This window comes from Hemicordylus capensis, chromosome 2 (genome assembly GCF_027244095.1).
Source record: "Hemicordylus capensis ecotype Gifberg chromosome 2, rHemCap1.1.pri, whole genome shotgun sequence".
NCBI lineage: Eukaryota > Metazoa > Chordata > Lepidosauria > Squamata > Cordylidae > Hemicordylus > Hemicordylus capensis.
Window position 1 is genome coordinate 68,888,641 of NC_069658.1, and position 72,089 is coordinate 68,960,729.

Below are 72,089 nucleotides of genomic sequence, written 5' to 3' on the forward strand. Positions count from 1 at the left end.
GTGACACACAGGGACACCTCCATGGCATAGTTTGTGATGATGGTATCCACACTGATTCAAAACTTGTGAACTGCTCAACAGATTTGAACCAAATTTGCTGTAGCTGTAGGGACACATACGGACACCTCAATGGCCTTGTTTGTGATGATGTCATCTACCCCAATCTAAGATGGTAGATGCATGAAAGTTTGAGGCACAAGCAGACTAATTTGTGGACTAACTGATTTGAAGCAAATTAGGTACAGTTGTCATGAGTGACACACAGGGACAACTCAATGGTGTAGTTCGTGATGATGTCATCCAGCCTGATTCAAGATGGCGGAACCATAAACCTTTGAGGTGCAAATGAACTAACCTGTGATCTGCTTAACTGATTTGAATCAAATTTGCTACAGCTATAGGGACACATAGGGACACCTCAATGGTGAAGATTGTGATGATGTCATCCACCCCAATTCAAGATGGCAGACATGTAAACTTTTGAGGTGCTAGTGCACTAACTTGTGGACAGTCTAACCAATTTGAATCAAATTTGGTACAGTTGTAGGGATAAACAGGGATGCCCAAATGGCATGATGTGTGATGATGTCATCCACTCCAATTCAAGATGGTGGCTGTGTGAATATCTGAGGTGCAGGCTGGCTGGTTTGTGGACAGTCTAACGGATTTGAACCAAATTTGCTGCAACTGTAGGGACACACGGGGCACCTCAGTGGCATAGTTTGTGATGATGTCATCCACCCCAATCCAAGATGGTGGATATGTGATCTTTTGAGGCACAAGTGCACTAACTTGAGGATTGTCTAAGTGATTTGAACCAAATTAGGTACAGTTGTAGTGAGTGACACACAGAGGCACCTCAATGGTGTTGCTTGTAATGATGTCATCCACCCCAGTTCAAGATGGCAGACACATGAACAGTTGAGGTACAAGAAATCTAACTTTTGGTCCTCGTAGAGCCAAATTTCATCCAGTTGTAGAGACAGTGAAAGGAAAGTAGGCTGATTAGTTCTTACTAGAACAACTTGTTATTTATTTATATCTATGTAAACTGCTTTGGGAACTTTTTTTAAAAAGGGGTATATTACATATCTGCTGTTGTTTTTGTTGTCTATGCACCTTTTAAAAATGCCTATGAAATTGCTTTTTTCCTGTTTGTCTCACAGGTCTTTTCTTCGGGAGAAGTAGTAGAATGCCTGATAATGTCATGCCAGTTGGATGGAAAACTCAGAAGTCAGAGGCAACAAAAGAGTAGCAACAGGAAATGAAAACAAAGGACAATAACAAAAATGAATGAAATTACAGCAAAACAAATATGGTTTTTAAATATTATTTTACTTAGATACTTACTTATTCATTTATTCCTTTATTATTTGAGTTAGAAACTGCCTGATATGAAACATCTCCAGTTGATTTAATAAAATGTATGAAGTGCAATGGTAGAATAATGAAACATTATGTTTATTGCACATAAATGTTCATCAGATACGTAAATCATATCAAAATAGAATGGTTCTTTAGTTTTTGTTTGTGTTACATTTCATATCCCGCTCTTCCTCCAAGGAGCCCAGAGCGGTGTACTACATACTTAAGTTTCTCCTCACAACAACCCTGTGAAGTAAGATAGGCTGAGAAAGAAGTGACTGGCCCAGAGTCACCCAGCAAGTATTTGGCTGAATGGGGATTTGAACTCTGGTCTCCCCGGTCATAGTCCAGCACTCTAACCACTACACTATGCTGGCTCTCCTGTTGCAATGGAGAATGGTTTGTTTTGTAACTTTTTTTTTTTTAAGTTGAGAAATTTGAAATGAGTACATGGTATCATATTACTTTCTGAGCAGATAGGGTGGTGGAAGGAAGGAAGGAAGGAAGGAAGGAAGGAAGGAAGAAGTGGACTGGCATTTTGTGTCCATGTAAATGACTTTCTACCTATAAAATTTGGGAGACACATAAAACCTAGTTTTGTTTTAATGTAAACCGCCCTGAGCCTTTCCGGAAGGGCGGTATAAAAATTGAATGAATGAATAAATAAATAAAACCTTACTTTCTTACCCTTTCCATGCATTGTTGCCCCATTATTGCTCTTGATTTTCTCCCTGACTTGCAGATTTGACACATTTCTTTTCCAAAAAGGAGTACTGCTTGTAATGACCTGCTGGCTGGCTGACCAGCAGCTGGGAACCACTCTCTTCAGAGTGGATGGGGGAGCTGCCAGACGCAGTCTGATAGGAACAGAGTGTAGTCCAAAAACATTGCCAAACAGCACTGGGAATTCCAAAGACACCAGGATCAGGGGTGAACACAATTGTAGTCAATCCAAACAAAGAGGCTCAGTTCCAAAGTCAAGATTGTTCACAGTCAGGGCTGGTCACCACGGATGTTGTTTCCAACACAGATCCAGCTCTCAGGCTGCTCTAAATAGGCTGTGTGTTCTAAGAGTCTTGCCCATCACTGCCTTGTCAGGGAGATGCAGCTGGGTCAGAGCTGGGACACCTGTTCCTTCTGGCCAGACTTTCTGACCTGCGGTGTCCCTCCCTTGAGCCTGTACTCTGACCAAACGTCGCTGCCAGGGATCTGGGACAGGCACTTCAACTTCGGGGACCTCAGAGGCTTTATCAGGAGCAGGAAGGGAAGGAGGCAAAGGGGCCTGCAAGCCTGTCAGCTCTGGCTCTGTTAAGTCAACCGGAGTCTCAACCTGCTCTCCCTGCTCTGAGACTTCATCTGAGGAATCCTCCTCCACGACCCCCATGGGGGTCATCACACTACCTGAGGCAACCTCAAAAGATCAGGGATCATGAAGGGGGTATGGTAATATCATAGTGTCACACAGTCAATTGGAATTCACTCTGTAATGAGTGACCCGGTCATGACCTGGCCACACAGAGGCCTATTGGGCATGCACGGCAGCCTCCAAAATGGCTACCGTGACGGGGTGAGGCCTGGAATGGGTTGAAGACTGTCCAAAAAGGGTGATTTCACACATAATGGAGGCCAGCAGGGGGAGGGGGGACCTCCAGAGATCCCCCCGCAGCCTCGGAGAAGCCTCTCAGACAGGGTAAGTATAAAATAAAAAATGTTAAAAACATTGTTTACAATCCCTCCTGGACTGAATTGGGGGGTGGGTTGAGGGGGTGCTGGATTGAAGTGGACCAGTTCGGACCTGAACCAAACTGGGCCAGCGGTTTTGTGCACACTCCTGATAATTAGTGGCTGGGAATACATTGCGACTGGGGATGATGGGAATTGTAGTTCAGCAACTTCTGGAGGACTACCAGTTGGGAGCCCCTGGTCTAGAGACATTAATGGGGGTGCTTAAACCTCAGAACTTTGCTGCACATGTGTGCACACTTAAAACATTTGAAAAGGCATCCTCAACATCTCCCCAAAGATACAGAAGGAGCAAAATAGGGAAAGTGTTTTACCAGGGACAGGTAGCAGAGAATAGGAGCTAGCTATCCCTGATACTTAGGAAGAGTTGGAACATATGAATAACTAATAAATTCATATGTCATGTAAATCTGCTTACATTGGAACATTTATTCTAATGCAGCCTCCTAGATGTCAGTGCTCCAGTATATAAACAGAGACCTAAACACCTTGCTGGATGCATGGCTCAGCTTTCTCAGAATGACTGAGTTGAAAGGATTCCTGCTTTGTTTTTGTATGTTTTTGTGGTTATTGATGGTGGTGGAAAAGAGTTGCTTTAGGGGAAAGCAGCAGATGCAGAGAATTTCTCATTGCCGCCATGAAAATAGATATCCCCTCTTCAATGTGTGAAGCCTGTCACCCCCAATGTGACTTGTCAGCATTCCCACTGCAAGCATTTTGTTTCCTGTCACAAGCAATGATGTGGTCCCCTTGAGGCACTTCTAAATTTGTTATTATCCATATTCTATCTGCTGAGGGGTTTCTCTCTTTTTACATGTACAAAAGTGTCCACTTTAAACATCTTGAACTTTACAAGGGCACTACATTCTCAAAGAGAATCTATGGGAATTATAGAAAAGGGGGGCAAAACCCTATCAGAATTACAATGAGCCATTAACAACTTTCCTGAATACATTTGCAGTGTCAATTTGTCATATTTAATGCCTTCTTCCCTGTGTTAGTTATCCCTCTTTCTTCCGCCTTTCCGCAACAACACGTTTTTGAGGGCTATCACATTCAGAATTAAAGCGATGTAAATGATTTCTAATCTGCTAAAATACTTTTATAAATATGATGGTGCTCGAAAAGGCATATAAAAATTGCCAGCTACTGTTAGTACAGGGAAGCCATTTCTGTATGAAATTAATTCAAAGAACACTTCTCCTGGGAACGTAAGAAGAATCTTCCCACTGGTGTCCTCACATTCCTTATTAGAATAAAGTTCACCCCCAAAGCTTTGGCACCAGGAGCCAGTTGGCTCCTCTGCTTCTTAACAATGTTTAAGAATGTCAACATGCTCTCATTATTATAACCTTGAATACCTAATAAGGTGCAGGAAGTAACAGCTAACAGAACGTCTTGAAGGGAAACATGTATCCTTCAAGTAATGTGCCCTTACATTACTTATTTGTTTTCCATAAACAGAGCCACACAAAATGACCGTGTAAGAAGAACAAAAGTTAAGAACAAGGCAATGCAATTACAAAAATACGAAGTCTGATCTAGGGTGGCTGCAGGCATCAGCATGGTTAAAATGCTTAACCTGAACAAAGCAAAAGAAAAGTTCACCCCTGCCAGAAGGCAGCATTTGTGTCAGTTATGAAAGCTGAAATTTCTCTCAGAGACTGTTCTGTCACGTCTTGGACTTGAGAAATGGGTAATAGCAGGGGTTCCCAACCTGTGGAACCTCAGGTGTTGCTGAACTATCACTCCCATCATTCCCAGGCACAATTGTAGCTGGGGATAATAGGAGTTGTAGTTCAGCAACATCTGGAGTACCACATGTTTGGAACCCTTGGGTTATAGAAATGGGTGGCATTTCTAATGTATCACAAAACAAAACAAAACAAAAACATTTTTTAAAAATGCTATACTTGACTGTCACCTTTGCCTGAAAAGTGGAATAGTGGGTATGTTGTTTCTAACTGATAGAAACGTGGTATGGGAAAGAAAGAGGGGAACAACTCAAACATGTGTGTGTGTATGTGTGTGTGTGTGTGTTTGTACACACCTATGTGTATGGGCATACCCATTCTTTGAAATATAGCCCTTTTCTCCTGGTAGGAACTGAGTGTCTTTAATAGTTGCTTAGCATGCAGACAATCAACAGATTCAGCCTCTCTCTGTAATAGGTGTTGAATTTTCAGCTTCCACGCATCTGTTAGAGGCACAGCACCTCTGTAAAGAAAAGCCAGGCATACTAAAATAAGGTTAGACTAGGGATAAGAAGTTTTGCTTCTTTCTTTTATTTATTTATTTATTTAATACATTTATATACAGCCCAAAACGCAAGTTATCTGGGCGGTTTCAAGTTCTTGGATGAAAGACACCTCCAGGACCATGGAAATCAATTCCTCAGCTTTAGGAATGCACAATTTGGATACCACCCCATTACTAGAAGGTGTACAATTATTGCAATATGTGATGGGAGTGACTTCATTGGTCTTTCCCAGTCAGTTGTTGTCTTCTCGGTTTGTCAGTCTGATCAACTATCCCTAGGCCACTGGATTTGTATCAAGACTCCTGTTTTATTTTGTTTGCCATTTGCCATTTGCTCTTTGACCAACCAACATTGGGATGATCAATTCTTCAACATTATTTTTTTTACTAATTTAAGGATTTGAAGCTGAAATTATTTTGTATTGTGCTTGTGGCAGTGAAGGGTTGACCCTGATTGACTGAATTGATATGATGGCTCAGAGTCTTCAGCTGCTCAGGGAACAACACAGTTCGTAGTCCAGATCCTGTGAAAGGGGGTTATCAGTCTGGCTGGATTTAAAATCTTACACAGGCTCAGGCTGAAACCGTGTAACATGGATTGATGTTAATGATGCTGGAAAAAATTATATTATCCATCTTTTTCTTGGTTGTTAGCAATATGAAAAAAGTATTAACACCTCTTCTCATGATAATTGGATGACACTGGCAAAGTCTGAGAACTATCAATACTTATTGGATTGTTCCTGTAAATAAGTTAATCACAATAACTGAATTTCCTTGTTAACATGAAAAATGGAAATTTTTGTTGATCGCTTTGAAAGGTAGATCAACTTGTAGAAAGATTTTGCGCCCTGAACAGCTTAAAGTATGCAGGCACAACAGGTAATAATTGGTGGCAACAGATGAGAAGATTATCCTAGACAAGAGACTTAATAAAAATGATAATGGGAAAAGATACTGCTAATAGGAGTCTCATTCTGAAGTAAGAAACATCCACCCTAGCCTTAGATCATCAGACAGTTGTGTGTGCAACTAGACATGTCAATTCAGAGAGCTGTACTATACCAGCAGATTAAACTCTGGAGTGCAAATTTCTGTTTGCAGTATGATTGAGTTATGCTTGTTTGTCAATGTCAGCAATGCAAAGAATAGTAAAGTTGTGCTGTTGAGTTGGTGTCGACTCCTGGCGACCACAGGGCCCTGTGGTTGTCTTCGATAGAATACAGCAGGGATTTACTATTGTCATCTCCCAGGCAGTATGAGATGATGCCTTTCAGCATCTTCCTATATTGCTGCTGCCTGATATAAGTGTTTCCCATAGTCTGGGAAACATACCAGCAGGGAGTTAAACTGGCAACCCAGGGGTGGAGCCACCATTGGACAAACAGGTTCAAAGAACCCAGGCTGCCACCAATCAGAGCTGTGAGGGCATGCCCCAGACATGCCCCCCACATCTGATGTCAGATGCAGGGGTATTATTTCAGTCTCAAATGGCGCCGCGTGGCCCCATTTGGAGCTGAAATTGGCCTGCACTGTGTTGGCAGTGCGGCTGGAATGACTCTCCCTGCCTTAAGGGCAAGGAGAGCTGCTCCTGGTCTTGATACCAATGCTGCAGGACCAATTGATCTCCCTCCCAAATGGGGTTGTGCGGCAGTGCAGGGAGAGTCGATCCAGCCCACGCTGCCCAATGCAGCACGGGCCTATCTCCTGTGTGGCCCTGTTTGGGAGAGAGACCACGTCCCCCACGTCTGATGTCAGACGCAGGTGCGTGGCTAGCCGGGCCCCTGCGTCTGATGTCAGATGCAGGGGTGGGGCCAGGGGGCTGCGGCAGCCACACACGGGCCACCACCAGCCTCTTTACGCTCCTGTGGCAACCTCTTGCTCACTAGGCAAGACATTTCCCCACTGCACCATTAGGTGCTGCAAAATCTGGTAAATGATATCATCCAGTGATTTCCACTATTTCCCAAACAGGGACCACTTTGGCAAAACCAAAACCAAACAAAAAAACAACCTTCAATACGAGCCATTTCCCACTATGTTGACCTTTATGCATTACTGTGCTTTTCTCAGAGACTTAAGAGAGATGGAGCCCTCTCTTAAGAGTTCTATGGGGAAGGCTTACACTTTCAAGCACACCATGCATGCCTTCCAAGATGGGGCAGGGGCCCAAGAGGGCTCCATTTCCTGTAAAGAATCCTCCACCCCAGTGCTAGCCAAAGTGCAACGCAGCATGGTGAGAATGGTAGTCGCCGGATGGTGCTAGGGGGACTGTGCAGAGTTTACGCTTTGGCTTAAAGCATCACACAGGCCCAATAAACAGGTGGTACTGTGAAAAATTTCTACTTTGCATGGACAGCTGTTTTTCATCCCAACATCAAAACCGGATCATATTTGCCTCAGGTCTACTGTTTAGGAAAGTAGGGTGCAAAGGAAGCTGCCTTCTACAGAGTCAGACCATTGGTCCATCTAGCACAGTATTGTCTACTTCACAGGGTCACAGTTGACTAGAGGTTCAGAAAAGGATCTTTCCCAACCTCGCCTGGAGGTGGCAAGACTTGACTGGAGTATTTTACCTGCAAAACACATGCTCTACCACTGAGCTATGACTCTCACAAAAACCCAAAACAAAACTTTACAGGCTACCATAGAAGGCCATAGATGGCCACACAGCAGGTTCTCCTCTCACTGTTTAATGGTTCACCTAAACTGGACCTATGGAAGGTGAGAGAGTGAATCTCCCTGGGGAAGGAAGGTGCTGCTACAGAGCCCAATCCACATGCAGTGACAATCAAGCTTCTACTTGCAGAGCAGAGCCTGCTCAGAAGGTCTTATATGGTTGATAGACTCTAGCAGTAATATAACCTGTTCCCAAAAATCTGCAAACAGGGACAGAAGATATTGAGGCTGTTCATACTACTGAAAACTGGGTAGGACAAGTGTTTGGAAGCTGTTCATGCTCCCAATTTTGCTCCCACGGAAGAATAGTTATGTGGGAACAAACATCTAGGTAGGAGGAGGGAGAAATGATTGGGAGACAGAAACTGGATAGTGCCGTCCTACCCAGCATTTGACCAAGGTAGGAGGAAAAGCTGTCCTATTCAGTTCCTTTCTCCCTCACAATCACGTCTTCCTTCTCCTCCCTAGTTGTTTGCTCCCACACTACAAAAAGCTGGGCGTGCACACAGCTCCCGAACCTGGGTTGGACACTGGGTAGAACACTGTGTGAACAGCCTCATTGGTTTCCAGGAGGCCTGACACCAAGCTCTCTTTTTGTGTTTTGACTGCTTACAAAAAAGGGACAGAATACTGAATGCACAGTCTTCATGACTCTATACAACATATTAACATGTTTTAGAACACATACAATGTGTAAGATAACTCCCTCCATTATAAACTAGATTTCATACAAGGCAACATTGATCAAAGAAACTTCAGAGCTCTTGTGTGTGATATATTTTCCTTGGTGTATGATTATCTCAGGCCGAGAAAAACATCCAAGGCAGTAACACTGAAAAAGAGAAGGAACGTCACAGAGGAGTCTTATCCTTTGATCCTGCAGTGTCCTGAGCCTTTGAGCTTTTATCAGCTTCCATCTTATCTCTACTGCTTAGTTTTAAAGCAGATACCTGTTCTCCAAAACACAATATATATACACCATATGATATGATATGTGCTCTAGCCAACCATGCATTCTACAAATTCTGTTGGGCAAATATGACAAGTATTTCAATGACATGAAAACACATTAAGGAATGAATTCCCACATTAAGGAATTTACCACACTACAAGAATGTACCAACAACTTGTTTGCCATTGAGACATGTAGGCTGGGTGATTAGATTAATTTCACTTACAATATTTATATTCCAGTTTTTCCTATGTTCAACAACTGCTGTATCACAAAAATAACCAAAATCACAACACAACTAAACCAAAAATAAAAACTCATTCCAGTAACTGAAAACAACCCACTTCCATGCCTCTGAGTGTAGCTTGCAGCCCTTCCAAAGGTCGTCAGGACCAGCCTCAGTGACTTTCTGCCAGGAAGCCATTTCATATTGCTAAGACTACCACCCCAAAATCCTACTCCTTGCTGAGCTCAGCTTTATCATCCATGAAATGATGGAACTGGTGCAGGGCACTTGATTCAGATTTTAATTGATGGAGGTGGATGGATGAGCTGAACATATGAGGACAGATGTTCCCACAGGTAGGTCATAAAGAGCCTTAACGTTTAACACCAGCATTTGAAGCTAAGTGGTTGCCAGTGAACTGCTACAAAATTGGTTGCATAATATGCTCCTACTTTTCAACATCCTCCGGGAGGCAGAAACTGAAGCTTATAAGTTGTTTATACGGTCAACTCTGTGTATAATCCCCTTCAGTCGTCATGAGGTTACAAAGATATGGAAAAGGTGTCCAGAGCCTCTTCACTAAGAAAGGCTCAGCCTATGTTCCTTCTCTAAGAAGAGAAGAATACAAAAAGATAACTAGTAAAAGTTCCAGGAATAGTGCTAGGTCCAGGAGCACATCTGTGTTCCTATCTGAGGGGCCTAGAACAGCCCATTGGATTACAAGTGAAATCATTTCTCTCTGAGAAACCAGTCTTTCTGCCAGCGTCACCTCCATCTTGTCTAAAGTCAACCCCAATCTTCAACCTCATTCACTTGACCACCACCTCAGAACACCAGTTTGGTACCAAGACAACAGCTCCTGGTTGTTCAGTTAAAGAAAGTGAAGTTGCCAGTACATTAATTCTCTGGCATAAATGCAGCATCCAAGTTAGACTGGAACTGAATGAATTTGTCATCAAAGAATGAAGAAATATTGCCATTGTGATCACTCAATGAAACAAAACAAATTTTGGTGAGTGAGTCCATCTTTTCACACAATAGCTTATTAACTTACTTGTACTCTGCCCAGAGCCTCTGGATGGGGCGGTTTATAAATGTAATAAATAATAAAAAATAATAATAATAAAATAACTACTTGACACAGCTCCCCTGGGTGCATTTCATCTGATCTAATGATGGCTAAGAGAAATGGGGGATTTCTTTCTGCTGCCATTATCAACTCATAGACCTGCAAATGGGCACTATGTTGTACTCATTCAGATCTGGCATGAACATTTGGCCACTTGTGCTCCAGCTGTCTCCCTTCTTGCTGCATGATCTTCTGCTTCTCTCTGAATCAGGGAGCCGGGTCTTCTGACTCTGCCTGTTGGCCAAATAAAACATCTTCCCCACTTCACAATAAGGATCACAGCAGTGCCACCTCTATAATCTCTTGCCACCTCACATAATATTCCAGAATCCATCAGAATCCACGTCTCTGAGCAAAAGCCAGGACTGGCATCAGGAGCTGGGCAGGGCTGATCCCTGAGGCCACCTCTGTACTCATAAGTCTTCATCTGGTGTTGGCAGAACAATTCTCTGTCTGGTCCACCCAGGTAGGAGGGAGCCCATGGAGGGCTGTTTACTGAGGAACCCATGAAACCTGGAGCTGGCCCATGGTATTGTAATATGCCCTAACCTCCTGCCACTTCCACCAGTACCTTTATTATATAATGACATGACCATGACAAAGGTGCTGTCCTTCAAATGGTTAGCGTCAGAAAACTAAATCAACATTCTGTTCCACTGTGGTCCAGACTGAAGAAAATAATCTAGAGTAAAAAAATTTTTTTAAGCAGAATTATTTGAACCTGTATTACTTGGAGAGGAGTAGCTCTGCTAGTCTGTTGCATTAATAACACATAAGGGTTTGGTAGTTGCCATGACAAACTTGTCCAATCAGTTTCTTTGGGACTTAAACACAACTAATTTTACCTGGAACAGGGGCCATTGTTACTGTCCAGAACTTTTGGGATGGGATATTAAATAAATAAAGTGATCCCAATTGCCATGCTGATAGCTTGGTATTCTGAGATATGCTGATTCCTGTTGGCTCCCAAGCAACCATTTGGGAATTGTTAGCTTGTGAGCTTTACTGTATATCAATGTAATTCTTATTTTTTCCAAATGGCTTTGTGTCAAGGACAGCTTCTTGAGTTCTATTGGGAGACTCAGGTAATCTGATTACATATATAGGTTGTGGACAATGCATTCCTGGATTTGTGTAGTTGTGATTGTGTCATTGAGTTTCACTTGATCATTCCAACCTCCTGGTTAAACCTATAGCTATGTGAATACATTTGGTGTGAATTCATTGTGAAAGGTTTGCTGCGTACCATATAGTGGACTGCTTCTGTTTCTGACCAGTAGGGGTCAGTAGAAGACCAGTACTATGTAATTCATTGCGCTACTGCATATATATTTGCCATATATTCATTTTTTTTCCTCTTTCAGGAGAAAACACATACTTCTATGAAAATGATGAATGTAGTTCTGTAGTATACCCTTTGGAATTTCTAGCATATTTTATGCAGTTGTAAAATATAAACATGTAACACACAATGGGTTTACATAATCCTCCTACAATGAAAATACAAGTTTTGAGCTTGCACATTTTATGTACCCAAATCGCTTTCTGGATTGCAAAGGGTTACCTCAATTTTTAGCAGGTTTCAGATGTGGAGATAGTGACAGAGAGTCAATTTTTGCCAGGACTTGCTTTGTCCTTTCAGCTGTTAACTAAATTAGCTTTTCCTGATATTATTTTCAGATTTGTGGAGAGGCAGATGTCAAGTGGCAAATAGACTGGGGGAGGTCCTTTCATGAGGCGAGGCAAGGTGGTCACTGCAGGTGGGAGATTACTGGAGCACCAGCAGGGTGCAAAGTGCCTCAGCCCCCACCATCAGAGCAGTTCTTCAGGACAAATCTGACCCTTGCTAGCTTTGCAAGGAGTGCGTCTCTTCATACTCCTTGTAAAGCATGAGAAGAGAACAGAAGATTGCTGGCAACCTGCCCACCTCCCCAACCCCATGCCACTTTCAAACTTGCAAGGATCAGTTCTGAAAGGGAGCTAGGCGCCACCAGGGAGAGGGGGCAAGGAGGCATTTGGCTCCTTGCCTCAGGCACTGCAAACTCTTGGACCACCCCTAAAGGTAAAGGTTAAGTTGCGCCGTCGAGTCAGTGTTGACTCCTGGTGCCCACAGAGCCCTGTGGTTGTCTGTGGTAGAATACAGGAGGGATTTACCATTGCCATCTCCCACACAGTATGAAATGATGCCTTTCAGCATCTTCCTATATTGCTGCTGCCATAGTCTGGGAAACATACCAACAGGATATTAGAACTGGCAATCTCTTGCTCGCTAGGCAAGTTATTTCATCACTGTGCCATTGGGTGGCCCTGGAATGGACTTATTCCAACTTTTGTTTATCCCAGAGTCCCATTAAGGACAGAGAATTCTTGGTGGTAATCATGTATGACACCAACCATTTGGGTTCCACCAGCATATGACTTTTTCAGAAAGATGAGTGTAGCTTTAGATTCATTATGAATCTTATTCACTTTCTAACATTTCATTTTTGAGCTCTGCAGGTGTTTTCTATTTTGAAATGGAAATGAAAACACCAGAAACTTATTTGCACACTGTTTTTCACCCAGGGGTTTCCTACATTGTTGAACATCATCAGTGCTGGCCATACATATACTTTGCATCTTACTTAAGTAAAACAAAACAAAACAATTCTCTTTTCCTGCCCATTTTTTTTTAAATGACAGATTAAGATGGAATTTGGGGGTAGGAAAATGACATGCCTTCTAAATCGGCCACTTGGAAGCAACTGCTTCACCTCCTTCATGCATAAGCACGCCTCCTATTTCATCTTTAGGCTTTGTTCCCTTAGTCAAAATTGAAGGAGGGTGATTGCCGATAGTCATTTCACCAGACATTCAATCATACATACTGCTGCATACCTATGCTATTCTGTGTTCCACCAGGAACTAAATTATGGTTGGTTGAGACATGGGAAGGGCCTATATGCAGCATTAGAGGGGGCAAGCTTGCATTGCCCTTGCTGAATCACAAACTGGAAATTAAAATAGGCCTGAAACCTGAAGTATGATAGTTAGAGAGGAGAGGAGAGGAGAGCTGGTCTTGTGGTAGCAAGCATGACATGTCCCCTTAGCTAAGCAGGGTCCACCCTGGTTGCATATGAATGGGAGACTTGATGAGTGAGCACTGTAAGATATTCCCCTCAGGGGGTGGAGCCGCTCTGGGAAGAGCAGAAGGTTTCAAGTTCCCTCCCCGCCTTCTCCAAAATAGGACTGAGAGCGATTCCTGCCTGCAACTTTGGAGAAGCCACTGCCAGTCTGTGAAGACAATACTGGGCTAGATAGACCAATGGTCTGACTCAGTATATGGCAGCTTCCTATGTTCCTCTGTTCCTAGTTGATACTAAATTCAACACCAACACCAAATGGCTTATTTTAGAGAACAAAATATTTAGGAGGGGGCCATTGATGTGAAATATAATGTTATTTCTCTTTCAGAACTCTAACTTGTAGGGCAAAACTTGCCCCCGACTCCCAAATGCACTCGGCCTCTTTTGTCACCCACATTTTTCCCCTGGAGGTTTCGCAGATTGTGGGAGTGGTGGGGGTGGGAGTGCTTTACTCTGGTAAAGTGCTGTGAGTTAGGACAAGTTAGTACGAGAACATATAAAGCACATATAAATGTGCATAAGATAAATAATCATAAATCAGAGTAAATCAGGCCTGTTCACATTGCTGCTTTCTATTACAGTTGATTTCAGTTTGTAATGTTTCTTCCAACCTTGGCTTGTTCACAAGCTGTGAGGAGGAAAGGTCAGGGGTTGTAGGGAGGGCATTCTTGCCCAGAGAGCCTGCGATTGGGAAAGAAGAGGAGGATGACCCCTGCTCCCCTCCAAAATCATGTGGAGGGCTGGCACTGGCCCCTCTGTGCTGCCTCTGCCTTGTCACCTTGTCTTCTGTCGCTGCCAATCAAAGATCAGCCATTTTGGATGTAAATAAAGGCTCAGTGGCTGTGAAAACTAGCAGCTGCTGCCGCCACCCCTGTTACCTTCGCCTTTCCCGCCTTCTCTTCTTCCATCTCCTCCTTCTGGCTCCTCTGTCTGCCTTATGCTGGATCCTGATGGCAAGTGGGAAGATTAGTTGTTTTGTATATCTCCTGGTCCTGCTGCCCATTTCTTTGATAAGCCTGGCTGCATTCACATGTAACATGAAACCGGAGCTGAAAGGGCCCCTGGATGAAATTTGTATACATCTGAATGCATGAAGACTGTTTGGACCTGCAGTTTCCCTCCCCAGACTCTGATTTGTACCTTTGGTTTTTAGTAGGTTTCATCGCCTTCAGAGAGGAGAGCTGGTCCAGTTCCCTCCCTGGCTTCTGCAAGATCTGGCTGAGAGAGATTCCTGCCTGCAACCTTGCAGGAGCCGCTGCCAGTCTGTGTAGACAATACTGAGCATGATGGACCAATGGTCTGACTAAGTATATGGCAGCTTCCTATGTTCCTAAATACAGTTTTGCGGTGCCAGTGTTACATCTGAACATGGCTCCGCAGTCCCACTCTTCAGCAACCAGAGTTGAGGGAGGAAGCTCCTCCCTCTATCTGGCTGTCATTGGCAGTGTGGGCTGTCCTTTATTAAAGAAGGAAGCCGCACAGCCAGTTCCTTCTCTCCTCTGCTGTCTCACTGACTGCAGGCTTCCTGCTCTCCATTTTGTCCGACAGGAGCGTGGGGGGACAGACGGAAAGGTTCTGCATTATGTGTGAATGTGGCCCATAACTTTGCTACAGAAAGTTCCTCAGAAACAGACCTTTGCTTGGAAGTTCTTGATCAACAATCCCAGGAGAAAATGTCCTTTGCAATGGAGGCAAAGGCAGAATATATAAAGCATTCAATTGACCGATCACATTACAGTTCAACAGCACATACACACATACCGGCTACTACAAAGCAATTTAACCAAGGTGTGTCAAAGGCAACAAAGTTTTCATCTAAAGAGTTTTCCAAATGGAGATTCTTTTGCCAGTCTCCATTTCACATACTGCAAAGCTGTTTTTCAGCCTTAATATCTCAAATGCACCAAGAGCTTGCAAAGTGACAGTGTTAATTCTGTTTTCTATACAATAGCCAGGCTATGCAAAATGAAGCTGGAAGGCTGCCCTGTTGTAGAAATGCTCAATGATACTCAAGCTATTGACTTTTCCCACCTGGCTTGCAGACATTTGGAGGGGGGGGGGAAACATATGTACTCTCATTGTGAAATGCAGTCTTAATGAATACATCAGCATTATGTTTTTCCAAATGTAACAATAGACATCATGGCAGGCTACTTAAGAATATGTCACAATGTTTTGTTAGAACAGATTTGCCTTTGGCAATGTTGTAAGGAAGAATGTGGATTTTAAGTTCCCAGTTTTCTACACCAATCTAAAATGTGAGGCATGTACAAGGATGTTTATTTTACATACCATGATGATAACTTTCTATAAGGAAACATTTTTGTCTCCTACAATCAGATTTCCTTGGCTGTTCCTTATCTAACTTTGATTTTACATTTTTGGCTTTCCCTCCTACTTGTGGACTTGTACAGAAGCACAAGCGCACACACACACACACACACACACACACACACACACACACACACACACACACACACCCTGAATCAGGACAATGAGGCTGCTGTGTGTGTATTTATGCTGAAAAAATGATATTAAATCCATGACTAAATAAATGTGCAGATAAAGCAAGCTTGTAGTTAGGTGCCTTTGGTGTGGTGCCCATGAAGAATTAAAACAAAGTCTGATTATAGAATATCTTTAAACATGAACTGTAAGAACTTGCTTTACATATCACTGTCCCATATGCTGCGTGCTCTCTCTTCCTCTCTCATACACACTCACACACTCTTCATATATGCTGAGGCTGTTCTCATGTGCAACCCAGCCTGGGTTAGGCTGCACGTGAGAACTGCCGGGATTGATCGAGTACATCCTTAACACCAGCTAACTGCTTGTGTGATTGCCCAGAGTGCTTGCAGCCTGACCAGACACAGAGATGGGCGCCTAGAGCATCACAGCTCTTCCTGGGAGAGCTGTGCATGTCAACGCCTGAGATAAGCCAGCGATCATCAGGGGGGAAGGTAAGTTCAGCTTAACCTCCCCCTCCCTGTGCACCCTCCCTGCCTTCGGTTGTGTGAAAAGCCTTGTTTATTTAATTCACCTTCCATGTTCTGGTTTCAAAAGAATATGGCATTTTTTGTCAAGGGCTGATGTGATAACTAGAAAGGAAAGGGAAGATATGCTGATTGCATGTGAGGAATAAAGAATGTTACAGAACTGCAGAGACAGGGAAAGAGAAAAAAGAGGTGTCATTAAAGGATCATTTATGACATTACTTTTCACTATTGTGCCTTTGAATTGGGGTTAAGGAAGAAGGGGGAAATGACCAAAGGCCACCACAAAAGTCATTAGAAAGATTACCCAGAGTTGAAGGAATTTGACAGACAGATATACCAAAACAATATTTTGTTTTGCAGAGTCTATTGTGGAGGTGTCCAGCAGCTCCTCTTGTGTGGTTAAATTGGATCAGTTTCAGTTTGTGACTCCCAAGGATGTGGACATGACCCTTGCCCAACATGGCTTATACGATCAAGCAGCAAGGTTTTTGGAGAGGGCCTTGTTAAGATCATTACTGCTTCTCTGAGGAAGGGCAGGATACCTCCTTGTCTCAAGGTGGCAATTATTAGACCACTCTGGAAGAGGCTTGCATTGGAGCCCTCAGAATTGGGCAATTATAGGCCTGTCTCCAACCTCCCATGGTAGGGCAAGGTGATTGAGAGGGTGGTGGAGTCTCAGCTTCAGTTGATTCACCAGTGATGTCCATTTCTGGAGCTTAAAACATTGGTGCATATGCTGGTAACATCCAGACTTGACAACTGCAATGCGCTCTATGTTGTGCTGTCTTTGTATGTAGTTCAGAAACTGCAGTTAGTACAGAATGCAGCAGCCAGGTTGGTCTCCAGGGTTGCCTGGAGATTTCATATTACATAAAAGAACTTTAAAAGAACTTCACTGGCTGCCAATAAGTTTCTAGGCGAAATACAAAGTGCTGGTTATTACCTATAAAGCCCTAAATGGCTTAGATATGAGGTATTTAAGAGAGCGCCTTTTTCTTCATCAAACCCACTGCCTGTAAAGATCATCTGGGAAGGTCCAGTTGCAGTTGCCACTGGCTTGGTTGGTGGTGACCCAAAACTGGGCCTTTTCTAGAGTTGCCCTGGGACTCTGGAACGCGCTTCCTAATGAAATTAGAGTTTCCCCTTCTCTGAATGTTTTTAAGAAGGACCTAAAACATATCTGCTTAGTCAGGCTTTTAGTTTATAGTTTTAAAGCTTCAGTTTTAGAGCTTTTATTGTATTTTAAATTGTTTTAATTATACTAATGTTTTAATGGCTTTATATTGTGAACCACCCAGGGACTTTTTTGTACAGGGTGCTATATAAATGTACTGAATGAATGAATGAATGAATGAATCAAATATTTGGACTTTCATCAGTTTCATTCACCAAATTTGTATCTCACTGCTCAGAAAGAGTCTAAAGACTCCTTCTTTGCACCCCCTTAACAATGAGATTAGAAAAGACTGACATGAGAGCTGGCCTGGAAGGCCTCATCCCACCACAGGAGCGTCTTCCCAGCCATGATGGCCATGATATTTCATCACAGGACACATTCCTCCCTGTGTTCAGCACCTGCCCTTTGCAGACAAGTACATGATCAGGGAGCACATGAGCATGTAGGGGTGGGGACATGATCATCTGGCATGCTCATATTTGCCTTCCTCATGTAGGTCCTCCACAGGTGACTAACATTTGAAGAGGGCTCAGGAATGCGGTATAATTTAAAATGCTCATGAATGAACAGGCATTGTGTGTATGGATCCCAGGATGGAGTGTATTTCAGGTTTGGACATAGAAATTGCACAGTCAGATTTTTGCTTAGCTATGCCGTTACCTAACTGGGCATTTTAAGAACAGTACAAACACATGCAGTATATGTGAAATTATTTATTTATTTATTTATTTATTTATTTATTATCATTAATAACCATTATCTATGGATTTTTTTTTTAAAAAAAACATTGACAATGCATGGGGGCAAAGCATGAGGGGTAGCATTTCTCTGTGTGTGCACAATACTTTAATGATCGTCCCGGGAATGGAAAATGTATATAATGAGAATAGCTTGATCTAGGTTACTTTTATTTTCATTTTGCAGATGGAGAACTAAGACTGAGATTTTAAAAAAATTAACTCAGTCTTCGATTTTGAACCCTATTCCCCTAGGCCAAGTTTGGTTATAACAGTGGACAACTATTAACTCCTCCCATAAAACTTCAACAATACATAGTTCTTCCCAGCTTTGCTAAAGACACACCATTGGTCTTTTATGGCTTTTATGGCTATTTCAGTCTCAAATATATTTTTACCATTTAATCAAAGCATCCTTTTAGAACAGTGGTTGAGCACAGTATTCATTATCCATAGGGAGAAAGCTAAAAAAGTATTGTATTCATAAATTAAATTGACATTTTGAAAGGTTAACAAAAAACGGCTTTGCTGTCTGTGATCAATAAAAAAGTATTTCAAGTAATTAAAACCTCTGATGTGAACAATACTTGGTTGGTGCCTATTAGGAAAAATATAAATAAGTAGCCAGAGACATGCAATAAATATAGATAAAACAGGTTTGCTCCAGAGAGGACTTATTATTTACAGATTTAGCCTGGATGCCTGGGAACTCTGCAGATCTGGTTATAAATTAGCTCTGAAAAATACTGTTAAGTATGATAATGATTTCCCATACATAGGCAAAATCAAAGATATATATATGTATGTCATGGGGAAGCATCCAGTTTTGTGATCTTCCATTTATAGGAAGTGGTACGGTACAAGAACAGTTTTATCCACCATCTAATCATCTAATGTTTTGGGTACTCTAACCAACATATTTGTGGCAGAGAAATTTTCTCTACACTGGATTGGTTGACTTGGGTTTTTTTACTTTTTCTGTAGTGTGTGAGATAGCACATTTGCTTGAGCCCAGTCGCCAATTTGTAAAATAGAAAGGCCTTAAAAATGATTGGAAACGACGCCCTCTGGCCAGTTTTCCCTGCCTGTATGTATCAGATGTTGTGGGTTATCTATGGTTACCACCAGTACGAGAAGTTCAATATGGGCTGCCATATTGAAAAGACAACAGGTCATCTGTACTTTTAAGGGATACACGGAAGAGGGAATTTCCGCAGGGGGGGAAAAGGCCACACCAGCTGAAATTCCCTCTTCCTTGGATCTCTTAAAGGTACAGGAAACCTGTCCTCTCTTCCAATTGGCAGCCCTAGATTCAATAAAATGTTTAGACTTGCCACACTACTGTATTATTATTTCATATATTTCAGGGTGAAGTCAGATCCCCCCAATACATAGGAACATAGGAAGTTGCCATATACTGAGTCAGACCACTGGTCCATCTAGCTCAGTATTGTCTACCCAGACTGGGAACAGCTTCTCCAAGCTTGCAGGCAGGGATATCTCTCAGCCCTATCTTGGAGTTGCCAGGGAGGGAACTTGGAACCTTCTGCTCTTCCCAGAGCAGCTCCATCCCCTGAGGGGAATATCTTACAGTGCTCACACTTCTAGTCTCCCATTCACATATGCAACCAGGGTGGACTCTCCTTAACTAAGGGACTCTGCTTAGCTCATTCTTGCTACCACAAGACCAGCTCTCCTCTCTACAGCTGGGTGCTTAAAGGTGCTTGGCAAGTGAACAGGTAGGGCAAGGCATGGGAATGGGATCTAGTGGTTCTTGATTGGAGTAATGGATTGTATCTACTGAGTTGGGGGCAGCATCTGGCATTGTGTGATGGATCATGAGCGATGAACAAGGAGTTTGAGCCAGTATCCAAAACTGAAGCCAAGAAAACTATCCACACATGATTTATAGTGCTTTCATTCAGAGATGGGCAAAATACTTTAAAAAAGTATTTTAGATACAAAATACCTGGTAAACAACCAATAAAAATACAAAATACAAAATAGTATTTTAAATACATCTTAAAATACAAAATACAATGCCTGAAAAAAGGAAAAATGTTTGAGTTGTCTGTTACTTATCTGCGCTTGTTTCCATTTCCTTTAAGCAATACAAGTTTTTCCTTTAAGCAATACAAGTTTTTCAAATATTAAATCACTTAAGTTGTGCCTTCTGGGGCTGTGAATCATCCCAGCAAAGGAAAATAACTGTTTTATGGGGCCACTTGATGTTAGACTTGTATTATATCTTTAAAAAATAGTCATTGACAATGGGACACCCATCCAACATACTAACATGCTTGGATTTGTCCTGCAAAAACTGGAGTATTTCCAGCTTTTAAAACACTCTGTCAGATCAATAATTCCCAAATAACAATACCCTGTTTCTTTTTGCTATGTTTCTCCATTCTCACCACTCTCCATGGGCATCTGCAGGCTTTTTTTCTGGTGGTGGGGGGCAAAACACAACAAGAAGTATCCAATATTAATCCTGCTTAGAGTAGACCGACTAAAATAATTGAAAGTTAGTCATGACAAAGTCTACAAGCCTATAGCTGTGGCATAGTCCAATGAGCATAGGAACATAGGAAGCTGCCTTATACTGAGTCAGACCATTGGTCCATCTAGCTCAGTATTGTCTACCCAGACTGGCAACAGCTTCTCCAAAGTTGCAGGCAGGAATCTCTCTCAGCTTTATCTTGGAAAAGCCAGGGAGGGAACTTGGAACCTTCTGCTCTTCCCAGAGTGGCTCCATCCCCTGAGGGGAATATCTTACAGTGCTCACACTTCTAGTCTCTCATTCATATGCAACCAGGGTGGATTCTGCTTAGCTAAGGGGACAATTCATGCTTACTACCACAAGACCAGCAGCAAGGTGTATTTATGGTGAAGCAATCATATGGTCAAATCATATGTGGAGGAGAACAATTCCTTTTATTTATTTAATAATAATAATAATAATAATAATAATAATAATAATAATAATAATAATAATTCAATTTCTATACTGCCCTTCCAAAAATGGCTCAGGGAGGTTTACACAGAGAAATAATAAATAAATAAGATGGATCCCTGTCCCCAAAGGGCTCACAATCTAAAAAGAAACACAAGATAGACACCAGCAACAGTCACTGGAGGTACTGTGCTGGGGGTGGATAGGGCCAGTTACTCTCCCCCCCGCTAAATAAAGAGAATAACCATGTTAAAAGGTGCCTCTTTGCCAAGTTAGCAGAGGTAACTTAATTTTACCCAATTAATCCACCCCCCTCTCCTATTCTTGAAGCACTGAGAGCAATTGGGGGGGGGGTGTACAGGAATGACTTAGAAGGATCCCCCTAAATCCTTTCTTACTGTTACTCAGTAAGAAAGCTAAAGAAAATTTCTAGTTTATATACAAATCAAAAGGATTTATTTGCGTATCCTCCTACAAATCAGAAAATACAGAAACTGCCCCATAAGCCAATGTGGTATAGTGATTAGGTTGTTGGATGCGGATTGGAAGATCCAGTCTGAAGCCCTCACTCAGTCATGAAGCCCTTACTCAGTCAGATCACTGGGTGATTTCTCAGCGTAGCCTACCTCAAAGGATAAAATGTGGAGAAACAACCCTGGGATACCATACATGGAGTCATCTGTTCCTGTGAGGCAGAGTGTCTTTGTTTCTCAATGTGACCAACTTTACAGGCTGCTGTGAGAAAAAAGATGGCTTTTAAAACTTCAGAAGCTTTTAATCCAGTCTAAGCAAGCATGGCTGCTTGATTTCCTGTATTGTACTGTGTGTCCCACAGTGATACTGAAGCTGTTCTCATGATCAGCCTCATCCAGGCTAGGGCAGCCCTGCCTGGGTTAGAGTGGTCATGTGAATTGTTGGGATCCTCATGGGTCCCGGCTTTCCCATGCAGCCTGACCCCCTTACTAAACGTGGCTGTTAACTGAGGTTAGGGATGCAAGTGCACCCTTAAACCAGCTGCCGGGTGTCTCCTCAGGCTGCGTACAGCCTGAGCAGACACAGCAATGTGGCAGTTCCTCACAATGCATGATGCATTGTGAGATACTTGGCAGCCAGAACAATGAATTCTGGCTGCATATTTCTCCACGGCCCCCCATGGAGCGCTGCTTGTCTGGAGAGTGGGAGTCATGCTAAAGCTCCAGGGCTTGGTCATCAGGGGAAGGTGTGTTAAAAGCAGCCTCCCTCCCCCGCGTCCTCTTTGCCTGCTCTCAGCGATTGTAAGAATTGCCTCAGTTTGTCCCAATCCCACCACAGCCAGGTAACCTGGAAAGCCAGCTAAGCACTATGCCTGCCCTCCAGCAATTTGTACACAAAACTCTCTAAAGGTAAACTTCAGACAGAGAGTATGCTGATGCTTTGTTTCACAGATTGGAAAGAAATGGACGTTTCCTACCATTAGTCAGCCACAGTAAACAATAGGGGACACAGACAGGGAGATATTTGTAAACTACTCTACAAAACTACCTGCCTAAGCCTTATGCAAGTTGCAAATTTACACAGAGACTTGACCAGAAGAACTTCAGCCTCTCCACATCAGGTCAGGTTTCTAGCAGCAGCATGTGGAGTTGCAGCATTGCAACTAGAGGGACAGAGAAACTTTGAAGCAAGTGAGCTGTGAGGTAGGGAGTTATCTTGTATCCAAAATCAAGGGTGGTGGGGAGCTACTTCCTCTTGCCCCCACCCATGGAATACCATGCCACCCTCACCCCTATTTCCCATTTTACTCACAGGAACCGTCTCCCTCTCCCCCCCCCCTTTGATTTTCAAACGTGGCTGGCTGACCAGTCAGAAGCAGAGTAAAACTATTCAAACTTGAGGGGGCAGAGAGGGAGGAACAGAGTACACACAAGAAGATGCTTAGAAGCCAATGGGCTGTCTGCTTGCAATAAAAAGGCAGCCCCTGAACTAAGAAAGCAAAGCAATGATTGGCTGCGATGTATTTTGATTTTGGCAATGTATTTTAAAAATACAAAATACCTTAGCAGATGTATTTTAGATACAAAATATTTTTCTGAAAGGTATTTTAGACACAAAATATAAAAGTATTGAAATAAGTTTTTTCAATAATATCTAAAATATCTAAAATACAATACTGCCCATCTCTGAACACATATCTTAGCCTTTAGAATGGTGAAGAAGTAAAGAGTAACATTTGGAAATCAGCCTCCTTTGTTCTGGAATCTCACCTTTGCTTGGAGACCCTGAGAAAAAGACTAAAACTGAAAGACTTCCAGTGAATTCTTGAGTCCTGAGAATCCTAGCTCTGGCAGGCTGTGACGTGTTTTCTTCTAAAAGCATCTCTGACATGACACATTTGGGTTGTGGTTGAAAAAAATGATTTATGCTGGAAGATATGGCTTAACGATTTAGGGGAGCTCCCATTTGGATCAATGGAATTTGTGTGGAAGATGTTCCTAATGGATTGTGCCTGCTCCATGTATCTCATATAATTTTTTATGCTGCTCTCCCAGAGGCAGGTAAAGTGATAATATTGTAAGTGCTCCTCCTTTCAGCTTGATCTTTCTTATTGCCATGTTGTTTTTAAAAAGATGATGGGAGAAAGGGGTGGGGGGAGGAAGGCAATAAACCAGTTAATATGTTCTTGAACTTGGACTTCCAACAGCTGCATTTTAAAAAGTGCCATTCCATTGTGCTGCTGTAACTATGCACTCTGTCCATTATGAGCACAAATACAATCTGATTAGTATTTTTTTTTAATAAGTTAGTCTTGTCGACTTTTATTACAAACATCACCTTCAGATGCAGAGTCACTGCAGCCATTAAATCAAGAATATTTAGCTATTATTTGTAATAAATGTCAACCAGGCTGAGCTGAAGCCAGGAGGAAATGTTCAGGGCAGAAAACACACTGATATTCATTCATGCAAATTTGTACGACTAGAAGAATTAATCATAAAGCGAGAATGTTGTGCATACTATGCATGTATATTACTGGTTTAGCCAATTCTGTTCATCATGAGAACAAGATTTATTATGGCTAAGCAATCTAATGGCAAACAGCCATATGTACAATACAGTGAAACAGGAATAGATTTAAATGCATCATGTTGACAGCTTGATCCGCAACAGGAATCCATGATGGTCTAATGAAAAATGCGTGTGTGTGTCCATGTGTGTGCATGTATATTGTACGAATATCCCTTCCAACATTTGGGAAGCTAGTATATTTAGATCTGGGTGAGAGTGCATGCAAAGTACCATTCAGAGATCTAGTTTCCTATGTGTTTATATACAGCACCACTACTGATTGTGCTATGGCAGAAGCCACAGGGGGTGGGGCCATAACTCATTGGCAGAGCACCTCAACAATACTGAGCTAGATGGACCAAATGATCTGATTTGGTATAAGGCAGCTTCCTATGTATGTTCCTATCCAAGGTGCAATCCAAAGTGCTGGCTGATTTAGAGCACCCTTCTTATATGGTTTGGCTTTTGACTATTAGACTACTACCTCTTCACTCATTAAAGGAAAGGTTGTGCCATCGAGTCGGCGCCGACTCCTGGCAACCACAGAGCCATGTGGTTATCTTGGAAGAATACAGGAGTGCCTTCTCCAGTGCAGTATGAGATGATGCCTTTTAGCACCTTCCTATATCGCTGCTGCCCGATATTTCCCATATTCTGGGAAACACAACAGCAGGTACTGAGTTGAGTTGATGAGTTGATGATGTTTATTTACGGTCATAGACCAAAATTTAAAACATATATAGTATACACATGATATAGTAATAATATATACATAAAATAAACAGGAGCATGGACAGTCTCAGTCTTTAAGTGGTTAGTAACACGTTCATTTAACTGGAAGGTCCATTTAAGTCGTCTGGGCTGGATTGCATTAGATAACCCTGGATCACCAGGAGGTTCCACAATATCTTTATCAATAGTTTTCAAAAGGAGTGTAACCGGAAGATGGTCACTTTCTAGATAGTCATCTATTTTAAATCTCACTACATAGGGAATTAAAGCTCAAGATATTGCTATGCAGTCAATCAATGAGGGTCTGGTACCTGACCAGTGAAAAAATTCTGCTGGATAATCATCATCAGTAGCACCATTAAGGATAAAAAGGCCCAGTAAATCAAAAGTCGACTTAAGTTTAAGTCCCTGGGAGTTGCAACTTAAGTCCTTGGACAGACGTTGAAGTAGGGGGACAGCAGGTACTGTATTTGAAACAACAGCCTCTTGCTCTCTAGGCAGGTTACTTCCCTGCTGCACCATTAGTTGGCTGTCCTTCACTCATTAGGACTGAGAAAAACAATTAGAAAAACAATTAGGTTCTTCGAAAACTCCTGAATGGATTGTGGAAGTTGCAATGGTTTCTGCAGTTCACTGCTGAACAGTGAACAGTTCACATCCCTAGTTTGGTTAAGTCATGTACCCTAGGCTCTCCAATCCAGGGGATGGATGTTGCTTTTACCAACCCTTGCTGTATCAGATCTTTTGTCTGGCATGCAGAATCTGTTGTTTAATGCAGCAGTGGGCAGTAGAAACACTTACTGCCATCCAGACTAAGTTACTAAATAGTACTAGTCAAGAGTTACTCTAAATAACTACTGAATTTCAATAGGACAACTCAGGAGTACAGCAGTTAGGAGTACAGCAGTTAGCCATATTCCTTTGCTTGACCAGACGCCATTGTACTGTGAGTGGGCTTTTCTAAACCCCTATTGAATTCTTAATGCCCCTTCAAGGCAATAAAGAGAGTGTCTAGGTTCACCTTGTGCCATCATCAACTCCACAACATATACAAGGATGGAAAGTCTCCAAAACAGGGAAGTGATACAAACACTGCCCATTTCTTGGATTGGAGAACTTCAGAGTATAAAGCAGAGCATAGCCATTGTGAGTGTGTGTGCTGCTAGATATCCATCTTGTATGCCCCATAAACTCCTCCAAGGCAAGGAGGGGCAAACACCACCTTCTCTTAACTACACAGTAGACTATTTGGAATGGGCTCAGAATTCACCAAAAACCAGTAAATCCAGAGACAGCTTTGGAAATGCCATGGAAAGGATCACTAGATTTCATGGTTCTAGCTCAGTCAGGACACCAGAATTCCACCCCATTCCTATATACCATGATTCATTGCAATTGTGATACTGACCAGACACCATATTACTGATACTGGTGCTCTTCACGTGCAGCATCCACCACAAACAGTATTTGTTGCCTCTGCCTTTTGCAACTGTATCAGCAGTCTTAGGGCGATGGGGTTTTGGAATAGACAACCAGTGTGTGGGGCTGAAGGCAACATGGAAAAAGCCATATAGAATAGCCCACTCCAACTGTGTACAGGACCATTTCTAGCTTTTACAGGGCCCAAGGTGAGAAGAGTTTGTGGGGGCCCCTGTGATGAATCACTGTTATATTTTTTAATTGGCTGAGCCCTTGTGATTGATCACTTTTTAAAAAAAGTTGTGGGGCTCCTATGATGAATCACTATTGTATTTTTAATTAGCTTATGCCAGCTATTCTTGACAATATTTAGCCATCCCACCAGGGCTGTCTCTAGCTTGTTCAGGTCCCCTCCATAATGAATCATAATGAACTAGAAGAATCTCTGTTGCTGTTCTGCAGCATGGGGTCCTGGGCAATCTGAAAGTGGGCGGTCCTGGGCAACTGTTCTTCTTTTCAGACAGCCCTGACTGTGTAGCCACAGCTAATGTGAGTATTGAAGATCGGGCTGCCTTTAGGCTCATGTAATTATTGAATTCAGTTTTCTGGAATGAGGAACATCAGAATGAGATATGGTCCTGCTAGAAGGAGAGAGAATGGCTCTTAGAAAACCACTTTCTGATGAAAAGAGGGATTGTAATACCCTTTGAAAGCCTACACAGCTGAATAATTTAAGCCATCTGAGGGAAAACTGTAATCACCACTTTCAGGCAGTAAGAGAATCATTTTGCCCTAAATACCAAGGAGTATCATTTAAATCTCAGAGTGATTAAAATTACAACCAAGATGACTTAACACTGTATTCTTTCGTTCATGGGAGAGAAACAAGGGATTGAAAAGGTATATTTTAATCTTTGCCTAATAATTGCAGTTAAAAAAGTGTTAAAACTATTCTTGAAAAGGTATTAAAAAGCTTTTCAGAAGAGCTGACACAAAAATTATAGGTGGCATTCTATGACTCAACAGTATTCAAGTTAGCAGATTTAAGCACAAGAACAGTTTTAGGATAAGGTATGAGTCAGAAAGATAAAAACAAAAAGAAAAGCTATTCAAATCTTGTACAGCAGCATTCTCTGTTTGGGGCCAAACTGTTCTCATAGTATTTCTGAATTTCCGAGCAATTGAGTTGTTAAGTGTAAAGCAAATATTCCATAACAATGTTGTATTCATACTGATCCCAATCTTCATGTTGAGTCTTATCTTGTACAGACTGGGAACAGCTGTAAATGAAACAGAAGAAAACAGCCTCTGCTTTTCAACATGTTCATTAAAATTTCTGTGGAGTCCCTATTAATTGCTCAAAAGTTGAGGGAAATTGCCTAATTTGGTCCTGGAAGAGCAAGTGCTTACTACTAGTTAGACCCAAGATAGTAATAAGAACCTGCTAACCCTTATTTAAGTTCTGTTTATGATACTTATCTAGTTGTGTACTCTCACAGAGAGAGCACAATTTATTTAAAGCCATAACCGGGTGCTCTTAAGCTCAACCCATGCTTTTCCAAATGGTGCTCTCTTATACCACAATGTATACAGGAGCTTCTCAATTCCTAATGACTTCTTGAAGTCATTCTTGAATCTCTGTTTCATGTATCCGATCTGGATATGAGAGTCCTGGCTTCAGTTTCCTCATAACTAAAACTTGTTTTCTGTCACAAACAATGTAAAAGCTTCTGTCCTTTGGATGTTGTTCTTACTGTTGCACCTGGTGGTAGAGCCTCCAGGTGAAGTCCTACAGCTGGTGCAGCACCCGCTTGTCCCGAATCGCCTCCACCGCTGGAGGTATTTGGAGAGGTCCTCTCTGCCACCCCTTGTCTCCAGCTCCAGCCAGCTCAGGTCCCTCTTGGCTCAGGGCACTCTGCAAGGAAATGGCCGTTTGTCTCTGTTGGCATCTGCACCCCCAGGTTGCTGTGCTCTTCTTGCTCTGTGCAGAGGCAGGTGCGATATGGGCAGGGCTTTTGCTGCTGTTCTTGCTGTTGCAGTAGCAGTTGCAGTTGCTGCTCCAATTGCTGCTGCTGCTCCTGCTCGTCATCTCACTCAGGTGCTTCTGCCTCCCTCTCTTTCTCATCTTTGTCTCTCCGCCCCTCCTTTGCCTGCTCTGCTAGGGACATGAAACCGTTTTCCTGTTGGAGGCATTCCCCCCGCCCCCCGCTGATGCCCTCCTTTCACCCATTCCTCGCTTTTCTCTGTGCCCCCTCCACTTGTTCCTCTCCCTGTCCCCCCCGCCTTCTTGGCCCTGCTTGGCCCCTTGGTTGCACTACCTCAGGACAGGCTTTGTCTGCTGCTTCATTTGGACCCAGTCCACCCAGGCTATGGAGGTGGAGGGGCCCTCGCTAGGGCTCTCCCTTGCTTCTTCTCCCCTTCTCCTTTCCCCTCTTCCTTCATCTTTGTTTTCCATTTCACTGTGTGATGATGCAAGGGCCACGTCTTTGATCTATGTTATGGTCAAGATGGTGGTTCCTGGTCCACCTCTTAACACCCCCCGCTCTCCTGCTCCTCTGCCTTTTTATTTATTTATATGTATATAATGCCCTTCATCCTAAGACCCCAGGGTGTTTGTTTAACAGTAAGATAAAAACAATTCAATAAAAACATGAACACAGAACAAATACAGCTAAAAGTTTAAAAAGAGCAAAGGACAGCTCCTTGGCCCAAAGCCTGGATAAAAAGGGCAGCCTTCACTTTCTTCCTAAAGGCTGGGAGAGAGGGAGCCATGCGGCTCTCAGCTGAGAGTGAGTTCTACAGCCTGGGGACAACAATTGAGAGAGCCTGTCCCACATGCTTGACAAATGAGCTGCAGCAGGTGTTGGCATGTGGAGCAGATCCCTTCCAGCGGATCTAGTCAGGTGGGTAGATTCAACTGGGAGCAGATGGTCCCCTAAGGTGCCTGGGGCCCTAGCCATTTATGGCTTTAAAACGAATAAGCAGCACTTTGAATTGCACCCGGAAACAGACTGGCAGCCAGTGCAGTGCCTTCAAGACTGGAGTAACATGTGCACTGTGAGCAGTCCCAGAAATCAATCTGACAGCCCCATTCTGCACCATCTGTAGTTTTCAAATACAGCCCCACTGCAGTAATCCAGATGTGACATGACAATGGCATGGGTGAACAAAGCCAGATCTCCCAAGGAGAAAGACCAACCAAAATTGAGCAAATAAGCTCCTGGCCACGGCTGCCACTTGCTTTCTAGGAGCACGCTGTGTCCAAGAGAACCCTCAAGCTGAGAACCTGCTCCTTCAGAGGGAGTGCTACTCCATTTAGAACAAACTGGAACCCCATACCCTGATCTGGTCTTTTACTAATTTCATCACCTCCATTGTCAGGATTGCATTTCAGCTTGTTAGCCCCCATCCAACCCATCACAGCCTCCAAACGACAGCTCAGAACTTCCTCTGCCTCCCTGGGATCAGATGACATGGTGATATAGAGCTGGGTGTCATCTGCATGATGTTGATGTTGCTGCTGCTGCTGCTGCTGCTGCCTGAGGTGGGTTCACTAAGTGCCACTATCGCTGCTACTAAACTCTGTGGTCACGTGGGCGAACTCCACCTTGGCTGCTTCACTTGCATAGGTTCTCCTCCGCTTTAATAGGTTCTGATCCGCTCAAGCAAGCCCTCGAATTTAAAGGGAGTTACCGGTGATTTGGACAGCTGGATCATGTTTTGACACAACCCTATTCCAGAATGGGGTGGCACTGCCTAAAAAGCCCTTTTGACAGTTACCATCTGTCTAACTTTAGAAGATGGAGACCAGAAGAAGGTTTTCCAATTAAGATCTTATTATTGAAAATTAAACATGGAGAAATAATGAATATCAGGCTGAATAGCAAGAGGAATGGCACACACAGTATAGCTCCCTGGTTCTACTATCTGAACACTTGATTCCTTCTGTTGCATACATATGATTTCTTCAGCCTGCCAAGAGCTTTGCCTGGCAGCCATTATTCATTTTGATCTTGCTTGTAATGAATCACATCATCTAAGCACTCATGTTGTTGTTTTTAAAATTGTTTTTTTTAGCTTGGGAGAGCTGCTTATGGTTTAATATCTAGATATGGAATATTGCATCCATTTTAATTCTCATGTGGGTCTTATGTATATCATAGCACTCAAAATCAGATTTAGATTTTTTTGTTTTCTTGCACTATAACAATAGATCTCTGTTACAAACACACCCTCATAAAATTGTATATTTTATGCCCTGGGATCCATGAAAATTGACCCATGGATGTTGCAATATTATATCAATATCACCAGAAGTTTCCAGTGCATGCACACTGAATATACTATTTGTACTAGAACTTTCCTCTTGTGCTTGTCTTCTAAGATAGATTTACAGCAAAATGGATTAATGTACATAACTGGAGTTATTTTAGAAGTCACATCCCATTATACTGTACTACCATACCTGCCAACATGTCCCTATTTTCCTGTTCACCCAAATGGGAAAACAGGGACATGTTGCAGGTATGTGCTACTGTAATGATTTTACATGGGGTGCCCCCTGAAGACCTCTCAGAGACTTTATTTGGCCCAGAATGTGGAAACCAGACTCATTGCTGGTATTGGACTGGCAGTATAGAGTTGTGATCTTGCAGGAATTCCACATGTTAACAATTAATTATTGGGTCAAATTTAGTGCTGGCACCTATCTTTAATGTCCTCTACAGCCTTGGTCCAGGTTGACTAAGAGAGCCGCTAATCCCTAGGGATACGTAAGAACTTCTCTCCACACCCAGTTCTCCCTAGATTTGGAGCTCTGAGTTATCTGGTCTGATTTGCAGAGAAGCATCAATGCATTAGCAAATGGCTATTCTTCCATTTTTAATTTTTTGACTATCAACTAACATTTTTAAGAGCATTCACATTCTCCTATTTATACAGGTATGTGTCTCTTCGCTCCCTTCACATTCTGGTTCCTATATGTGTTTTGAAGCAGCTGCGGAGTCAGCCAAATGGCGGCCTGGGTCTGGCCCTGCTCGGCGGCCCCCTCCAGATACACCCGTGTGCGTGACGTCACATGCACAGGGGTGTGGCTCCAGCTCCATTGGAGCCCAGAGTGAACTACCTCCTCCTGCCCGGGCTACTGAGAGCCTGAGCGAACTCTCCGTTTGTTATTTCAGGCAGCACCGGCTGCCCATTAGGACATTTTCCCCTTTCTCTCCCTCCAGAGAGGGAGAGAAAGTGGAAAACGTCCTATCGGGCATTTGGCACTGCCTGAAATAACCAACAGAGAGTTCACCCAGGGTCTTGGCAGCCCGGGTGTGGGAGGGGCGAGTTCACTCTGGGCTTCAGGGGTTCAGTGGCCCTTTTCATTGGTGACCCTGGTTCTTTGAAACCATTGGCACAATGTTGGCTACATCCCTCTTTGAAGCACTTGTTTTGGGTTCAACTTCTACTGGAGAAATCTGGATAATACAGTTTCCTTAGTTGTGGTTCTGCTTCCTTGGAATTTCCATCCACCTGAAAATCACTAAATGTGACAACTCAGGTCCATTCAAGCATATGATTGTGACTTTCTTTTTAAGCTAGTATTTTATCTTTGAGTTTGCTTGAGGATGGCTTCTGTGGAGCCATAACTGTTCCTGCTAGGGCTGTGCATGCCGGTAAAAGTTGGAATTCCATTTCAGAATTCCCAGATCCCACCACAAGGAGGTAGTGCCTCACAGAGCAACTGCCCCGGGGTAGGAGGTGGTAGTAGGGGCTCTAAAAGCTGCCCAGCACTGGTGCACTGGAAAGCTGGGCAGCTGTAGTGCTGCTGGGAAACATGCAAGGGGTGGGTGGAGAGTGCCAAAGGGGAAACTGGGCATTCACGTGGTGTGGCTGGAAGATGCAGGGAAGCCTGGGGGATGTAGTTCCTCCTGAGCTTCTCCATTTTGTTCTTTTAAAAGAATAGTTAGACTTGTTCTGGTGGGTCATTCATTTTGTTGTATTTGGTGTTTTAAAATAGTATTTAAAACTGCTTTATGCAGCTTTATGGCCAGAAAGTTGAGGCAAAAGTCATTCATATGTAATATATTCTCTCTCTCCCTCCCTCCCTCCCCCCCCTCTCTCTCTCACACACACACACACAAACACTAATGTATGTTCACCAACATTCTGCTCAGAGAAGGAATGTATTGTAAATGGCAGGTGAGATTCACCATTTAAATGACAAATATAATTCTTTTCTGGGAGTAAAGCAAACCAGAAAACATTTCCTAAAGTAAAACAATATGCTAGATTTGAAACAAAGCAGACATGAGGATATAGCTTTTGCTGGTGTGTGTGTGTACACATGTGAATAAATTTTCATTGCCCTAATACAGATGTATCTGATTTTAATATTGTAGATATTTAAAAGATTACTCAGGTGACTGCCTAGAGTACATTTCCAGAAAAGGGTTTGTTCTTTATCTAAAATTTTTGCCTAGAATTATGTAAAGACACAACTTATTAAAAGTGTTTTTTTATTTTCTTTGACTGGGGCAAATTTGAGGCATTTGGGGAAAAATAAAATAGAGTGAAAGTACTTCTATTTTATTATATTTAAATTTCAAATGCAATGAATTACAAGTGAATTCCATTTGTTTTTATTTTGCCTTATTTGTGTCTAAGATATGTAGAAGAATTGGAAGACAGTGTCTAAAAATATGTGCTTTTAGTGACAGATTGGTTAGATATGAGCTTGACACATGGCCCTTGTAGAATAGCTATGAGGGGGAAATCATGGTAAAAGTCAAACCTGCCAGGCAAAGAATACAAATGAAAGAAGCTTTCTGATAGTGACATAGAGCCAAAATGAACTTTGCCACTATGGTTAGGGGGAGATAATGGCTTTTGGGTGGAGGGGTGGAAAGTTATATGGGCAGAAGTATGGGATAAACTTACTGGTCACAATCATGCTCCTAGCTATTTGTTTTTACTTACAAGAGCAGGGGCAGGAAGTCCTGCCTTCATTCTGATTTGGACTCTTGGTGATACCATGTGAAGATATCCGAAATCAAATCAAAGAGACGGCAATGTCTTCACGCTAAAATCTCATGAATAAAAAGATGGCACTCATCTGGTGTAGCTAGGACCAGGGATGGCGGCTTTTTGAGAACTTTCATTCCCTCAAAAACTCCACCTTTGACTCTAATGGTTCCAAAAGAGAACGTTCAGCTCAGCTCTAATTCTAACAGGTGCACCAGAGGTAATTTTGGATCTTATTGTTTAGCTCCAATTTCCTAGTTAGCAGCAAATGTGATACAATTTATTTACTGGAACGAACCATTGTGGGATGCAGGATGAAGTGGTGTCACAGGTTCTCAGGAGGAGAGAAGTGCTGAGCGGGATTCTCGGGAATAGAGGTTGCTACTGGAGTCAGGTACCAAGATCCCTCTAGATGCCACTGGACCAAGGTGCTGAGAGCAAGAGCTAGGTCAGGAGTCTATAGCCAAGAGGGTCCTAGAAGGTTCTGGCGTTCTAAGAACAGAGTGAGAGCTCTGGGGCCAAAGTCAGCAACTGCTGGGCTTCCAGCAGGATGTGAGTGTCAGGAGTATGCTTATAAGAGCAGCCCTGCTGGATCAGACCCAAGGCCCTTTTAGGCCATCCTGTTTCACACAGTGGCCCACCAGATGCCACTGGAAGCCTACGGGCAGGAAGTGAGGGCAAGGAGTTTATATAAGCTGCTGCGCTGAAGCAGTGAGTTCCTTCATTAGTACAGACAGCTGTGCTTGGTCTCTCCCTTGATTCTGATGAGTTCCCTTACTCTTGAGTAGACCCTTCTACAATAGCCCAGGCCTAGCTAAGGGGCAAGCACACTTCTGCAACTTTTGTCGTTCTGCCCATCACATCTTTTCAGTGATGGTGGGTGTGGCTGCTGGGGCCTTCTTCTGGGTTTGAGTCTGCGGCAAGCCCCTTAGGGTCCATCACTGGCAGCGGCTGAGCTTTGGATTCCTTACTCTTGTCCACTGGTCTTTGTGCAGTGTTAGGGCTGGGGATCCCTCCCACCCCCTGGGTTCTGGCAGCACAGGATCTGCCTCTTGCAACTCGCTTTCCTGTAAGTCCAGTGATGTCTCTCTATCAGTAGACTCTTTGGGAACCCCCTCATGGGGGGCCTGCATGGAGACATCTGAGTCTGTCTCAGATGTGCATGTGCAGATCATGATACCTAGGCTGTTTCAGGCAGGAGATTACGGGCTATTTTTCAGGAGCCGTACAGCAACCCATCCAGCACCCCATCCCACTCCACCCTATGGATAGCTTAGAAAGAAAGGCAACATGGTACTATTTGGCTTTTCCTCTTCTCTTCAACAGGAAAGGAAGAACGGGGAAGAGATTTGAAAGAAGGAAGGAATCGGAGCCGGGGTGTAGTAAGGTGGAGACAAAAAGCGAAGCTGGGGAAGCTCTGACCCCCCACCCCACTGCCTTCTACTTCAGAGAGGCATGTGGGGTTGCAAACTGTCACCTAGCTGGTGGGCCCCTCCCTCCCTCAGGGGGCCAGTGACATTCCTGCCCCTCCCCATGTTCAATTGAGGCTGTGGTCCTCAATTAGGGTGTGATTTTAATTTTTAAAACAGATAAAGGGGGGAAAGGAAGGATCACCATTTGGTGCTCTGTTTCAGGCAGCAAAGGCCACCTTTGCACGTAACGTAAAATTGGAGGTTGCCAGACCAGCAGTTAGTTGGTGTAACTGTGAATCTCATCGCAGACGTTAATCCAACCAGAGGTCTGGCAACCTCAGGTTTCAGGGCAGGGCCCCCCCTCCCTCTTCCTGGTCTGCCAAGGCTATAGAATGGTATGCCTGCCCTTGGCAGGGAAAGGGCATTTAAATTTCTTTAAATGCTGTGCCATGCCTGTGCTTCTGACAGTGATTGCATCACCGTCCTCCTAAGAGCCCTGAAACAGAACTGTCTCTCACAAGCATAATTTCTGGCAGACGGTGGTCCTGGAGGGCACTATTTCCCTGCTACTCAGGAAAGGGAAGGGAACATGATGACAAAGCATTCAATGCAGACCAGACCACACTCCTGCCCCCATGGCGGCTTGCTGCCAGTGGACTTGCACCCTCATGAGAGGCCCAGTCTACTGGGGAAGACCTTAGGCTCGAAAACCATTGGTCTTCCATTGGACTGTACACTCATGAGTTGAGCTAACCCAGCAAAAAGGGCCCTGCTTTTGTGGGGCCCCTGCTCTCTCTGGTTAATGCTAGAACCTTTGCACTGTACCCCACTCCTCCCCTGGGAAGTCTTTCAGGCACTCAAGGGAGATGGGGTTACTCTGCCAGAGTTGCCACCTTGAAGATGGGTCCTTGTACATCATACATCAATTGCCACTTCATTTTCATGGAGCGAATCACTTAGTGCCTGTCTTTACATCCTGTCCCCTTTCTCTCCTGAATGCCCGTGGGGTGGGGACAACGGACAGAGTTGGAAGAGGGCATGCCCCTGTGTGACTTTGCCATTTTACAGGTTTTGAAGCTTGGGATGGGACGTGGTGGCATCCCTGTTGCTGGGTTTGGATTGGATACAGGAGGGTTGGGGCAAGTGCTCGGAGAGATGGCCAGTGAGAAGCGCCCCTGGCATGGAGTGGCCATGATTCCGGGCAGGTTTGCACTGCCATCTGTACGATTGTGATTCCAGAAAGTGAACAAAAATGGGCTTATGGCACCGTCCACATTCGGACATAATGCTGCTGCCGCCAAATCTCAGATTAGGGCGGCAAAACTTACTAGAAAACTTACAAAATTTACTTTTGTAGTGCGTATCACTGTTGGGGTGGCAAAACTTACTACAAAATTGGAGTTTGGTGGGACAAACCACAGGTCGCTTTTGCTGCAAAACCGTGGTTGCACACATTTGGATGTAACAAAGTTCTGATGGAGAAATTCTCGGGATTCTGGGTTCGTTTAATGAGCAGAAGCCCACACTACCCATCAGGTCCAAGCAGTTTATTGATCATGGCATCCAGGTGTTTCTCTTCCAAGAAGGGAGCGCACCCTCAGGTGTTTGGCAAGAGCCTTTTATACTGTTTACTTACAAGCTATAGGATTGAGTACAGAGCCTATCAGAGGCTAATGTTTCATGATATACACCAATCATATTAATACATGGAAAATAAAGCTTTAGCCATTGGTAAATAAGGTAAACAAATCAGTAAGCAGAAACTAGCAATAATGCACCAGTCAGCTTTAACTCTACTTATCTCTAGGCAGTCATCCTTAGCTGGGCTTATCCTTAGACAGACAGGGCAAAGTACGATCAACAGGAAAGGGGCCCAGTAGCAGTAAAGTACAACAACTTGTGACCTTTAGAATTTGCTAAAGCAGCATAACTAGGTGAGTGGGGATGGTGGAATTTTCCTTCATCAGTTCCAACTTCTGCTCCATTTAACTACTGTTTCATGTTATGTGTGAATGTGGCCAAAATGTCTTGAGCTGGCACTGGAAGGCAGAGTTTGGAAAATCACTTATGGAATTCCTTATTCAGCATGATCCCCACCATAGATTCGGTCATCAAGAGAGGTCTGTTTCTGTCACTTGTCTGGCAGTGATTTGGGGTTGGGCCTTCTCTGTAGTCACTTCTGGGCTATGGAAAGCAGTCTTTGCAGAAATCTGAGACCTAAGATCATTAGCAGCCCTTAAAAGAGTTCTAAAATGCATTTTTATAGCCTGGCCTTCCGTGACTTTTAAATGGTTTTAAATTTTGATTGTTTCATTGGGTTATTTATTTTTGTTTTCATTTTTCTTAAATTCAAACTGCTTCAAGGAATCTGGATTAGGCAGTACAAATATTTAACAAACAAACAAACAAACAAACAAACAAATGAAAGCAGCACTGGTGATAGTATATAACACCAAATTATATACCTTTTCCTGAATGATTTTTTAAATGTTAGTTCTCAACATGTCCAAGACGAATCTATGCCTTGTGGGTAGTGACTGAAATGTTCTCTGGATGCATTACATGCATTAAATGCATCTTCATGGCATTTTACACCAGATTATACAGAAAGTTTAAAATACATCCCAATGTTTTCATATAGTTTACACTAAATTAGTTTTTAAATGAGATAGTGTGAACATGAGGTACCGTATCTTCTCCATGTTGATAATTATTCAGTGGAAATTGTCAAGGAGTATAGACTACTAACATGGAACAACATCTCAGCTTCAGTTTTCCATCTGTTAAAATAGGAATCATGACTTACCTCCCATGGTTATTTTGGGACAATGTGAGATCAAAACTGAAAAGCATAGTAGACTTTGCACAAATAAAAGTGAGCAAAAAATAAATAAAGATGGATTTCAGATTTGAATAATTTAATGGATTAATGTGGTGTGAATTCTGATCAGAGTATTAGCCAAAGGAAACAAACACTCAAATTGAGTTGAATAGCACTAGTTGTTTCAGCTGTCATGGAGACCATATGGAAAAGTCATTGACCTAGGGTAAAAGTACAGAAACACTGTATAGCTTTGCTCTGCTAAAATCTTGTGTTCATTTCAGCAAGTTAAAGTTCATTCAGAAAAACACCTCCTCGCATGACATTTTCCTAAATGGGACATTACTGATCCAGGGTATAATGTTCCAGTGGTCAGGTGCTACTTGAGTACCATAATCATTTTTGTTATTTTCCAAGGGCCAGCATTTTACTCTATGCATGGGTAGCTGAAACAGCCCTGGGACAGTTGGAAAAGTTCATATAAGAAAGAAAACATCTTGTGTGAAGTCAGTCTGTGTAGCATGTCTATCTGAAAGTGGATACCAATGGATACCACTAATTCAAAAGGTACGGAGCACATTTTAAAATGTCTCACATCTATCTACTCTTCTGTACTGCCAATTAGTACTCTTCTTCCTCAAAACATTGCTATGCTCATAACCTTTCATACAAGCAGTGGTGCAGCTACCATTGAACTGAGAGGGGGACGTCCCTGGGCTGCCAATGTCCAGGGAGGAGCTGAGTAACCCCCTTGCCTCCCCAGGGAGGAGCTGAGTAACTTCCTTGCCTCCCCAGGGCATAACCTCAGGGTACCCAGCTGTTGAATATGCCGCTCACCAGCGGGGAGAGGGTGACATGTGGCACTTTCCGTATTCCAACGCTGGCCACATCACTTGAGCTAACATAAAAAGCGCATCAACGAGTGTTCATGGCAGGCATTAGGGGCATGCTCAGCACACACCGTCCATTGCCTACCCCTCTCCCAGCTAGGAAGTGCTCTGTTCGCTGGTTGGGTGCTTCCTATCTCTCCCTTACTTGGAGCAAAGGAGATTAAAGAAATTTGACTGGGAGAGGATGTCGCGAGGCATAGTCATGCTCTGATACCAGCCATGCCCCCTGCATTGGTGTGCTTCTGACTCTGGCATAAAGGGCATGACTGGCATGGAAGCACTGCCTGTTGCCCTTTCTCAGAGATAAGTGGCAGTGGTGGGCCACAAAGGCAATGGTGAGGGGGACTGCCCCCAACCTTGCTATGCCCCTGCATACAAGGCCCAGAGGGAAGATAAATCTATAATTATTCCCACCATTCCTGGATGCAACATGGCATCTGTCAGACCAGCAGAATCTACTTCTTTATTAGCAGAAGACAAGGAAAAGACCTGATCTTCATATTTTTAGTGTGGCGGAAGTACAACTGATAAAAGCCCTGAAGGAGAAGAAAAATAGAGAGAGAGAAGTGTGCGGGCATTTAGTTCAGCCACTTGAAGAAAGAACTAAATTCAAGCCCATGCTGAACAATGTTTTCCAAATAGGCTATAATGCCATGGTCCTATCTCTAAATGAAAGTAAAATTAATTTAGGAGAATTAAAAAAAAAATCCCCCAAGAATTAAATCGATATAGATATAATGAATTATATTAGATTAAAAAAAAATCATTTAAATATTTTGGATTTATGACTGACATCTTCCTGTAAAAACAATGTGTTAGAAGACTGCTTTGAGCACCATCACTAAGTCCTTCAAGGTTCAGTTATTGGCTTGTTGTTGTTATAATATATTAATGTTATTGATCCAAGCTTTTAAATTTCATCTCTGTGGGGATAACACTATTATGTATAGGTCAGGCAGATATTTACATGGCATTTAGTTTGGTCTCTGGTGCGATTTTGATAAATTCCAAGACACTAATAATGTGGATAATGTCATTGTAGATTCCTAGACATTTGATGGAGTCATTTGAATCAGGTTCCAGAATAAAAACTGTAGACTCCACCATGTAAAGTCCTATCCAGTTCTGATGTCACACATTTGGAATGTTTTCAGATATGGTTATACTAGGGCCAAAGTATACATTACCTTAAACCCATCATGAACAGAGTTGCTTAAAGGAGGAAGAAGGTCATAAGGGGTTCTTTTAAGCCTCTGTGCCTTCAGAATCAGTGTAATATGCACAGAAATCAATCCGGCAGCTGCATTCTGCGCTATCTGCAGTTTCTGAATACCTTTCAAGGGCAGTCCCATGAAGAGAGCACTGAAATAATCCATATATGGTGTGACTGAGTCCAGACTTCTCATGGAAGAGTTGCAGCTGGTGCACCAGCTGAAGCTGAGCAAAGGCACTCCTGGCCCCTGTCAGCACCTGATTTTCTAGGGACAATGCTAGAAATGCTTGTGGATCCATGAGAAACTACAAGCTGAACCACAGCCTGTTCCTTCAGAGGGAGTGCAATCCTGTCGAGGACAAGCTGAAACCTCATACCCTGATAAGGTCTTCTGCTAACCACCATCACCTCCATCTTGTCAGGATTATGTGTCATTTTGATAGCCCCCCATCCAGCTCATCATGGCTTCCAAGCCATGCTCAGAACCTGCTCTTCCTCCCTGAGATCAGATGACATAGCAAGATAGAGCTGGATGTTGTCTGTATATTACACTGTAGCCCAAATCTCTAGATTATCTCCCCCAGTGGTTTCATGTACATGTTAAACAACATGGGGGACAAAATCAAGCCTTGAGGGACCCCACAGGCCAATGGCCATGGGGTTGAACAAGAGTACCTCAATAACACCTTCTGGATCTGATCCACCAAGTAGAACTGGATTCAGTCCAAGAATGACTCACTCAGCCCCAGCTCAAAAAGGCGGACCAAATGGATGCCATGGTTGATGATATCCAAAGCTCCTGCGAGATCCAGTAAAACCAATAGAAATGCACTCCCCCTGTCTAGTTCAAGCGTAGATCCACCAGGATGACTAAGGCAGTTTCAGTCCTATAACCAGGTTGGAAACCAGATTGACATGTGTACAGATACTCTGTAAGAGAAACCTTGAAATATAGGATACAATAATAATAATATGAGCAGATAATATGTGAATCCTAAATCAAAATATTAATGTATTTTATCCTAAGGTTGTACTAAGTATAGAAGATTCTATAAATTACTCAAAAAGTCCTAAAATGTCCATCAGTCTAGTGGTAACAAAAAAGGAGAATACAGAATCATTTAGCCGATGCCAAACATGTTTCAACCAACACTTGGCCTTCTTCGGTGGCAATAATATACTGGTTTCATTCTCCTTATGAAATGAAATGAAATTCTCCTTGCCTAGAGAATGCCTGGCACCAAGTTTCTACCAGAAAGGATTTGGCTAATGAATCTCACAGTTCTTGCAAATGACTGTTCTCTGCAGGAGTCATATTAGGACTTGTCAAGAGCACCCCTATCAATCATTACATCCTTTTTATCTCTTCGAGGGATGGACTACTACCAACTAACCTGCAGCCAGTTATTCTACAAGAACTTCACTGAGCTGTCACGTATACTTTTTCATATGCTTTTTAATATTTTTATGTTTTTTAAATGTATTATATCTATAAATGTAATTTATATACCCTTTATACTTACTACAACCTTAGTATTAAATAAATTAATATTTTGATCTAGGATTCTCTTGTGTCTGCTCCTGATACTGTGAGGCTCTTCACACGATCAGTGTGAAGAGCTGTAAGGGGGGTTGCAAGGAGAGCAGGCTTAGCCTGCTCTTCCTGCAGATGACCAAATGGCAGCCCTGGGCAGCCAGATAGGCTGCACACACAACTGCTGGCTCCATCAGGGAGCCGGCGAGGGCTACAGGGATTAGGGGCCATGTGGCCCCCGGAAGTTCCAGAATGCCCCACACAAGTGCACGGGACATCCTGGATAGACCTCCAAGCCCAGGAGGCTGCTTGCAATGTACATGTATATTGCTTCACATTATGGACATGCTTTTTTCAATGGCAACCTCATGTTTTGGGTGACATAATTCTGCCTTCAGAATAAAAGAATTTCTGCATAATTCCAAGAGTACCCTGGAGCAATGGCCAATGGACACTGATCCCATCAAAACATTGCCATAGAAGCAAATTTAGGGATGTGTTCCATGTGACATAATTGTGAAACTTCTTTTTAAAATAAAGCCAACATTGTAAAGCCCTTTGTAATGTTACATATTGCTTGGAAATATATGTAGACCCTCAAGACATTTTGTTCTGTCAGGCCACAGAAGATGGAATGCCAAAAGATAGGTGACAGCTTATTAACATCTTTTGTTTAATATGCCTGCTGTGTTAGGGAATATGTACACTGTAAAATGCCTTAGTCGGGCAAATCTTAAATAAAAGCTGACAGTGTTATCTCTGTGGGTCTTCCAATGAGGTATGACAAGTTGTTTGAGGACCATGCTGTTGCTGATGCCATATGAAGTTCTTTGTTGCAGTTGTCCAATTAAGCCAGAGATGGGAAGACAGTCTGAGATTCTGTTTGACATACAGAGTCAGCTTGGAGGCTATTTTAAAATCCATATTAGAGAGTTCCTGATGGTTTGTGCATGCCTAAGCATACAGAACAAAAGATAACAAAGAAAAGTAGTATACAAGTGAACCAGACCATAAAGCTAAACAAACAGTACAAACTGTTCACTCAGATTATTTTTTTAGAAGAATTATCTTCTCATTTTGATAATAAGGATACTTTTGATAATAAAGATAATTAAAAGTATCTTTCTAAGTTCTGGCTTCAATTGTGGACACTTTCATTTTATTTATTCTTTTGTGGGTAGAATCTGCTGATTCAGTTTTATTTGCATGCACATCCCCTGGCAACAATGATAAACTTAGAATTTTCAAAGTTTTCATATACATTACTCTAATTGCTATGTTTTATTCATTATTGATTAATTAGTGTCCTGCTCTTCCATCAGTGACCCACAAGGTGGCTCACAATGTTTAAAAACAACCAATTAGTAATTAAAAAAGGAACAATCCAAACAGCTACAGTAAAAACAAAAAAAACCCAACTACAATGGCCAGAATGTTTTTATCAACACAGTTAATTTAAACCAAATTCTTTATTTAAAACCAGCAAGGTTTTGGCTGCTCACCAGAAGGTGAGTCATGAGATAGACATAAGGACCACTCTCAGGAGGGAATGCCACAGTCCAGGCGCTAGAGTAAAAAAAGCTTGGTTTTGTGTCCCATCCCACTGTACTCCAAACTGTAGTTGATGATAGAAAATCTGTTGGTCTCTGTTGCCATGCAGCTGCATTTCTGCCTCAGAGGTAGGAGGGGCAGGGCTGGTGCTCAGAGAGCTGGCCAACAAGAAGTGCCAAAATCATAGAGCAGGAACAAACCTGGGTGGGTCTGTGCCACTGTCTCTATTATTGTGGTTTCAAAAACAGAATGAAACCGTGGTCATGGCAGCAACCAGGTTCAGGCATAACGCTTGAGACCAGAGGTCTTGGCAGTGAAACTTACTGCAAACCAACGATTCAAATTGGTGTTTGGCAAGGCAAACCAGAGGTCGTTTTGGGCTCAAAACTGCAGTTGCATGAATTCAGACACAATGGAGTTCCCACCTCTGCCCCATTTAACTATGTTTTCATGTTATGACTGAATTCGGCCAGAGTATAGCTTTTAGTTTCTCTACCTTTTTCACAGTTCCGGGCATACCCTGTTTTAATGGTGCCTTAATGTTGTTTTAATGTGATCTAGTTTATGCTGTTCAAAGACCATAATAAAGGTTGATTGAGTGATAGATTGAACTATCTGTGCATTTACAATTCTGGGATGTTCTGAATTACTCTTCATTAAAATCTCCTTTTTCATGGGCACATGCAGTTGCATTTGTACCATAAACCGGGCAACCTGATTAGATCACTGCAAAGATAACATAGGACAGGACAGCAATAACCAGTGTTAGCTTTAAAAGGCAGCCCCACCCAGGAATTCCTGAATGCCTCTGCTCTGTTTTTTGTACAATAAAGTTGAGAAAGGGGGACCCAGCCTTTCCCCCTTGGGTCACCCTTCCTCAACTTTATTCTGTGACTGTACTCATGAGAAGAAACTCCCTGGGGTAATCAGGGATTGGGCAGAATATATGTACTTATTGCTTTTTCAAGTGTCCTATTCAAAGAAATCACTTTCTTTATCCAAATAATATTTTTGACCTATTGGGATCCATTCATTATGGGGTTTGAAGGCTGCTCCTTCTGTTGTTATATAAGCCAGTTTTGCATTATCACGAACTCCTTTTCTAGTTTAGTGTCTTCTGGAAATATATTTTTGCACCATTCATCATCATGATGCCTGAATTCTGAGTTATGTGGTGGTGTGCCAAACCAATGCTCTGAAAAGCAAAGAACAATTTCTCTATCACTAATGCTTTGTTCAGCTAGTTTAAATGTCTAAAGTAAAGTGACATCAGTGGTTTATCTTGGTAAACTGGTCCCAGCTTAATAGCTTTCTCTGTCAATGAGACTGGTTAAGATCTGTTCAGAAGAGGACAGAATTACCAACTGGAGAAGTATTGTCTTTCAGGAGCAAGGTAACTTTAGCAAAGTTAAAGTTATATAAACTTATAGAGTGGGGGGGAGGGGGAGGGAGAGGGAGGGAGGAGGAGGTGGTGGAGGAGGAATAAAGATAAGAAACCGAAATAAGCAGAAAAGGGGGGGGTGGAAGGAGAGGAGAGAATTTTTGTAAAGAATTCAGGCACCATGGTGATGAATGGGGCAAAAATACCTCGCTAGATCAGAAAGATACACTGAGATAGAAAGAGCGATAATGATAACACAACAGTGGTTTCTATAACAACAGAAAGAGCACACTTCAGACCCAGTAATGAAAGGATCCAAAAGGGACATCATTACCCTTTGCATAAAGGAACTGATTTTCCTTGTGTACCACACTGGAAAAAGCAATAAGTACATGTACGCTCACAGAATCTTACAATAAAAATTCATGAAGCAAGCAATTCACAGCTCTATGGTATGGGGGTGGGGTGTGACTGCCTACTTAATGAACTTATTAGGCATACCAAGCTCTCTCTCTGGGCATGAAGAGGTGGTAGGAAACAAGATGAATATGCAAGTATAAGCATGAATTATTTGGGATCCAATGTCTCTCTTTGGGGCCGAGGAGAAAGCAACAGCCGAGTGGGGGGCAGAACCATACAAAATCATAACTTTGCCAACTATTTCCCTTTCATTCCCATTTCCTCACTTATCAGAAAGTACATTTGTATGGAGAGATCTAGTATGCACTGGGGCTCAGACTTCTTAATTATAACATTAATCATGATTAATAAGTGTAAAGGGTATTGATACTATACCTTTAGGATGGAGACAGGGAAGCCTGCCTGGATTTGATTTCCCACTGAGCTGTGGTTCAGACCAGCCATGCCTCTTCACGGACTCGCCTCAAGATGTGTGTGGCTTGCAGGTCTTGGATGCCCTCATGCAGCAGATATGACCCTCCCCTGAAAAGCCCTATGCCAATGGCATGGTGCTGGCCATGGCCCTTGACAGTTGCACATTCAGCTTTTATTAGAAAACAACTCTGCCCCATATTCTCCAATTGGGAACTAGGAATGTGCATGGAACCGGCTGGTCCAGTTTGGTTCACATCTGAACTGGACCAGGACAGTTCATTCTGGCACCCCCTGCACCCCCCTGGTTTGGTTCAGTTGGGGGGGGGTTGCTGACCTTTTTAGACTCACCCCCTCTGAGGGGCTTCTCCGAGGCAGTGAGGGGGTACACGGAGGTTCCCCCTCCCCCCAACTTTCCTTCCTTCAAAAATGAACCTGTTTGGTCATTCTTCTGCCAGTTTGGACCTTTCCCCAGTGCTGCTACCATTTTTGAGGCCACCGCAACTGCGCAATGGCCCTCTGCAAGACCTGGACATCATCATCATATCATCATCATCATCATTAATAATAATAATAATAATAATTCAATTTCTATACCGCCCTTCCAAAAATGGCTCAGGGTGGTTTACACAGAGAAAAAACAAACAAATAAGAAACAAATAAGATGGAACCTTGTCTCCAAAGGGCTCACAATCTAAAAATAAACTTAAGATAGATACCAGCAACAGTCACTGGAGGTACTGTGCTGCAGGTGGATAGGGCCAGTTACTCTCCCCCTGCTAAATAAAGAGAATCACCACGTAATAAGGTGCCTCTTTGCCAAGTTAGCAGGGGCATGACCATTTTGGAAGGAAGGGAGGCTGGTGGTGGTGGTGGTGGGGAACCTCTGCAGACCCCCCACCTCCTTGGAGAAGGCCCCCCCAGAGGGCTTAATTAAAAATAAAATAAAATAAAAATCTTTTTGGAAAAGGTCCACAACCCCCCCCCCCAATGGGCCTGGGGAGGATGGCGTTCGGTCTGGGGTCGAGCTGAACCATAGGTAGTTTGGCTCAACCCCAAGCCTTCGAACCGAACCAGTTCACTTCAAACTGGTTCGGTTTTGAACCTGCTCGCACATCCCTATTGGGAACCCTGGTTCTCAGGATTCCTGCTTACAGGGAGTATGCAGCTAAAGCCATTTTCTCTAGAAAAATGGATGCATGGGCATCTGGTGGTGTGGCCCAGCATGTGTGGGAGTGTTAGGACACAGGTTCATAGAGCATTCCCACTCTCTATGTCAATGAAATGAGTGGAGACATTTTATACAGTGAGAAATTCCCAAAGGAAGTGCTATCCATTGGTTGGGAAAGTGCTGGAGACCTATTTATTTATTTATTTATTTGATTTTTATATCACCCTTCCAAGCTGGCTCAGGGCGGTTTACAATTAAAAAATAGAAATCATTAAAAACAATTAAAACAGAAATACAAATAGTTCCCAAAGCAGTTTAGAAAGAGAAATAAAAATAAAGATATATAATATAATATAATATAATATAATATAATATAATATAATATAATATAATATAATATAATATAATATAACAGATATTAATATATCAATTTTCAACAAAAGCTCCCAAAGAGATAAATAAATAAATAAATAAATAAATAACAATACAATACAATACAGTACAAGTCAGTTTATTAATAGGTATTTCCCTCTCATTCACACCCCAGTATTCCTATATCTATTTCATTGCACTACTTCAGAGATCATATAGCCACCTAATGGCGTAGCGGGGAAATGACTTGATTAGCAAGCCAGAGGCTGCCAGTTCGAATCCCCAATAGTATGTTTCCCAGACTATGGGAAACACCTATATCAGGCAGCAGCGATATAGGAAGGTGCTCAAAGGCATCATCTCATACTATGCGGGAGATGGCAATGGTAAACCCCTCCTGTATTCTATCAAAGACAACCACAGGGCTCTGTGGTTGCCAAAAGTTGACACTGACTCGACGGCACACTTACTTCAGAGATTGGGTTACACATTCTTCAAGGGTTATGGCTTTATGCATCAAGGTAGCTCTTCAGCTCTTGGGAGCTGATTCATAAACAATTGTTCTAAGGGTTTATTTAGCATAAATGACTCAAAATGTAGCAATGGGGCAGATAAAGACATCTTGATTACTATTTTCAAATGTCAAACTCATTGCGCAAGCTGTTTTGAGATAATGTGATGAGTCCAGGGCAAGTGGAGGAACAATTTGTTTCAGGATTGTTTAGTCAGAATGATTTTCCATGGACAGAAGGCAATTAAAAATCCTCGCTGTGGTACTTCATTTACAGTCTGTTTTTTGGACAATGTAGACTTGACCTGTGAATAATTCAGGATAGAAAGTAGGGTTTAAGTACAAATAATGAATGAACTTGGTAAATTAACAGTAATGGATGAGGAAGTCTCACCAACTTCTCAATACGCGATCTTCTAGCTGTTAATTGACTTTATGCCCAGTTGCACAAGAAAAATAATATTACAGTGGTATCAGCTTTTGTAATAAAATGTGTTGTTTTGTAACAAAGACATTCTGTTTTTCTGGACATCATATTGTTAAAAATGAAGCTGGCTCACTTCTGTTTTGGCACACAGAGGGGAGCTCCAAGAAGCACAAAGCAATTCAGTTCTGCCCCATTCATTTAAAATCAAGAATACCTTTGTGCATACATGTCTGCTTGCTGTTCAAAACAATTTCATGTCTTAAAAGGGGGAAATAATGCAAAAGTGAAGCTTTTAGGTTCCATCAACAGGGGTGGCCCTTCCATGAGGTGAGGTGAGGTGAGGTGCTTGTTTCAGGCAGTAGATTATTGGGGCACCAGTGAAGTGGCAAGATGTCCTTCTGCCCCCTCCTCTTTTAAAAAGTGGGGAGAAGGGGAGGAAGATGCACACAAGAGAGGCTGCATTTGGTACTTTGTCTGAAATGCAAGGAGGCCTTGAGCGGGCAGTGCCCAGTTGTGATTGGTGGGTAAGACTTAAGCACCTGCCTATTTTTCCTGATGAAAAGTTAAAAATGCTTCACTTTGGTTGACTTGTGCCCATTCTTGGGGTTGGAAGATTGATTAGTATTAGATCTATTTTAAGCAACCATTCATAAAGTGTTGCCTCTCCAAAAAATCAACCGTTTCTCTTTGTTCGGGATTTATATCATTTTCTGTGTTAGTATTTCTCTTTGCTGCGCTACATTAAGATCATACAAGCTGCAAATGGAGCAATGCTAAGAGAAGAAGCGGAAAAGTTGACAGCCTGGCCTCCAAATGACCTACTGAATCTTCTCCTTTCTGTCAAACTGGTCATAAGTGGCACCAATATAGTTAGCCAAGAGTAGGCTCTTGCTAGTACTGCTGTCATAACAATTGGGGCAATTAGGGCCATTGAAAAAGCACATGCCGTTAGCATTGCTGCAGTCATTTCCTAGCCTTAGGTAAACACTATACTTTCAAAGGGAGACCAGAACATTTCTTCCTCCCCTTTGGAAACAAATATTTTCACTGAAAAATGAATGAAACTGTACAGGCGCCCTCAAAAGTAACAGACGAATCAAATCATCTGCCCATGTTATTCACATCAGATTTTTTTTTGACACCTGTTCTCCCATGGGAGAGGGAAGTGAAGTTAAATTAGAGTAAAATATGTACTGATATGAGAAATGGAGTCAAATGTCCAAGAGAAAGGAAACTAATGAGGGAACTAAGTTCAGCAGAACATTCATATATAGAAAGATAAAGCCAGAAATGGATTTCCCAATAAACCTAGAGGTGCTCTGCTCTGAGGAATTCCAGAGAAATCAATGTCCTTTGGTCAGTTTTCTCCAAAACTGGGTGATTTAGTGTTGTTAAAAAAAACATTATTTGTGAAATTTCTCCTTGGGAGAAACCTTGAAATACACCTGAAATTTCAGATTTTTCTTAGGAGGAACCCTGAAATATTCTTTGAATTTCTGTACACATTTACATGTTTGTGTGAATGACTGTATATGTATTCATTTTTTGTAGGATACAAATAAGAAATATATTGCTGAACATGCATTATGTCTGAATAAGAGCAGCCTGACATGACCATTGGCAAGTCTGCTACCCCAGAAAATGTCAAGGCAATTCCAGGAACCGTGAGCACATATGAACCCCCAGGTCTAGTTCCTGAGCTGCCCAAAATTCTACCAACTTTCTCCAGTCATTTGGAACGTATTTGTTTGGCCTGGCTTTCCAGGGTTTTTAAATTCTAACCCGATTTTGGGGCTTTTAATTACTGGAATTGTTTAATTGCTGTTTTAAAATGTTTTTAAATTGTTGATCATTGTTATATTGTTTTTAATTTGTTTTAGCTTTTTATTGTTTTAGTGGTTTGTTTTAATTGTAAACCACCCTGAGGCATTTTGGAAGGGCGGTATATAAATCAAATAAATCAAATAAATAAATAAATAAATAAATAAATAAAAACAACAACAAAGATTTGAAGCTGGGCAAAGAAAGTCAGTAGACTGGTAGGCAGACTGCTTGAGAATTGAATGGGTTCACATAGGAACATAGGAAGCTGCCATATACTGAGTCAGACCATTGGTCTATCTAGCTCAGTATTGTCTACACAGACTGGCAGTAGCTTCTCCAAGGCTGCAGGCAGGAATCTCTCTCAGCTCTATCTTGGAGATGCCAGGGAGGGAACCTGGGACCTTCTGCTCTTCCCAGAGTGGCTCCATTCCCTAAGGGGACTATCTTCCAGTGCTCACACATCAAATCTCCCATTCATATGCAACCAGGACAGAACCTGCTTAGTTAATGAGACAAGACATGAATGCTACCACAAGACCAGCTCCCCTCTCCTCTCCTCTCACATGACACATAGTTTCCAGCATTTCCCTGACATTTTCCCAAACAGTGGACTTGGTGATGGTCATGAGAAGGTGCCCTCACCGTAAGTTTGTGTACAACTGTATGTGTATACACTGTACACAGATTGCTTGTACACTGAATGTTGTGTGTGAATAAGGCTCCTGTGACTCTTTGAACCCAGTCTCCTGGGTCCATTCTAATGCTGTCTATTGGAGCTCAGTAGTTTTGTGGATGACACGTTTTAGTTTATTTGCACAAAATTTTATTAAAACAGAACTATAAGACTGGAATGCCCCTGCTCTTTTGGAAAGTAAGAGTTCAGCGGCTTCATGTGGTGGTGCAAGAGAATTCACCCCATGGTGCATCCTTGCAGACAGTTCAGTTTCTTGAATGTCAGCAGGTGATGACTGCAGAAGTTTCCTTTCATTAGAAAAAGAAAGAGTTGCCTGAATCCATACAAGGTCTAGTATAGACTGGCTGACATTGGCTTCTCAATACATAATGATGTAATTAATTTGCTATTCTTTGGGAAAATTAAAGGTTGGCTGTTAAACAAGTTTGCATTATCTCTTTTATTCCCAGACCATTAGTTCTGTTGTCTATGAAGAAATGCTGCAAATGCTGATGTTCAACAGTTGAATAGGAAAGTTTTGCCACACGTACTATGGAGTGACTTCTGAAAAGGTTATGCCAGCGTATGCAACTATGACTTTTAATTAAAGTGTTTAATTGTTGCCAGGTGTGTAACAGTATTGCTAAATGTAAGGCCTAATTGTTTATTCTTCCCTCTTTGTTATAAATTGAATAGATTTGTGAATGCATTAGTCAGAAAATGAGGCTCAGGAGGCCTGCTTATACACAATGCTGTTCTCCTTCAGAGGTCAGAATAAAGGTACTAACTTTTTACTGGCACATCTAGTGTGTTAGGCTGCTTTAAGAGTATGCATGAAACTAAGGACAGTGCTAGATTGTGTAAATCCCTGTTCCCAATCCTCCCTCTTAGGATCTTTTCAGATATTATCCTTTTCCCATCAGGTTGCTCAGCCATCACTAATCTGCCACAGCACTTTGACTGTGGATCAGTCATTGTATCCAGGCATGCAGACTGCCAATTGCAGCTACTGAGAAACAGCAGATTTTGGCTGACTTCTTGTGCATGTTTTTTCTGCAAGGATGTTCTGGAAAACTATTGGGTGATGATGCCCATGACATCACTACTAGACCTGTCAGTCACAGCAAGCCCCTTCCCTCCCACCTCCACCACTTAGAATGACTCATCATTGTGTTCTGCTATTTTCTCAGTTCCCTGCTGTCAAAGGTCTGCTCTCTTGAGCACTTGAGCTGATACTTACGGTCATTTATACCACCACTAGGCAGACTGTCTGCACCTTAGATGGACACATCCCTGTGGGATAATTTCCCTGCAGTAGATGTATGGTGTGTTCTAATTGTCAGGAGTTTTGTCAACCCAACAGACTCCAGGGAATACCATGTGAGAGATTTCTTCACATGTAATACCAAGGGAGTAGAGTATGTCATTGAGTGTCCTTGTCTATTATATTAGGTGGGATGACTACTAGATATATAAAGATAAGAATTATGGAACATAAAAACTGTATTTGTAATACATGATTACAGGCTCCATTAGTCAAACCTTTTTTGGATTCTAACCACATAGAACAATTGAAAATTTGGTGCATAGAAAAGGCTAAAGCAAATAATATGACAACACATAGATTCCTCTTACAAAGGAAACTCTTCTGGATATATACCCTCAGAATATTAACACCAGGGCGTTGAAATGATGGGAGTAATTGGTTTCTATAGTAGTATAACATTAGGTTGGCTATTGTTTTGTCTCTACATAGTAATGAAGATTATAAACATATATATTTAAGTGTTTTCAAGATTAATAGTTTTTGGTGATTATAGGATGCATGTAACCTTAAGCTCCATTTGAATTCCTCAAGTGAAAACCATTTGTAGTTAATAATAGTATTCAACTGTGTAAGCTCTCATGGCCAGTGCTTTTCTAACCAAGCAATATACTACTAGCTCTTTGGCTATTAGGATTTTCTCCTGTGAAGACTTCTATTTATTCTTTTGTCTCTCTGGGAAGAATTTGACTGCATTTCCAATTTATTTGAGTGATTGATTGATTGATTGATATACTGCCCTTCCAAAAATGGCTCAGGTATCACTGGTTATATTCAATTGTGTTTTACTAATGAATCCGTTTTTGAGACTAGGATAGATATCTTCATAATTGACCTATATATGAGAGTAGCTATTTTAATGAGATAGATTATTTGGATGGTTACATGCTTATATTATAATTTGAGACATATTTGTGATTCTTTTTGTCTTATTATTTTTTAGAGCATTGATATTATAGTATTTATTTATTACACCTTTGGATTCTTATTGCATTTCAGTTATTGCTTGAATCCAAGAGATACACACCATTTAACTGTAGTTTATTTTTAAATTTAGACCTCACTTCTTTGTCTCAATAATAGGACACCTAAAATTGGTTCACCATGATGAGACTAACATAATATAACCACTGACAATATCATCAAAAACCAAAACAAAACTATTAGTACAGACTCCAGTAGAAACAAGCAAGCAAGCAAGCAAGCAAACAAACAAACACCAGGAAAAGAGTAGTAGACTTTATACTCAGATAAATAGCCTGCTGAAAAAGAAATGTTTTCAGTAAGAAGCAGAATATTCGGATCGGTGGGCTTGCCAAGTCTCATGAGGCAGGGAGTTCCATATCATTGCTCTCCTGAGGAAATGGAGAAGGGTGTCTGAAAAGACCTTGAGGTGCTTTAATTATTGTTGGATCTGAATCATGGTGTCATCACCTTATACTAACCAGAAAGTTGATCTGAAATATTTGTAGCAGCATATCTACAAATATTTAGATATGAATATTTAGACACCATTTCAGAATGAAACCTTGATACAAGTTTCCCGTGTGCCAGCTGCTGTGGCTGCAGCACTCACCTAGACTCTGCACATGTATGGCAGGCATTTGCTTGGTCAGCATGGTGGTCCTGACCACGCAAATGGCTGCTGCACATGAGCAGAGGCAAGGCGAGTGTCATAGCTGACACAGCCACAGTGCAGGATGCCGAGTGGGGCGCACTGCTTCCAGCAGCTTGCAGGTGCTGGCAGTATCACTGGTAATAAATGTAAATAATTTTTTTAAAAAAAGACTTTTAAAAGTTATCTCTTGCTGCCCCCCTCCCCAAGTGCTGGAGAGAGGAGAGCTGGTCTTGTGGTAGAAAGCATGACTTGTCCCCTTAGCTAAGCAGGGTCCACCCTGATTGCATATGAATGGGAGACTTGATGTGTGAGCACTGTAAGAAATTCCCCTCAGGGGATGGAGCCACTCTGGGGAGAGCGTTTGAATGGAGGTTTGAATGGGAGACACGTGTGAGCATTGTAAGATACTCCTTATCTTATGCTTGCATGAAGAAGGTTTCAAGTTCCCTCCCTGGCATCTCCAGATAGGGCTGAGAGAGATTCCTGCCTGCAACCTTGGAGAAGCTGCTGCCAGTCTGTGTAGACAATACTGAGCTAGATAGACCAATGATCTGACTCAGTATATGGCAGCTTCAAATGTTCCTATGCTGCCCTCACTGGCTGCCTCTGGGCTAGTGTTAATTGTAACATCCCATTGTTGAATGGTTGCAATTATATAATGACACAATTGTTTATGGTCATTTTGCTTCTCCGTTTTCTTGAATGTATAATTCCTGTTTCAGTATTATATCGCAGTTTTTTCAACCATTTTCCCCTAAGAGTGCCTTCCTAGTACATTAAGCACAATCAGCAATGCTTGTGGATGCTTGTATCTTTTCACTTGCTTTTATGAACTGCTGAGCAGGAATTGTGTTGAAGTTTCCACCCCCTGATGCAGACCTTCAGGCTCTTGTGCTGTCCCATAACGAGTTATCAGATATGATATTACCATTATCTCAAATACTGCAGGAGCAGCAGCTCCTCTAAATATACAGTAAAGATTTATTTTTATGTGTTTGATGCTCTGTGTAATAAACATTTGTAAATCAGAACACTGGCTTTATATTTCTCACCTTTTGAATTAATCCTTTAAAAGTTGTTTACTAGGACTCTCTGTTGATTTTTAAAATTATGTTCTGAAGTGCATCGGTTTGCAAAATTAAGAATTACCAGGCGAAAAACACTCCATTCTCATTTACCTGAGGCCTTTGCTTTGGTACTTGCTTTGGATACATCACATTTCGCTTTTCCTGACTTGGCAGAATCAACTGGAATGTGCCATCCTATTTATGGCATTTATTTGGAGACTTCTACAGAAGAGAATCTGTAGGGTATTTTCATTCCATCAAAGCATATTAGCTACAAACTGAATGGCTCTATGCACTGCAATGTATTTTTAGCTTTATTTTTTTTAAAACAGCAGTTAGAGGCATTCATAATATGAGATGGGTGTTTTAGATTAAAAATGGTATGCTAGTTAATTAATAAAGAGCAATAGTCCCCCCCCCCAACTTTCTGGAAATGATAAAAATATTTTTTTTAAAATTCTGAATCATTACATTTTTTTTGGTCATTTGTTCTCTACTCTATCACATTCACTTAGGACATGGCATCATGTAATTCTTTCTAAGAGAGACTGTTACATTTCAGGCTAGAGATCTGCTAGCAATTTTCTGAGTGATGATTATATCTCATTTGAAGCCAAAGGGCCCAAGTGGGGCTGATGTCAAAACATTCCTTTTATTCATGAAACATTCCACACATCACATCACTTCACACATGGCTTACATAGTAACAGTATTGTGTTTGAACAATATAATGCAGAGCAAATGGAACTCCTTAAAATGCTCCCCAGCTATCTCAACCTTCCCCTACAAATCACAAGCAAATTGGTCTTTCGTACGTTTGCACTTGTGGGAATCTTGAATGACAGTATCTAAATATTTTTAGAACCTGCTGCCTGGCCTTTGGAACAGTCTCCCATGTCTTCTTCACTGTGCAACATCCCATTCATCATTCACAGACCCCTTTTAACAAATTCCTTCTGTGAGGTCTAGCATAATCTACCAAGGGTATGGAATCTAGTAATGAAAAGAACAAGCTGTTTCACAAGGAATAAGCAAGATATTAAAAACTACTCTCTCTCTCTCTCTCTCTCTCTCTCTCTCTCTCTCTCTCATCTACTATAGTTTGTTGGTGTTTCCTCATTTACAACATGATCTATAAACAGTTAAAGTCAGAATACTTTCTTAGTCTTAAGTTCACTTGCATGGAAGTTCCAGAAGGTTCACTTAGAAATATGGTACACTGATATCAATGAGACTCTTTCCAGCAGCAGTTTATTAACATATGAAGCTGCCTTATTCTGAGACCTTTGTCCATCTACCTTAGTATGTTTATAGTGACTGACATTCAGACTAGTGTTGCACACACCAAAAAAGGTTTCAAAAACCTTTCAAAAACCTACAAAAACCTCCATACCAGAGACTGAACTGTGCCTCCCAAAAGTATGTCCCTGAGAGTACCACAACCTTCAGGGATGTATTTTCTGAAGGCACAGTAAATCCATTGGGAAGGGGAAATTGGCATAAACCACTCTTCTCCTGTTGCACATGTGAAACATTTTTCAGCATGCACAGCATTAGTCTGGATGTCAGCCAGTGACTGGTAACAGCTTTCCACGGTTGTAGGCAAGGCTTCCTCAGCCTTTATGGACATACCAGAGACTGAACCTGGAACTTTCTGAATTTAAAGCTTGTGCTCTGCTATTGAACTACAGCCCCTCCCCAAGGCTTAAGGGTTAAAGTGGTCAGCTCACTGATTGATGCTTACATTGGACAGAGGAAACCCATCAATGTACTCAACGGGGCAACATTTTCACCCACTACCAGGAAATATTAACACTTTTTCAGGAAGAGCCAATGCTGTAAACCGCCCAGAGATGCAAATTTTGGGCAGTATAAAAATATGTTAAATAAATAATAAACAAACAAATAAATAAAAGAAGTTTAACAAGGCCAGGCTATCATATTCAACAGGCAGTTACCAACAAAAATGGTGGTAAAACTCTAATCTTAAAATGGTTTAAATCGGCATTTTGAGCTTCATGCCTGAGCAGGGATTTAAACCTAGGTCTGTGCTGACCAACTCTCTAAGCCAGGGTGTAAACCTCAGTCAAATGGTGGGGCAGATTTGATTCTGATGCACCTCTGGAGGGCCACACATAGCATTGCACTGCCTTCCATTGCCTTATGCCTGCTTCGTTCCACCTTCTATCTTCTTCCTCCACCTCCTCCTTCCTCTTTCTCTCATTCTCTTCCTTTCTTCCTCCCTCACGCTGCCTTTTAAATGCACTACTTTTGCACCAGAATATGCTTGGGGAAAATTTATTTATTTTTATTTTTGTTTTTTGAAGGAATTCTGAATATCATACTTCCCAATTACCTACAAATACCAACTTTTACATGCACAATCCTGCCAATGAAATTAGCTGAATGCACTACTTTTTACACCTGAATATATCAGGGAAAATGTATTTATTTATTTAATTTTAAAAAGAAATTCTGAACATAACCATAATATTTTAATTGTTAATGTTTTCAACAGATTTTTAACATTCAGTAATCAGATCAATAATTCCAAAGCAACATCATGCCCCAAGAAAAGCAGAGCCTCTCTTCCCCCCCTCCTTTACCCTCCACTTACCCTTCTTTCCTCCCCCTCACCCCCTCTCCCTTCCCCTCCCCCACCCACAGAAAAATTGGCCAGTGCTGTTTTCTGTCCACCCCCCCGCCCGGTCATCTTCTTCTTCCCATTGTCATGTCCCCTAGCTCTGACAGCGAGGAAGAAAGGGAAGCTGTTGGCATTTCAGCCGAGTCTGGAATGTCTGAAGGGCAGAGCCCGACTGCAGTGGAATTAGCTGACGGTTCAGAACAGACTCAACAGCCTGAACCAGCAGAACATGTCAGCGACCAATCGGGGGATGATTTAGGCATTGGAGCTCCACCGACGCCACGGCAACGCAGGTGTTTCAAACGCAGGTCACAACTGGAGGCGGTGCGGAGGAGCAAGCGCCTGTTATCGAAGGCTGACAAGCCGTAAATCCTGACACCTGGGAGCTTTCGACTGGCTCCATAAATTGGAGCCTCTGACTCCCACTCATTGCTGAGTTTCAACAATTGTCATTCACCCACAGCAAGCAGCCGAGCCGTGTACTTCGCTGTCCTTGGGCCAGACCTTGACACCCATCCCCCATCTTTATCTCCGGGTCTCTCTTTTCTGGGATAGTGTTTTGAGCACTGAAAAGCCCAAGGGAGGAGGAGGGGAGGAGAGTGGCAGTGGTGAAGAAGGAAACAACTTACTACTTCCAGTGCTGCACACGGGGTTTTGGGGAGAGAGAGAAATACTGGCAGTAGTGTAGGTGGCAGGAGGAAGAAGGAAGCCGGTCAGATAGAAATAAGCATATGTGTTGCCTCTTAAGCAGCAGCCGGGGGTGGGGAGAAGAAAAGTGGTGGCGGTAGTGGTGGGGCTTGTCCCATCCTCATGTGGGCCAGTCAGTTGACCTCCATAGGCCTGATCTGGCTTGTGGGTTGGCAGTTTGATGCTTCCTGCTCTAAGCATTCCACCACATTGGCTCTCTAATATTTTTTAATAATAGAATGAGAGATGAATTAATAAAGAACCAGCTTTCTTCTAGGAATATGTGACCATCTGGGTGGCCATTCTAGTTTATAACAACCAAAAGGAACAATTTCCATTGAAGTATATAGTTCCAGTCATGCCTCTCCATTTATAGTCCGTCCGTACATGGAAGGAGAAATATTGAGAAAGAAGGACATGTACATTTGCAGAGTACAACAGTGATGCAATAGTATAAATCCTTACTTGAAAAAATAGTAAATAGTGATGCAATTTTTAGAGAGCAATTAGTATCTAGCTTCAGGAAATCACATGAGCTGTTTGCATCAGAACAATATCAACTGGAAGATTGAAATTATTGGTGATGTGATGTCAAATGTACAACTGGCTTCAAATGTACCACTTCAGGATGAAAACAAAAATTCGATAGTACTTGTTTTACAAAGTCTTTGTACATTTTGACAGGAACTCCCTTCCCTATATATGCAGGCATTTTTAGTCGAAAGCAAAAGAACAATTTGTTTTTCAGGGAGAGGAAATATGTTGTACAGCAGTTCTGAGCAGGAGGACTTTTACTTTCCTTCTCCAGCTGGAACATAATCATTCAGAGAAAGCAGAATGTGGTTATACAGTATGAAGTTAAAATAAGATAACATTACGCATGAATTTTAGTAGTTGCTGATAACCAGGGTCTCGGTTTCAACCTAAAACCTCAATAATTCAATAGACTGTCCAACTTCTTTTCTGGACATCTGTTCAGTAATGATTTGGAAGAGATATTGTTACGGACTGAAACAGAAGCCTGAATTATGTTTCAAGGTCTATTGATTTAGGCTACCATTATCTGTGACAACATTTGGGATACAAATATGAACTAAAACCACCCCAATGTTTTATAAGACTCTCATCAGTTGAATAAAAATATTTGTTAAAAAAACCCCAAACCTGTAGAGAATGCACAAATACTGGTAAATAAAATAACTCAAAATGGTGAGTGCGGACATTAAGCCAACTCATAAAGATAAAATTAAGAATTGAATTTACTGTTTTTCCAAAGTATCCTTGAAATTTACTTAAATGCATAACACAATCAAACACATATCTAAAAATCCCAAGAGGAATTTAAGTTGTAGGAGTCTGCAATTCTTTTCATTTACTGTACCTTATCTTTCACTTGTGAGGGCCTGGAATTGCAGCCAGGTCTGGAACAATTGTAGATCAGTTTGGACAATATGTTTGAGCTTGCATACCCACTGCTTGATTAGGGACATGCATGAACACATTCCAGTTCACCTCTTAGCTAGTGTTCCTCTTCTTCTAATCGAAGGAGAGTTCTCTGAACCGCCTCTCACCTGCAGTCAAAATACTATGTGAAAGGGCAGTAACTTTGAACCTAGTGGGCCCACCAAATTAGGAACAGCAGGGGCATAACTATAATAAGGCAAGGGGAGACAGTTGTCTGGGGGCCCACTGCCTGGGGAGGGGAGAGGCAAGTCACATGACTGACTCCCCCAGCCGCGCACCCACCCGGGCTTCCTTCAGTTGTATTCATCCTCCAAAACTGATGTGGGTGTTAAGACCTGGAGCTACCAGAACAGCATGTCTTTCTCTAGTACCATTAAATGACTTGCATTGTCCACAATTTACAAAACCTTAAAAAAAATAATTTAGGATGATGTTCTATTGTGGCACATAGGGGTGTGTGTGTGTGTGTGTGTATACACATACACACACACACACTCTGCTTTTTGTTACTACTATTCAGCCTCATTTAAGATTTCTTTACTTCATGAGCTGAGTTTCAGTGCGGGGGGGCATTTTAAAATCTTGTCTCTGGGCCCACTCCAATCTTGCTACGCCCCTGAGGAACAGGGAAATGGGGTGCTGAACTGGCCCTCTGCCAAGTTTTACAGAAATGTCTTGGGGGATAGCAGCCTTTACAACTTTTACTGAAAACTAGAACACGTACCTTGCCTATGCTACATATTCCAGAGCCCTGTTAGTCTCATTCAGACATTGTGAAATCACCCCACGTAGCTTGTACAGTGGGGAGGAGGAAGATGTCCTGTACTCACCGTGTCAATCACCCACAGACCATGCAATCATGGAAGTGCCTGCCATCATGCATTGGGCTTTCCCCTCTTCAGACAAGCCCTGCTGTAAGTGGGACATACAGATGATTGACATGGTGGGGGTGGGACTCCCCCCACTTCATCCTGCTGCACATGTCTATAGTGGGGCAATTTTGTAAAGTCTGAATGAGGCTCAGGAGAACTGCTTAAAATTAGGTACAAGTGCTGTTGTTGTATTTGCATTAGATCTTTCTGTAACAGTGGCTTGGGTTTTTTTTTTTAAGAACATTAAAGCAATATGCCAGGAGAGTCTCAAGATGGTTTCTTATTGTCACCTCTGCAACCATAGTAAATGCCATGAGGGTGCTTTGAATGCTAGTTGTGATTTCACTGCCATTATATGCACTGCTGGAAGGTTGACAAATAAATGTTGCCCTGGTCTAGTAGTTTCTTGCAGATGTGTGATGTCCACAATGGCTTCTCCGTTCATATTAATGATGGAAGAACTCTATGTACTCAAAGCTGTGCACGTGTGGAGCTACTTCTTAATTAATGTGATTGAAGAAGCCTGCTTGCATAGGAGAGCTTATGTAATTCAGAACAGTAAGCAGGGATTTGGATTGAAGAAATGTGTCATATCAATGGCAAGACACAATTTTCACCCTAGATTTTTTCATACCATGGTTGTAGAATCATGACTTCAGAAAATTCAATTAAAAATATTGAATGTAGACATTTTACAGAATTTTTGTACAGCTGTAGATAGGAATAGGAAACATAATCATTACTGGGTTCCCACTTTAAAAACAGAAAAGGTAACAATTGAGGTTGGATATTGATTATTGCACTGAAATCAATTTCTTCAAAATGAAATTTGAGAGAATTTCAGAGTTCCTCCCAAAGAGAAATATCAAAGTTTTTTTTTCAGTGTTTCCCCCCACATTCTTTAACTGCCCTGAAAAAGGCTTATAGAGCAGGGTATAATTATCTCAATAAACAATCAAATAAGTTGATCTTATTTGTTCCTGCCTCTAGTTTACCTTTATTTTATCATTGCCAACTTTCCCTACTCTTCTCCTTGGTGAATAAATAAATAGGTCTATTGGCTGCACTTCACTGGAATGAGTTAAACTTCACAATATTTCATATGGGAAGCAATGGTTTTAGTTTCTTGCACTCTCTAAAACAATGAAAGGCACATTTTGGAAGTGACAAATCACTCTTTGTTCCTTTGTTATTCATTGTGATATTGTTAATCAATGCCTGAACTCTTGTTAACAAATCTTGATGCCCCCAGGTGTGTGAAACATGCATTATTCCAATGCTGTCCAGCTTCCTGTGTGCCATTCACTTTTGAAAAAAGAAAAGTCAGTTCGAAGGTTGTGGGGAAGCAGCTGAGTTTAAATTCATCTATTCGACAGTTTGGAGCTCAACAAAACTATCCTGGGATCTCATTAAGAAGTGTGAAAATTGCTTTGTCATTTGTCTGTTGTTTCTGGCAGGCAAACAGGACTTCTTCATTATGATTTTGAATCTCTGCTCAAGATATAGTCTTTCCTCCCTGGTGGCTGGTGTACCTCTATGTATTTCTATGTCAAGATAAGCAAACTTTGCTGCTTTGGTGGTGCCTGAGAGAACAATATAAATAAGCAGCCTTGGCTTTCTCAATGGAAGAGCTAAATACTCCAAAGCTTACACCTTCTTCCGAATATAATTAGATTCATAGAAACTAGCTGAACTGGAAGGTTTGAATTTAAGTTGATTTATCAACTGTTCTGCAGTCCAGTTATGCTGAAGAGCCTGAATATAAGTATAATTATGAATAGAATGGTTATTCCAGACTCAGACATGCAAAGCTGCAGAACCTGGAACTCACATATACTTTGTTTGTTTGTTTATTATTATTCATTTATTTATCATACTGTGCACTACCAAAGTCTCTAGGGAGTTCACAACATTAAAACTAAAACAATTGTTTAAACAACAGTTTAAAACACATAAACATTCAAATTTAAAGAGCTAAAAACCACTGAATAGTTTAAAAGTGTGGCTGAAGAGATGTGTCTTCAGTTGTTTCCTAAAGGTCAACAGAGATGGAGCAGCTCCAATCTCTTCAGGAAATGCGTTCCACAGCTCTGGGGCAACTACAGAGAAAGCTCGCCTCCAGGTTGTCACTAGATGAGCTGGTGGCCCCCTCAGACGAACCTCCCCTGAAGATCTTAATAGGCGATAGGGTTCATAATGAAGAAGGCGTTCTCTTAAATACCCTGGGCCCAAGCCATTAAGGACTCAGTTTGTTAATAACCAGCACTTTGTATTTTGGCTGGAAACCTATTGGTAACCAGTGTAGTTTTTTTCAAAACCAGTGTAATATAGTCATTCTGCACCAGTTGGAGCTTCCAGACTGCATACAAAGGCAGCCCCACGTAGAATGCATTGCAGTAGTCAAGCCTGGGGGTTACCAGCATGTGCACTGCCTTAATGTCACTCACTTCCAGGAAAGGGTGCAGTTGGTGAACCAGCCGAAGCGGATAGAAAGCACTCCTGGCCACTGCCTCTACCTGAGGTATCACAGAGAGAGTTGTGTCCAGAAGCACTCCCAAACTGTGGACCCATTCCTTCTGGGGGAGTGTAACCTCATTCAGAACAGGCAGATCTATCTGCACCCATTTGCCCCCTGACCCCCAATTCTTTCAAAAATGTTTTTTTTTAAAGTTAGGGTTTTAAAAAGAAGCCCCAAAAGAGATTGCTGAGAGGGGCAGAAGAGTGCCTGTGTTTCCTGTCCCTGGGACTTTCTAGGCCAGCTCTGAGGGCAGTGGTGGTGGTGTGCCCCAGAAGGAACCAGCAGAAGTGCCACCACCCAAGCGGCCTCATGTCGCAGGAGAGTCCAGCAGTGTGGTGTGGGATCACTTTGAGCTTTGCCCTGGTGATCCCAGCCATTCTGCCTACACCCATTGCAAGGCACTTGTTAGCAGGGTCAAGGGCCCTAAGCACGTCAGCACGTCAGGTCTGCTGTTGCACCTGCTGCGATGGCACCCGGGGGTCCAAACCTCTGCTGGCAGCAGCACTAGGACAAGGACAAGGGTGTGGGGGACATCTGGCTCCACTGGAGCTGTATCCATCTCCTCCCATGCAGGCAAGCCATCTTGGGTAGTGTTGCATGTGGAGGCGATGGACACACACCACAGGTTGGATGAGTTGTCAGCGATCATGGACCAACAGGTGGGGACTTGGCTAGCTGGGGAACCAAACCTCTGCCTAGGCTTCATGGTCACCAAAAACACAGCCAACATTAGTAAGGTGACCAGGCAGGTTCAATTTGTGCACATAGCTTGCGTTGCACACTTTGAACCTGGTGGGTTGAAAAACCCCAAGGATACACAGTTCCTGAGGTGTGTGTGTGTGTGTGTGTATGGTGTGTGTGTGTGTGAGAGAGAGTTAAATGGGTACTACTCACGCAGTCTAAGGCTTCACCCACGTTGCGTCCAGTATTCCACTTCTGTGGTCTGGTCTCTGAGAGTCTACTCTTTCTCCTTCAGTCTTCAGATGGTGGTGGTGGTGGTGGGGGCTGGGGCAAAAGCCTGGAAAATCTTGGGGGGGGGGGCTGGCTGGCCGCAGGCACTCTGGGGCTGGTGGCTGGCACAGGTAGGCAGTGATTCTCTCAGAAGCAGGAAGTGGGTGAAAAAAGAATCAGATTGAATTCTCTTTTCTTCTCTAGAATTCTCTTTTTCTCTACAAAAAAGCAATGAATGCAGCAGAGAATCCACCCCAGACTGGCACAGGCACAGGCACCAAGGCAGGTTGGCAAGGAAGAACAATAGGCAGCAAGGCAAAGCCAAGCCAAGCCAATCTCTCTCTCTCGTCTCCCACGAGTGGCAGAAAGGCAGAATGGTGGCTGCTGCTTCTTTAAATCTCTTTGAAAATCCCCCCTGAACTCTCCCCACCCTTGCCTCTTCTTCGACCTTCCCTTGGCCAATGCAGAATCATTTAGGACTTGCAAGAGCCAAAAGAGCCAATTGAGAACAAGGAGACAATTTTCAGCAGATTAGCCCATGCTTTGGTTTACCAATCTGAAGCCTGGAAGGGTGGGAAATTCAGATCAATGTCAAACACAAAATGGAGACTACACACAGAAATTGCCACAAAATGGAGGTCTGAAACAACAAAACCTTCGGCTCCAAAATTCAGGCAATTTGTTTTAGAGCTGAATATTTTGGGACTTGCAGATGGGCAATTTGTTTTGTATACAAATCGCCCCAAACAGGCAGATTCGGGTACAGATCGTTCTGTACCCGAAATATTTTGCACATCCCTAGTTCTGGGAGCTCTTTTCTGGGCCTGGAAATGGTAAGTTGCACTGACATTTCTAATCAAATACTTCTGTATAACAAGGTTGTAGATAGGACCTATCCCACTGTGGCTTTTACTTGTACTTCAATGCAATCAGATGGGTAATGGAAAAAGATTTCAGACTTTTAAACAATTATGTTTGGGCTGTACAGTATTTATCAGGAGCAGACTGAACAGAAATTCTCTTGGAAGCTAAATGTGAGTTAAAGAAGGGAAAATTTTAAGACATAAGAGAGAACAAACTGAAATCCTAGAGAGATAATGATTTGGCCAGCTTTGCCTTGAAAAGGTGAAGACACTGAATCAGATAGCTTTTTTGAAGACCTGTAATAACAGAGGTTGGCATTTTCTGAAATAAAAATGATCTACTGGGGATGTATTACGTTTGATAGAAACATACTTTTCTCTAAGCAAAAGGGAGTGAGAGTCCATCTCATCTAACAGCCTTTCTCCTCAAAACACTAGAGTGGATTTTTACAGAACATGGTATAACTTCCATAATGCTTCCTGCAGTTTGAGCCTCACACCAGAGGGGGTAAATTTCCTCTTCTCACCAGCTGGTCATTATCTGATACCCTAAAACATGTAGATTGATAGCCCTTGTAATTTTATTCTAGTTTACCTAGTGTAACTGGAGAGACTATTGTTATTCATAAACCTCAAATGGTTGCAGTATGTGATTAACCCTAGTTATAACCTGTGGCAGTGAACTTTATGGATAAATTACAGAGCATTAAAAAATACACACCTTGAATTGTTGTTAAGTTTGCTGTTTTTAAAAACTGAAGCTGGGAAATGGCTACAAAATAAGGGGAAATATGTATGTGATTAATAACTCTGAAGTGGGTTTTTGGATTTGAGGTATTCACTGTAAAGCACTGAATATGCAACAACCACTAAAGTTGTAGGAGAAATACCAGGGTGCATAATAATAAATACCTTCATTTAGCGAATATAAGGAAATGGGGCAAAAATGATCGGCAGCTGTTTGAATTGGCTGTGGGAAGATGTGGGAATTGACCAGCCTTCTGTCATCTTGGGTTACAGTTAGAGAGAGATTAAGCTTCTTAGGGTTCATACTTCATGGAAACAGGCATATAGGCGCGCGCGCGCGCGCACACACACACACACACACACACAAACACCCCTTTCAAGAAACTAAAACATGCAACACCATATTTCAAACTAGTCATGTTTATACCATGGTCTTCCTGAGTTCCACATTGTTCTGTGCAGCATATATCTGAAAGAGGTATGTCTTCATGGGCTTCTGTTTCTTTTTAGCAAAGTTATCAATCCCCTTACTCCTGTAAGAGATCATACAAAAGAAATTTGTATGGGAAAGTTTTCATGCCTGAAGAAAAGCAACTTTGAACTGGCTTTCTGTAGAACTGTGCATACCACCGCCACAATGCAGCTTTGGGAAGGACAGTGCCACGACCAGAACAGTGGTGGTGGTGTGGCAGAGCAGGTACATAGGAACATAGGAAGCTGCCATATCCTGAGTCAGACCATTGGTCTATCTAGCTCAGTATTGTCTTCACAGACTGGCAGCGGCTCCTCCAAGGTTGCAGGCAGGAATCTCTTTCAGCCCTATCTTGGAGATGCCAGGGAGGGAACTTGAAACATTCTGCTCTTCCCAGAGTGGCTCCATCCCCTAAGGGGAATATCTTACAGTGCTCACACATAAAGTCTCCCATTCATATGCAACCAGGGCAGACCCTGCTTAGCTAAGGGGACAAGTCATGCTTGCTACCACAAGACCAGCTCTCTTACCAGGTAAGGATCTACGTGCCTCATTCTTAAAGCTACCGCTCGCTATAACCCCTGTGGGCTGCCCGAAATGATTCATGCACATCCCTAAAAGAAACAATCAGCACTGAGCTCATCAGCTACATTTTCACAGATTAAAAAAATATAAAGAAATGTTGCACATTTAGCCTTTTAGTCTCTGGGGAAGAGCTACCTTGATGGTTAATTAACTTTATGCTTTTGAGACTGATTAACAGGGGAGCAAGCCAAGATTTTCTTTTGTAATATTTGTTTCCACTTCAGTCTTGACCAAAATTGAAATATGGGGGTAAGGGAAATGGGAAAACTACCTTCTGGTTTGTCAACACTTCCACAGTGCTGATAAGAATAAGTAGGATGAAAAAACGTTAAAATAAATGAATAAAAACACACTGAATAAAGCAAGCATGTTAGCAGGGGCAGAGCTATAATTGGGCAGATGGGTTCAAAGAACTCAAGCTGCCCAGCTCCTGGGAGCCACCTGGCTCATCTCTCACCCCTTCCCCTGAGCTCTCTCACCCCTTCCCCTTCCCCTGAGCCTAATTCCCAGCCGGCTTCATTAGGTGTTTCTTTGTGATCTCATTTCTTTGTTATCTGGGTGTTTTCTTTGTTATCTCCCTTGCTCACGGAAGGAATGAAGGAAACACCAGCTGACAATGAAGCCAGTTGGGAAATGAGCTCCAGAGAGCCATGAGGGCCCTTCCGGGTGCTGGTCATGCCCCCTGCATGTGACATCACATGCAGGGGGTGTGGTGTTTTGGGTTAATCCATTCCTTGATCCAGCCCAGTTTCTGAATGGGGCTTTAGTTACTTGTATTCCAGTCCTGGAGTGGAGGTGGGGCTAACAAACAGCCAGCAGCAAGAGCACTGAAAAGCCGTCTGTACTTGCTTCTCTGTACATAATATCTATTTCATTAAACTATGAATGTCCCTGATTCCACTCCATGGCCTTGTCCTTGCATACCACAATTCTTTCTCTTGGATTCTACAGGGGGCGTAGCTGGTGCATGCGGAGAGGGGCAAACACGAGCGCACTCTCCCTAGCTACGCACCTGCATACAGAGGCATATCTAGGGAAAATAGCGCCTAGGGCAAGCACAGAAATTGCGCCCCCTGTCCAAACATCTGACACCCATCTTTCAGATAACTTTACCCTAATATCAGCTGAAAAATACAAGTCAAGCTCGTTAATCTTTTAATCTTTCAAAAACTATTTAGCAGTGGACGTAGCCAGACCAAAAAATGCTGGGAAACTAAAATTTCAGTATGCTGGGGCTCATGAAATACCCAAATACTATGTGGAGGTGTACTTGGAAAACTTAACAGAAGTGCCAGTCTAATTCTCTACTATGCATTGTGGCATCACTATTATATAAGTTTTTAAAATAAATGGAGAATTTGGCTTTTCCCAGATAATAAATAATTATCTGAAAATAATTAAAGGATATGCAGGAGTAAACTGTGTCACTGCTTGGAACATATTCCAGTATTTCAGAAAGACAGTTAAAATGAGAGAAAGAGAGCAAGAAACTCCCAGTGGGCTTTAATAGTAAGGATTTCACACTGATTCAAAGACAAACTCACCATTAATAGCCATATTATTAAGACATCACATTTAACTCACTTATCACAAGAAGCAAAGTAAGAGCAAATGAATACAATCCTAGCTCATAAGCTTCAGCTCAATATTCACAAGCCCTGATTCTCTGTACTTAGTGCCAAACTAAATATATGTACAGTGACTTTATATATATATATATGTCATATATATATATATAAAGTCACTGTATGTATGTGTGTATATATATATATATATATATATATATATATATATATATATATATATATATACACACACACACACCCCTATACCTGTAGACCCTTCGGGTGGCTTCCTAAAGGCCATGTGTGTGGAAAAGGTTCCCCCTCCCCCCGCTAGCCTCTAGGGCCTCACAGGGACCATTTGAGCATGTGCGGTGGCTGTTTTTTTTTTTTTAAATTAAAAATGGCTGCAGAAAACAAAATGGCCACCGCGCATGCTCAAATGGCCTCTGTGAGGCCTGGCCTGGCCTAGGGCCTCACAGAGGCCATTTGAGCATGCACAGTGGCCATTTTGTTTTCTGCAACCATTTAAACTTTTTTTAAAAATGGCGCCCCCTTCAAGTGGCACCCGGGGCACGTGCCCTGCCTGCCCCACCATAGATATGCCCCTGCCTGCATATTAGTAGGGCCTGAGGGGACACAGTGGGAGCCCAGATGCAATTGCTCCAGTCCCCTCCAGCCCCTAATATTTCCAAGCAATGCCCACCTTCTAGCAGCACTCTAGAAATACGTTGCAACGAGGTCAGCAACATGCTTATGCTCTTTCAGAGTGCTTCCCAAGTGTGGGCAGCACTCTGGAAGAGCATAATTTGAAGAATTAGCATTCTTGCACAACAGGCAGCACTTTGTTGAAGTATTAGCATTCTTGCACAACAAGTGCAAGAGGACTGGAGGAGTCGTGTGGGGGCTCCACTGCATGTCTGAGGCAAAGATGACAAAGGGATGTGAAGGAAAGGAAGATATAGCATTTCCACCCGGAAACTAGCAAGAAGAACTCAGGAATCTTAACACAAATACCACAGTAATATACAGATTGTGCATATTTGTCTGTTGAAGGCTAACTAGATTGCAAAGCAAACTTGAAATATATGATCCTTTGCTCCCTTCCAACTTTATGATTCTGTGACAAAACTTTTTTGCTTTTTAGTTATTACATTTTCTTCTCATGCACCTCTACTAACTCCTTTTTCTACCATTCCTCCAATGGCTTCCTGTTCTTTAGCATATTTTGATTTCAAGATGCAGAGGAACACTCTCCCTAAACATATTATATTAACCTCTGCATATTGTGCTCTTCTTGGGTGGTTAATTAGCTGCTATTATTGGCAGATCTTTATCATTTCTCTTTCTGCCCCTATGTGAACCATGTTATTTCACTTCCAAACTCAAAATTCTTTGGTTTGCATTCAATTTGATTTTCTGATAGCATAATATTGGCAAGGAATGTAATGTATTACAATTAATTCAGTTGCATTACTGATAAAATATTCCCTTTTACCAGCAGAGTTTGTTTACAGGTACAAAGATTTCTGTCCTTTCAGGAAGAAAGTCCAACCACCAAAAATAAGTGTATATCAGTAAAAACAAATTCACATGCCATACTCTAGTTCTTCCGACACACACGCACACACACACAGAGAATATGGATGAGTCTGAAAATTGCAAAATGCCCTTTACTCACAAATGTTTACTAACCCACTCCTTGTATAGATAATTTATCCATTTCATTATTCAATAAAGGCTGGCTAGAAAATATCCACAGAACATTTGCCTTCATGGGAAATGAACTCCTGTTTGAACTCAAACATTTTATCATTCCCCCCTCCCCCCTAAATAGCGTATGTCTTTGAAGACACACTTATTTGTGGATTTTGTGGATTTTGTTTAAAAGTAAATGGACAAAGGATCGCTATAATTTTGTGTACCTGTATTAGGAACACAGGAGTCAGACTTATAATGAATCAGACCATTGGTCCATCTACCTCAGTATTGTCTACACTGACTGGCAGCAGCTCTCGCATGTTCTAGGCAGGACTCTTTCCCAGCCCTACCTGGAGATGCCAGGGATGGAATCTGGGACTTTCTGCAGATGCTCCTCCACTGAGCTATGGCCCCATCCCAACTGAGACTCAAAATGGTTGTGCTTGGTTGCATTGGGAATTGTTTAGACCATTGTGAATGGTCTAGAGCTCCATTCATTCCAAGAAGCACCTTACTTCTTTATTTTGCAGGAATGAAAGCCAGTTTTGGTGAGTGGGAAATAAAAGATATCAAACACACGCGTGTGTGCGCACACATACACACTCCTTGAAGGGCTTGCTCCAGGTTTGAAGGGGCTCTTGACAAATGGCCCTCCATTCACCCCTTCCAACCTGGGTGGACTGGGAGTTGCCCTGCCCTCACCAAATGAAGACAGGGGACACAAAGGTGGACACCATGCACCCCACCCCTCACTAATTGGGCCTCCACCCAGCTTTGTTTCAATTTACTTCCCCTCTGGCCAGCTGTTGGTTAGGAGGGCTTGGCTTCCCTCTCTTCCCCTCTCTCTTCCCTCCTCCCTTCCTGAGGTGCTTCTCCAATGTCATCAGAGGGCGCCTTGGGCTGGACCATTCCCCTGCTTCTCACCTTGTTGGGAGCCAGTGTTCAGGCAGCGCTCCCGGCTATCTCCGCCCCCCAGCTCCTGTACCAGCTCCTCCACCGTGGCCTTGCCTAACCACCTACCACCAGTCCCCGCCGCCTCCTCCGCCAAACACCAGTTGGTGGCTGCCACAGTGATGAAACCAGCGGGTCCACTGGCTGGACACAGTGTTATTGCTGTTCATACTTTCTCCAAATAAAGTTCTGTTATGGGCCAGACCTCATTCTTCAGTTGGTATTTATGGACCCAATATAATTATTCTGTCATTAGCAGCTGCCTTGTGTACTTTTGCATGAACTTAAAGTTCCTTTTCAATAGTGTGGGAAAACCCTAAGTGTTGACAATGTTGAATCTGAGATGCAGCAGCTGGAGATACTCACATGTTGGCTGCTGCTATTCTCCGCTTGCTGTCAACCACTAAAACTGACTCTCCAAAAGCTCCAGGTGGATTCATGCAGTTGTTGTTGTTATTGTTTGTTGTTAATTATTATCCACCAAAAAGTGACCTTTCACAATCACCTAACTGTAAGTAACACATGAATGAATTGGCCAGCTCCTGCAAATCCGGGGCTGATTCCAGTGCTGGCACTCTCAGTGGGCACCCTTACACTTGAAAAAGCAGGGTGTAAAGACTGAGATTTTTTTGGGGGGGGTGCTCTGGTGGTACTGTTGTAGCCTTTGCTACAAAAAAACCTAACTTCGACACCACCTGGATCTGATTATATTCACATACCCAAGAGGCATAGCTATAATTATCCTTGATGATAATGATCTCAGGACTGTGGTAACCAATAGGCTTGAGTGTTTTCTCAGCTTCCTAAAAAAAATTGGGGGTTTTAATTTCTGGTTTATTTTTTAAATTATTGAATTGTTTTTAAGTTTTTTTGTATATGTTTTAAACAGGTTTTATGCTATTGTTAAATGCCCAGAGATGAAAGTTTGGGGCGGTGTACAAATTTGATAATAAATAAATAAATAAATACTTCAATGCACTCTATATGGGGCTGCTATTGTGTGTAGTTCAGAAACTTCAGTTGGTCCAAAATGCAGCGGCTAGATTGGTTTCTAGGGTTTCTCGGAGAGACCATATTATGCCTGTCTTAAAACAATTGCATTGGTTGCCAATAGGTTTCCTGGCAAAATACAAAGTACTGGTAATTACCTTTAAAGCCCTAAATGGCATAGGATCAGGTTACCTGGGAGAGTGCCACTTTCTGCATTATCCCCACTGCACATTAAGGTCATTGAGAGAGGTCGATCTCCGGATGCTGCCAGCTCATCTGGCAGTGACTCGAGAATGGGCCTTCTCTGTAGTTGCTCCTGGGCTATGGAATGCGCTCCCTTGAGACGTTCATGGTTTAACATCTTTAAAGTAAAGTGTGCCGTCAAGTCAGTTTTGACTTCTGATGCCCACAGAGCCCTGTGGTTTTCTTTAGTAGAATACAGGAGGGGTTTACCATTGCCTCCTCCCACTCAGTATGAGATGATGCCTTTCAGCATTTTCCTATTGCTGCTGCCCAATATAGGTATTTCCCATAGTCTGGGCAACATACCAGTGGGGATTCGAACTGGCAACCTTCTGCTTGTTAGCCCAGCATTTCCCCACTGTACCACTCTTTAACATCTTTACCAGCCTTTAAAAGAGCCCTTAAGACACATTTCTTTAGCCAGACTTTTCGTAATCTTTGAATGTTTTAAATTATTTTGTTTTAACACTTTGTCTTGTTTTGTTGTGTTTATTTTTGTGAACCACCTAGAGCCTTTGGAGTCAGGTGGTATATAAATCGAATGAATGAATGAATGAATGAACAATAACTGAGCAAGATGGGACAAATGTCCCTGGGTCCTGAGGGAGCCCCCGCCTTGCTATGTTGGGGAATGTGTGATATTATTTGCATAGGTGTGAGAGAAAGAG